The sequence below is a fragment of the Nelumbo lutea genome, chromosome 3 (assembly GCF_056320005.1).
Source record: "Nelumbo lutea isolate HS-2025 chromosome 3, American lotus-T2T, whole genome shotgun sequence".
In the NCBI taxonomy this organism is placed as follows: Eukaryota; Viridiplantae; Streptophyta; class Magnoliopsida; order Proteales; family Nelumbonaceae; genus Nelumbo; species Nelumbo lutea.
The window spans coordinates 42,508,266-42,576,940 of record NC_142686.1 but is presented as its reverse complement, the minus strand read 5'-3'; the positions used below and the strand labels follow the sequence as shown (position 1 = coordinate 42,576,940).

Here is a 68,675-nt window from a genome sequence, read left to right as displayed (position 1 = left end):
ACGATAATTAAAGATATTGGAAAGCAAAAATTACCCGAATAATTTATACCCCCTGCAAAGTGGGTAATTAACAATTTATCCGCACATTAATAACATTCCCTCCTTCCAACCTCTTTACTTGGGAAACTTGTATCTTATAAGAACACTGAAACCTCACTTACTTAAAGGCAAGTTTTACCTAGAAAACAGTTGCTCGATTAACCATATTTACCTAGATAGTAAAAATAAACGGGACCAAAATGTTACAAAATAATTAATTGTACTAGACTACATGAATGGGTTTTGTTTTCTAAAACAGAGAAACATCTGCCATGTTGTGGCAGTTGGTTTTGTTTTATAAAACAAAATAATTCACACTCACATCGAACACCCCAGTCCCCACTAAAATTTCAGTTGACAATTTTTAGATTCTAGCGATATTTATTTCAAATACTAAGGCCGTGTTTGGTTGCAAATAAATAAATTTGTACCGATGCAAAATCATAGGAGTGCAGATGATTTGAGTGTAAATTTTTAATTATTTTTGTTTCAAATTTTAGCTTATTTTGTTTGATTTCAATGCAAATGGAGTAAATTAAGACAATAAGCAAAATAAAGAAAAATTCAAAATAAAATTAAACAAGAATTTACATTTTTTACATGTGCACTCCCATGCATTTATAGTAGTGCAAATAAATTAGCTCTGCAACCAAGTAGAGCCTAAATAAATCGTTACAAAGAGACACTACCAATTCTTTGTTTTTTTAATAGTAAACTGAGACACTATATCAATTCAAGTCTGGCTTTTCCCAAATGTCTTCAACAGTAAATAGTCTGTAAAGCAGATAGGCCAGATCCAAACACATCCCTGTAAACTCCCCTTGTATAAAATAGGCTTTATGTTGCATCTGCTGCACCATAATAGATCCATTATATGATTTACAGAATATGACATTAAATAACAAGATTTTTTTTTTCTTTAAACCAGAAATTGAAGAACATGTTTTTTGTTATAGTTTTAGAAACAAAAAACAAATATGTGACCAAGAATAGATCTTCTGTGTTTTTGTTTAAGAAACAACTGCTTTCAAATCAAATAGTTTTGATTTATTTTTTGGAACTTAAAACAATAAAACCATTCACATGGGAGAATGCCCCCTAATTAAATCACAAACTTTTTCTTTTTCTTTTTGATACAAAAGCATTTACATGACAAGCTATTTGGTCAAGATAGGGTGGAGAGTACACAATGGTGGAGAAAGGTAAAGCAATTGGATCTCTCTTACTTCTTTCCCAATTGAGCTACAGGCCATAGTTCGGCAGGAGTTGTCACTGTGGATATCGTTTTCGAAAAAAAAGCTAGGAACATGTAGGAAATGGACAATAGGAAAGAGATAAGAAAAGCAAGGAAAAGAAGAATTCTAATTTTATGGTAAAAAGGGTTTTGCCGGAAATTTTAACTTAAAATAAATGGTAAATTGCTGAAACCTCCCCTGAAGTTTAATTATTGTAAATATCTCCCTAAATTTTCTAATACAGTTGCAAGTAGACCGCATCTGATAGAATCTTTTAAAACAGGGCATGAAAGTGTCCAAAATACCCATACAATTATTATTGAGCCTGGTTTCTACCAAAAAATAATACAAGCTTTATGAACAATAAAAACAAAGAGAATTTAAAGTTGCAGCCCTTTGAATGATTGATATGGTGGGAAATTTGAAAACAAATCAATTCCAGAAAAGATATTGGAAGGGTTTGGGGTAGTGATTCATATGAAGAAAAAAATTTGGAAAATAAACATTTTTGTCAAAAGCAATTGCATGGGTATTTTTGACATTTTTATGCCTATTTTTAGAAGATTCTACCAAGGGGGTATACTTGTAATTGCCAAAAAGTTCAGGGGAGGTAATTTCAATTACCAAACTTTATGGGAGGTTTTAGCAATAACTAGAAACTATGGGACGTTTCAACAATTTACCCTAAAATAAATATAATAATAAAATTTTAAGTTAAATTAGGGTAAGTTACAAAGACCCCTTGTATTATAGGGTCAATGACAATTACCCCTTGAACTTTCACTTTGCGACAAATACCCCCTAACCATTAAATCAGACTGAATGTTTAAATTCCCAAAATACCCACCTAAACTTTTTTATTTTCTTTTTCTTTTCCTCATCATTTTCTCTTAAACTCTAATTGATCCAAAAATACATACAATTTCTCTAAACGAGTCAGCTGAGATAACAAGAATTATTTCATTGACATAGAAAAACATGTTTCTTTAAATTCTTGTTTCATTCCACTAATATGAATGTCTCTGTTGATCTTAAAGTAAACCTCTACCATTTCATTCCACTAATCAAGAAAAACCAAACGAAACCTTAAACTTATATCTATTAGAAATAAACCTCTACCATTTCATTTGAACATTGAAGCCAATAAGAAATCTACAAGGATTTATTAATGCAACTGAGAGGACTTCAATATTACATATAGAAACTTAATGGAAGCATAAATCATTCAAATAAATAGGAAAAGGGTAGTTTGGGAATTTAACAAATTTTAAACATCTAAGTGAGAATCTTATTTCAAGTGACAAAACTCTAATGAAGGGGCATATTTGTCGGTTGTCACAAAGAGAAAGTTAGGATTCTTTGTTACAAATGATAGTTAATGGGGTACTTGTCTCTGATCCCATAGTAGAGATTGTTGCAAATGAAAGTTTGAGGATAATTGTCACTGACCTCGTAGTATGGGGGGTCTTTGTAATTTACCCTTAGGCCTCGTTCATTTGCATCTTCGTAACTTACTCAGGTAAGTGCGCTTACACAAGTAAATGTTTCTTGAGTAACATTCATTTGGGTAAGTGCATTTACCCATGTCCTTTTGATTTTTGGGATTCCCAAGTAAATAACATAATGACATTTTTACCCATAAAAGCTAATATAAAAAAATTAAAATGGGCAAAGTTGTCCCATTAGGTGGGAAAGTTATTTACCCATCTAGGAGATGGGTAAGTTTTACCCAAGAAAGTGGAACTTCTTTTACTATGGAGCCTATTAGTAAATGCAAAAAGAACATTGTAAAGTTGGTCAATGGGAAAAAGATACCCATTGACCAACTTTCCCAAGCTTATTTACCGGTAAACATATGGGACCTAAAGTTAAGGTTCAGTTTGGAAAGAGTGTAAATACAAATAGGGAAAATTCCCGATAGGTACCCTGTACTTTAAATCACGACAATGTAGTACCCAAACTTTCAATTTGCAACAATTTGGTACCCAATGTTAGATTTTCGTCAGTTAGAAGACTCACACGCGGGTTAAAATGATCAAAATACCAAAATTACCCTTTACCCTTCTTATTTCCCTAATCCCATGTTGTCTTGTTTCTGGGTTGAACGAATGAAAGAAGAGAACCCCTATTATCTTCATTTTGGGTTGAACGAATGAAAGAGGAGAACCCCTGTTGTTTTCATTTTGGGTTGAACGAACGGAAGAGGAGAAGAGAGGCTGGCGAACGAAAGAGGAGAAGAGAGGTTGGCGAACAAAAGAGGAGAACCCCTGTTGTCTTCATTCCTAGCACTTCCATTCCACAAAAGCAATCGCACGTAGCTCGGTTATGGACTACAGCGGTTCATAATACCTCTTCATCATTGGCATATCAGCTCCAATCCTCGGCATAGCAGACGACGCTCAAGCAACAACCTTCTTCGGCTCACCCTGGCCAAATGGACTAGACCCCGAACCTGACCCCGACCTAGGCTCATTACCTAGCTCACCACCCACCATGATTTCATCTCCAACCCCACCTTACATTGGTGCATCCTTCCTCTATCGCTTCATCGGTGCAACCTTCCTGTCTTTCAACCTCCTATGACAAAACCACATATGCAACTGCCGATCCATCAACCCCAACTTCGTTGATAGCTCCGCTCGCAGAGATTCTGATAGATATGTCTCCACTGGTTCGCATGTAAACCCAATAGATCAAAACCCTAAGAAATCAAAAAACGCAAACATACCAAACTAAAAAGAACTAGAAAAATTCAAAATTTTAATAGACCAGCATAGGTCTTCTCAAGAAGTTCCAACTTAGAAGCAGTCTTCATTTTGCACTTCACCTTCTGTTCTCCCCCGCCTCCGCTACCTCCTCCTTCAGGAGGCTTTTTCTTCTCCCCTTATGAATTGGCCTCCATTGAATAACAAAATCAACCCTGGTTGTCTCTTTGGTGCCGGCAACAAGTCGTCTTCTCCAGCAATGACTGAGTAAACAGTGGGTGTTCCAGCGATGGGCAACAAGAGTCGTCCTCTGAAAACAACACTAGTTTTCGGATTCTCGATGGTGCAATAATTTTCCGGCATCGTGTACATCAAAACCAACTTTCCTAGTGGCGCATTCGCTTGACACCATCGGCACGAGGGAGTTGGTTCTCAAATTCTTTGTAAATGCAAGTATGAACAGTGTTCCTACTTGCATTGCTCGATGGGCTATTTTAGCAATTTTAATTGGTGGAAATAGCATTGGGGGGTATGTAAGACTTTTTATCTTCTAACCTACGGAAATCTAATGTCGGGTACCAAATTGTCGCAAATTGAAAGTTCGGGTACTAGATTATCGCAATTTCAAGTACAGGTAATAAATTGGCACTCGACCTAAAGTACAGGATACCTATCGGGAATCTTCCCATACAAATATGTACAACAAAGCCTTGTATTTTATATTTCTAAACCTACATTTGCACTGTACATAATTGTATTTGTACTCTTCCCAAATTAGAAGGAGTATAAATATGAATATGTAGGGTGCAAATATATACAAAATAATAAAAAATAGAAGGCTTTACACTCTACATATTTGTTTTAGTTGTACTCTTCCTACACTGAGCCTGAAGGGTAAGTAGACTAATGGAGGACATTTTGGTCCCATCCAAGAGTATAGCTTCCATTCGGTTCACAGGGGGTGGTTCTTGTCCATAAAATATTGTGGACAGGGGCCATCAAAAGGCAAAATATCAGCTATACATATTTATCACTATCCAATAGATCCAAAATGTGCTTGTCATATTGTGCATCGCAAGCCCTAAAATGTTCTTTTTTAATGACAGAGAAAGGTGCAAGGGAATTTCTTCCTCCACCCAGCCCCACTTTGGTCATTCCTACTTGTATACTTATAATTTTTTTTTGAAACCTACCTAGAACTATTTTATATTATGTAATATAATGTATTATAATATAATATAACATATATTAACATATATTAATAGTTTTATATAATATGTATGTATGTATGTATATTATGTTACATAATATAGTTGTGACAGGTAGACAAATATCATCCCCACTCCATCCCTGATCTCCAAAGTTTTGGGTTTCCCTAAACTCACCCCAAACCTTGATCAGTGGTTACAAAACCTCCCAAACCGGGGCAGGGTGGGGCTCCATGGGGATGGGCCAAATTGCTATCTCTAATAACCAATAAGCGCTTAGCCACTGGTGGCCACCACTTGTTGGTAGGGATGGTAATTTTCTCCATCCCCGCCAAGTACCCAACCCCTCCCACCCAATGGGGTTGGTGATGGGGATTGTTTTGGTGGGGCGGGGACAGGGATGGGGATTAATAGGAATCTCTAACCCCGATTATATATTAAATATACATTATTATATATGATATCATTTATATTTTGTATATATATATATATATATATATATATATATATATGTTTAAAATATTATTTATATTTTAAAATTTTCTTTTATTTAAGTAAATTTATTTTTCAAAAGTTCTATTAATTAAAAATTCCATGGATTTGGGTCCCCATGGGGAACCTGCTTCCGGCGAAGTCGAGGATGGGGAATATGATCCCCACCCCGTTGCCATTCCTACTTGTTAGGTTTCTCTATTGAAACGGGTATGTATTTCTCCCATGGTTTAAAAAAATGACCCAGAAACAGAACTGATCTAACCACCGGTTATTGGGTTGATATTTTGACTGTCCAGTTCGAACAGACGATCCATTTTGACAACAAAAATTTTAAAAATTAAAAAATAATTAAAAGTAAAAATGGAAAAAAAACCGTTGAACAGGTTGATGGTTTGACGACCTAGACAATGGGTCGTTAACTGATTGAATGGTTTTTGGCCATGGACCGGGTTTGGGGTAAAAACGGAACCGATTTCCTGGACGGTTCCCAGGCCAAATGGTCCAACCGTCTAAGTCAACGACGGTTCGAAAACCATGATTTCTCCCAACTTCTTCCTCTTGCATTTTTTTTCTCTGATTTTGAAATTCCTTACCATATTAAGTCTTTTTTTTTTCATCCACAGCTAGTCTCTTCCGCCCTCCGTCGCAAACCACCACTTAACCACCCATATCCTCATCCTTTAACACCACCACCATCAGTGTTCCCCTCTCCCATTATCTTACAAATATTCAGTTATTAGTTTATATATTTACTTTGGGATTTTTAGCTATTCTCTTCAAATGGTGTTAACTCTTATTGTTTAGAATCGTAGAATGCTTAAAATATTTTTGAGTTGAAGACCAAATCGTTGATTACTCATTCATATATAAATTTTTGAAAAAGTATTGGTGAAAAACTTTTCGGTTTTAGATATCCTGTTAACATGTTTGAAGAATGTATAATAAACTTTCGGTGAAAATTTTTCATTGAAAAATGTTGGAAAAAAGGTTCGAATAAATATTTGGTGATATAGACCTATCAAATGTTGGAGAAAAAAGGGATAATACAAATTCGGTGATAAGAATATTAAGGTATAAAATTTGGGGAGAAATATACTATAAAAGGTTAGAAAAAATATTAAAGATAATATTGGTGATGGATATCATATGAAAGGTAGTAAAAAATTAGAATATTAAGGTATAAATATAACAATAAAATCATTTATCATATTAAATGTTGGAAAAATTTTAATATTAGAGTAAGGGATGATTATAACAACAAAATTAGAATATAGGTTTGGTGATATCAAATCAATGATAAAAAAATCATACATCATATATATGAAATGTTAGAAAAGAAGATATAATCATTCATAACAAAGAAAAAAATCACATCTTACATCCCAAAAAAATGGTGGGAAAAATAAAACCACATATTATATCCTATGGTATGTTTGGATGAAAGAATTTAAATTCAGTGAAATAAATCCAAAATTAATAGCTTGGATTTGCTTGGTGGGATTGAGATGCATGGAATCAAAAGGTGTGGTGTAGACTGATTCACACAATTTGTCCATAATTTAGAATAGTTGTAAATTGTGGTATAGTGTGAGTTAGTCCCTATCACAATGGTGTGGTATGGACTAAGTCTACACCCACCAGTTTCTCATCGACATTATAGGGGTGTAAATGGATCGAATTCGAATCCGATTAAAAAATTCAATATTCAAATTTGATTTAATATCCAATGAATATTGAAAACTAATATTCAAATTCGAATCCAATTAAATATTCGAATATTTGATTCGATTCAAATTCAAATAATTAATTATTTTAGGTAATTAATAAATATATAAAATAAATATTTTATTTATATAAAGTAAATAAATTATTTATATAATTTAATTATCATATATAAATATATAAAATATTTAAAAACTTTACATATTATATATAAGAATTAAATAATCGGTTAAAATCAGATATTTATCGAATCGAATTAGGTCATATCTGAATTCAAATCCAATTAGCTATTCAATATGAATAGGATATCCAAATTCGACCAATTAGATATTCAAGTTATCCAAATTATATTCGATTATATTTAATCTCAAATTCAAAATCGGATTTTCAAATACCGTTAGCTCCCCTACTCCTAAGTTGTTGTTGTTTTTTTTTTGCACAGAAAGTGAAAACCATATAGTTATCAAACAGGATATGATCTCATGTCCAGTGTTATGTATAGCAAGTTATGTGCAACAAATCCGGATTCTAAAAAGGAAACTTCTTTCTTGTAACGACTCAACTTGATCTATTCCATTTTCCAAGAAGGCAATAGTTCTCTTCAAGGTTCAAAATATCGATAAGCCCGATACGCCGAGTATCAGGCGTTTCGATACTTGTTTTTTTACTTTTTTTTTCTTTTTATTTTTTTCAAAACTGGTTCAGGGGAACCGGTGTAGGACCCCTCCATCCCTTGAACCGGTCAGACCCCGATACACTCACTGTAAGGGCATATCGAAAGGATCCCGGAACGATATGTATCGGCCGATACGTAATGATACTTCGAACCTTGGTTCTCTTTTTGGTATTTGAAAAAAAAAAAGGTTCTAACAAAGGATAGCACATCCCCACAGATCCGAAGATCACTGATGCATAAGATTCCAAGGAAAATCATAACTAAAAGTCTCCTATATCACCAAACTTTGCTAATCAATCTGCTGCTCTACATGTGTGCAAATTGAATTTCCCATTATCGCGCTAGGCTTTAAATTCTCCAATTACATTGTTGAGGTTGTCGATCATCATCTTTAGAGTAATGTATCCGTTCAATCCAAATCTCAAGCTCCAAGGAGGCAAATATTTCTTGATGGATCATTCTAAAAACTGCCTAGACCTGAACACGCGTGACAGAAGTAACACCAAACCTCCATGCGTTGCAAAATAAATGTTCACCTATGAAAAATAATCTAATAGGCGATCCCTTAAAGAAATTGAGCCTAGCAAACAAGGTTTTTTTTTTTTTTTCATTTTGACAATCACCTAGAAAACAAGAAATTAAGACTATTTAAATAGAAAAAATGACTGAAATGTTTCCCTTAGAAACAAGAAAATATTTCTTAAAAATAAACATTTGATCATGCTGCATCCTAGAAATTGAGAAAAACATTTGGGCTGCATTTGTTTCCAGTGTAAATGCAAATTTACACCGATGGAGTTGAGAAACGATGGTTTGGTGAGAGTGTAAAATATGGACCGGCCATTGTGCCTATTTACACTCGTCTTGTTTGTTATATCTTGTTGTAGCAGGAGATTTACCAGAGAGAGAGAGAGAGAGAGAGAAGGGCGGAACCGGGGTGCAAAGATCCCCCTTCTCAGAAGCTCAGAGGAGGGAAGGGGCAAAAAGTCAGAGCCACCAAGGGGAGCAAAACGCCCAGGAACAACAAGATGCTGCAGCCATGGAGGAGCAAAATGCCAAGAAGCAGAGAACGCCCACTTGAATCGGCCTCCAAGTTCCCCCAATCAAACCCCGTCGGATGTGGTGGCAGTGAAAGAGAATGCCCATTTGAATCAGCCTCCAAGTTCCCCCAGTCAAACCCCACCAAAGGTGGTAGCAGTGAAGGAGAACGTCTGTCTGGATTTGCTCCAATGCCGTCGATAGACACCACTTGCTGTTAGGAGAGGAGGAGGAGAGAGAGCGAGCAAGCGAGCGGACGAGCGAGAGAAGAAGAAGAAGAAGAAGAAGAAGAGAGATAAAGAGCGAGCAAGCGAGAGAGGAGAAGAGAGAGAAAGCGGGCGAGTGAACGAGAGAGAAGGAGAAGAAGAGATGGAGAGAGAGAGAGAGAGCAATGTAATAAATACATCGATAATTGATGTAATTAATGGTGTAAAATTACATATTTACCAAATGTCTACAAAATCGAACCAAGGTGTAAAGTTTACCCTAGTTCGATTTTACACCTCCACCTTAAGAAACTTCCACATTATGACTCAATTGGAGGAAACCAAAGAAAAAGATCAGAGTGAAAAACAAAACGTTGAAAGAATCAAGACCAAATAAGAAAAATGAGAAGTCAGCTTGGCTCCCTAAGCAACTCCAATACAAAATAATAAATACCTTCAACTTCAAGGTATTTGTTGTGGGTCCAGGTCCAATTTGCATGCAAGCAATTCTGGTAGTAAAATAGGACCCTTTGGTTACCCATTTCATATGAGATCCATAGCAGTACATCACTAACATGAATTAGACCGGGGAAGTCTTGCCCTACCAATAACAAAAACAACAATAACAAGGGAGAAGATGCAGATAAGTGACCTAAGACAGGAAAGTTTTGGGACTTAAAAGGAGTCTATTGATGATTGGATTCTTTGTGTCACTGTTATGGGCCCAGGTGTAGGATCTTGTCACTGGTCGGTCCACGGGGAGAACCTCTAATTTCCCCTTACCCCTCCCTTTGCGTGCTGACCCTATCGTGGCGACCTAAGGGGTAATTTGTCCAAGAGATCACCCTAGCTCTCCTTTACTCTTCTCTTTGACTAAAATTTTGAATGCCTTTATTCAATAATAGTGGCTCCTTAAATAGGAGATTACAAGAGTCCTGCTCTTAGGGAGACTCCTTGCTAAATAGGGAAACCTCCAACTTTATCTTGATAAGATAAGACTGATAAGATAAGATAAGTCTCTCTTAATCCTAATCTAATAAGATAAGATAATCTAATCTACTAACTTAATAAGATAAGAACAACAAGATACTCTAATCTAATCTGCTGAATGGAAAAGATTGTTGCATGAGAACACCGGATCATTGCTGCTGCTGTTCCCAATACATGTCCACATCAGTCACGGTCACCCTATATTCATGGAACAAATTTCATCTTGGACCACCTTGTCACAGGTTATAATGATTAAGAAAACACTTTGTTTATTGATAACTTTTAATTTACAATAAAAAAATGGAAAACAGGGACAGATATTATAAAGTACGGATACAAAGGTCGACATGGATTGCAAACATATAGCTGATGCAAAAGGGTCCTCATTGAATCAAGAACTAGAGCAACATGGGGGCATAAAATATGCCCCCTGCCAATTGTGGCCCCCTTCATTCAAGGAATTTCCAACTTCAGCTGATGATAGGAAAAACAAACCAAGAGCAAACTAATGAAACATCCAAAGAGGCCCTTGTGACTGTTAGCATGGGCGTATCAACTGTAGATAGATGATTTTTTTTCCCTTTACCTGTCAAACTACCACATCATCATAACTTCGCCATCATCTACAATGCAACATAGACGGTGCAAGTTTGCAACAGTATCACCCACTAGGACCAACTTGGCAAGTTATCGTATTAGAGAAATGTACCTCTATCTCAATTGCTGTGCACATTAACAAAGAACTCAAAGAAGCGCACTACACATTTGCATCAGTGAACAGGACAGAAGAATTTACAAAGTAGTCTATTCTGCTGTATACTAGACGCAGGAATGCCGGGAGAAAAATTTTAGGTGTCATCTGAAAGTGAAACAAAACAAAGCACCATCCTCTCAGACATTCGGGCATTGTGGTCTGACCTACTCTTCTCTTTGATCAAGATTCAGTTAGTCCTATTGGGAAGAAATAAGGGATCCTCCTTGTTCCGGTAAATATTGAATAACTGTGCGGAGTGGTTAATAGCCAGCTTTTTGCATTCCTCAAGCCCTCTAGGATCATACTTTTCCAATTCCTCAACAGACTTCTTTAGATCTCCTTGTGGGTCCCCATCAGTAAGAAACTCAGCCAATATAGTGCCCCTAGAAAGAAATGTCAAGACTGGAAATATTAATACGTATACAGTTAAAAAAAAAAGCAAATTAAGGGTGTTCAGCAACGTTATAATTTTGTTTTTCAAAACAAAAACAATTGCCACATCAGTAAAATCAGCTTGCTTTTTGCTGATGTAGCAGTTGTTTTTTGTTTTTAGAAAAATAAAATCATATATGTTGGCAAAAACCACTTAAGTCAACAATAAATGTTTTGACTTCTCATCTCCTGGTTGAACTGTAGGTGGTGGTGCATATGAGATTGTTGTGATGGGATCCATCTCAAGACAGTATAAAAATTGACAGGTTTCATACCTCAATCCAAAGCCTATTTCCATTGTTCTACCAAAATACAACAGATCATTCAATTATGTAACTAATAATGGACCATCCCCCATTGATTTAACTGAAACTTGGTACGTTTTGTTCTCTTTTTATGAAAAAACAAAAGAAAATAAAAATAACTACAAAAGCACATAGCCAATAAAATACGCACTTTGAAGTTCAAAACTTCCGCTGCAAAACTTTTACTGTCAATGAAAGATGTCAAAGGATCCAAGAAATGCCTCATCTCTTTAGACAAATTGGGTTCAAATTTTTTCAAGCATTTCTTACTTATGGAACATTATCTTTTCCCATTTTCCAACAATGTTCTGATTCTTTATGCTTTTCCACAAAACTTGTGTACACATTCCTTTCTTTAGAGTTTTTTCCATTCTGATTCAAAATGAACATTTAAAATCTTTGCAATAAATAACTATTTATTTATATACTTTTTTGGGGTCAGGTGGGGTAGTTGATTTGCATTCTTCTTCACATCTTTTTTCAGAGTAACATCTTATTGCTCCTTATCAAAGCCAGTGTTTGAAAAGTGCAAGGCGCAAGGGCCATTTTGCGCCTGAGGCGCAAGGCACACAATTAAAAAAAAAAGCTAAAAAATAAAAAAATTCAAAAAAACAAAAAATTATAAAACATAATATTAATAAAAATATAAACTTAAGTTTTAAAATAGATGTTTTAAAAAACCTATTATCTAAAATTAAAATACATAAATATAATATGTAAAGCATATTCAAATGAGAATTTAAAAATGAGATCAAACATTTAAAACATTTTCAAGCATATAAAACCCACAATCTCTTTTTTTTCTCAATTGCATCAAGTAGCTAATGTGACATATTACATTCCTAATTCTACGAGCCGCCTTTATGCCACACTCCTTGAGGCAAGCCCAAACAAGTCCATGTTAGGGTCTTAAATTCTTAGTCTTCACACAAAAAATAATAATTTTATAGTTTTAATTGCTTTTAAGAAGATATTTTATTAGGATGAATGAATGGACAACCGGAGCTTCGAGAATCCCCTATTTGGTAATGTTGTCCATTCATTCATCCTAATAAAATATCTTCTTAAAAGCAATTAAAACTATAAAATTATAATTTTTTTGTGTGAAAATTAAGAATTTAAGACCCTAACATGGACTTGTTTGGGCTGGCCTCGAGGAGCGTGGCATGGGGGCCAGGGACGCCAACTGCTAGACCCAAAAAAAAAAGGAAAAAAAGGCAATTTTTCAAAAGGCGCAAGGCGCACCAGACGTTTGCCTTTTGAATGGGCTGTGCCTAGAACCTGGGATAAAAAATGACCTATAGTTCAAAACGCTAAATAGCCACTAAAAAGAACCATGCAATTCAAAACTTACTGGTTACCATAAAGAGGTCATACAATAGCAAATTCCAAACTAATTAGGATTTGGTTGGTTATCTATCAACTAAAGTTTTTGTTCCCCATATAAATATAAGAGAAATACAAAACAGGGAAAAAATAGAATGCAATGGTCCATACCTAAGGCTATTGATAACCAGATACCTGTACAAGGGTGTCATATCATGTCAGTTCAATTTTTTTTTTTTTTGGATAAGTTAATTGATTGATTAGATGAAAGAAAAATACAGATACAATCTCATTTATAATCAAATACAATAAAATAAAATTTTGCAGTTAAAAAAAATACAGATAACCATCCCATGGAGAGGCATGAGCTGCATCGTCTCCCCCCCCCCCCCCCCCCCGAAAAAAAAATACATAACAGAATCAAACTGCAAATGAGCCCAAAAAGAACTGTTCCCTATTTGCCCCTTGCTTGGCTAGACAATACAAACAAATTCCTTGTTAGCCACTTGAATTTTTTAACTTCATTCTTAAAATACCACACTACAGACTCTGGATTCTGTAGCCAACCCACTACCACCTTGGAGTCACCTTCAGTTTTTTTTTTGATAAGTAACAATAAAAATTTATTAAAAAGAAAAACTTGATACAATCCTAAAGGCAGGTGTTAAGACAACACCCCCATGCCCAACATCTCCTATTACTCTCCTACATCAACATAACAAAATAAAAAACAGAAAGAGAAGCCACAAATGCACAACCACTGCATCATCACACAACAAATACTATTAGGCATAGATCAATCTTCCACCCCACCAAATTCTTCTACATCACCCTCATCCCAAATTTCTCCCCCTAAGGCTTCAGAACCTTTCTCATATTCTCCTCCTTTCTCTTTCTTTTGAGCTGCTCAAAAGCTCTCCTGGCAAGGCTTTCTCCTCCTAGGAAAAACAGGCCCAAAGCCTTGCTGATTTCCACCTCCCTATCAACTAGAGTCTTCAAGTCCACACTTCCTTTCTTCATTTCCTTTTGCTCTGGCAACATTTTACCCGAGGGCTCGTCTACATCAGTTCTATCCCTGCATGTAGTCCCTGAACAGTCAGTCTTTTTTAACTTCTCCCATTGAGGAGCCACAGCCACCAGAGTAATCATCTTACCAGCCCCTCCAGAAGACGGAGGACATTCCAGACTAGGATTCACAAGATTCTGTAATTTAAATTCTACTTTTATAAAATCTTTTATACTTGTTGTTCCACACCTAACTGAACTGTAAACTGTACACCTTGAAGGGCAGGCTAGTAATTCCGCCCTAGTAGAGTTCCCAACTCCTAGAGGTCCCGAGTAAAGGAGAACCACATTACCAGTCTCATTCCTTAGAACCCCTCCCATCCCAAAGGGGCCTGGATTACCTTGACTTCTTCCATCAAAATTCAGCTTCATGAAATGAAACCTTCAAGAGGGAGTGCCCAGCTTATACTCATCCTCACCTTTAATAGAGAAGCAACTTGCCACTACTGACCAATTCCTCCATATATCATTGAAGGGAATTACTGGAATAAGTCCAGGGATTTCAACCACCAAATAACCCTATTTAGAATACACTCATTCAACTCTTGTTTATTTTTTTGAAAAGCGAAGAAGTGTACTACACACAATGGGGGGTAGTACGTCCCCAAAAATCTGCAAAGCAAATAAGAAGAAGGGAAGGGGGAAGGGAGTTGATACAAAAATCTAGGGAAGGGGTAGAAAAAAAAAGAGCTTCATGAGCAAGCCTGTCCGCTGCCTGGTTAGCTTCTCTGAAAATATGCTGGTACCGAAGACCTCCCTCGAACAAAACTCTCCTCCTCAAGCAGCAAGAGATGATACCTTTCAAATTCCAAGGAACTTCCACCTTTTTGTTGAGGCACGAGATGACCAATAATGAATCACCCTCAATTATAATAGGATGCTCCCTATAGTTTGTCACTTGAATATGTGCTTCCCAAGTAGCCCATGCTTCCGCTTGGTTGATGGTACAAGTGTCAAGTTTATATGCTTTAACCGCTAGCACCCAACCAAGATGGTCACGAACAATACTAGCCACAAAACATTTTCCATCACTGTTACGAGAGGCACCAAAATTTATTTTAATAGTGCCAAATTTTGGAGAACTTGAAAAAATTGGTTTCCACACTTTGTCCATTCGGGCAATGTCTTTACCTTTGCTCCCATCAAGAAACTCCAAAAACATATCAAGAGCCCGTTCCAAAATAATTGGAATGGGAGTTGAAACATTATTGAAAGTTTTCTAGTTCCTATTTTTCCAGACAGCCCAAAGAACAAAAGCTAGTTTTTCCTTTACTAAAAGAATCTTGTTTTCCTTTTTATTGCCGACCCTTGTCCACCAATCACTTAAATTTTCATTCTCATTTGGTCCTTCCAGGGGAGTGTTTAAGGTAAGCTACATTTGCTTTGTGTGGGCACAATTTTTAAAAATATGATCAGTATCCTCCTCATCCCCACAAAAGCTACAAGAGCCATCAATGTTATATCCACTTTTCCTTAGATGGCTTTTAGTAGGAAGCCTATTGTTGAGAAGGAAAAAGAGAAAAGTCTTTATCTTTGGGGGCATTTGATGTTCCAAATATTAGCAAGCCAATTAAAGGTACCGTTTGGGTTAAGAATAGAAGAGTACTTCAACAAATAAGCTATTTTTATAGAGAAAATCCCCTTAGGGTTGCACCCTCTAATAATTTTCTCCTCCATAGAGTTAGGATCAATAAAAATTGTCTTAATATCTTACCAAATTTGATCAGATACCTTCGCCTTTATTTTGTCTTCATTCCAACATTCTCTTCCAAAATCAATCATGTCCGAGACTTTAATGTTATGGTTTGTCATAACCTCACGGTTAATGGTTTCAGATAGAGGTCTGTCATAAACCCAATTATCATGCCAAAAGCTAATAGACCTACCATTTCCTACTTGCCAACGAGTGCCTTTCTTAATGAGATATCTGGCCAGGAGAATACCCCTCCAAGCCCAAAAGATACCCTTTTTAATTTTGCAATTCCAAAAATTTTCCTTCCTCAAATATTTGCTTTTGATAACTTTCACCCATAGGTTGTCCTCATTTATGATCCTCTAGCCTAACTTTGTTGGGCTGGCTTCATTAACCCAGTGGAGCTTTCTTATTCCCATGCCACCCCACCTTTTAGGGGTGCATGCTTTTTCCCAATTCAGCAAATGAAGAGATTTCTTCCCATTTGAATTGTCCCATAGAAAATCCCTTTGAATCTTGTCCAATTCGTCTATAGAATTTTTTGGGATTCTAAAAGAACTCATTATATATTGTGGCATCACGTTAGTTGAAGAATTTATGAGGGTTAATCTACCCGCAATTGATAGGGAATGTTTTTTTTTTCCAATTTGCCAAATTTTGAACCATTTTCTCTTTGATTTTTCCAAAGGTACTCTTTGTAACTCTTCCAATGATTAGGGGAGCCCCAAGATAGGATTTAGAGTTAGTTTCCAATGGGATTCTAAGCATTTTGGATAGCATCTTTTGAAACCTATGGGGCATGGTTTTTGGGAAAAGCACCGAAGATTTATTGAAATTTGGGCATTGGCCCGAGGCCTTTGCATAGTTTGATAAGATTTCCTTGATTTTCAAGCAACCTGGGATAGAAGTATTTGCAAATATAAAACAATCGTCCACAAATTGTAGGATGGGGATCTTTGGTCCCCCTCTCAAAATTTTACAGCCAATCTGCTTTTCACTATCCATTGCTTCTTTTTCCAATTTCTTGGACAAAGCTTCTGCACAAAGAACAAAAATATAGGGAGATAGAGGATCTCCTTGTCTAATGCCTCTACTTGATTTAAATTCATTTGTTGGACTCCAATTGATTAAAATTTTATAAGAAGCAGTTCTGATACATTCCATGATCCAAGAAATCCATTTTTCATGAAGACCAAACTTTTTCAACGCTTTCTCGATAAAGTCCCATTCCAACATATCATAAGCCTTTCTCCGTATCAATTTTACACGCCATTATCCCTGTGCTTCCTTTTTTCTCTTCATGGTGTGAATCATCTCATGTGCAATTAGGATATTATCGTTTATCTGCCGATTGGGCACAAAGGCACTCTGATATGGGGACATGATATTATCTAGGATATGTTTAATCCTATTTACAAGGATTTTAGTAATGATTTTATAAATGACATTACACAGAGTAATTGGCCTGTAATCATTCACAGTTTTTGGGTTCTTCTGTTTTGGGATGAGGGTGATAAAAGTTTGGTTCAAAACCCCACACAACTTTCCACTGTGAAAGAAGGCTTTAACCACATTACACATTGAATTTCTTATAATATTCCAATTTTTTTTTAAATAAAACATTAAGGCCATTCGGGCCAGGAGCCTTGAGATCCTTCATAGACTCAAGAGCTTCTCGAATCTCATCAATTGTAACATCTTTGAATATTTGAACATTTTGTTCCTCAGTAATACATTGATCAACCTCATTTATAAAGCTTTCAACTCCATAAGTGCCTCTGGATTTAAACCTCTGCTTCAATTTTTCTGTGAACTGGTTTGCAATACCTGATTGGTTGGTGATCCATTCCCCCATATCATTTTTAACTTTTACAGTTCTATTTCTGCATTTCCTAATGGTAGCCATTGTATGGAATAACTTATTGTTTCTATCTCCCAATTTGATCCAATCAATTCGCGCTCTTTACGCCCAATAGGCCTCTTCTCTTTCCAACAGCTTATCAAGTTGTTTTTGGAGCGCATTTTCTAGATTTTTAAGGGTAATATTACTTGGGTCATCTGAAATGTTTTTTTTTTAACTTGATTTAATCTATTTATTGGATTTTTTTTTCAAAGGTGTCCCCAAATTGGGATTTTCTCCATTTCCTTGGCTCTTTGGCAAGGTTGTTTCTCTTTTTAACAAATTTGATCGCTCTAGAATCATCAACTTCAATGTTCCAACCTTTACTTACAACCTCAGCAATATTTGGGTCCATACACCACATCATAGTTTTCAAGGCATCTAGGCGATTCTGGGCGACATTGAGGCGCCTAGGCGATAAAAATTTTATAATATGAAAAACTGACTTTTGGCTAGTTTCCTAGTTTTATATACCATTCAGCATGTATGTTAATTGAAAAATAGCAATTCTCTTTATTAAGAACATTAAAATTCCTCTAAAAATGTGGCAAATCATCACATCTAAAAGATAAAAACCTTTTACATATATTAATTTCATTATTTTCAAAAATAATACTACTATAATAAGTATTTAATAGAGCAAATTCATATTAATTAGCAACTAAAGAAGGTTATTAACTTTTTATGATAAATATTCAAGATGGAAAGTAAAATAGAAAAAAAAAAACAAGGATTGAGTTTCTGTTTTATTATATTAGAGAGAGAATAGAAAAAAAAGAACTTTATTATTCTATTGTTACTTTCCCCTTTCTTTTCTTTCTTTTCTTTCTTTCTTTCTTTTTCTATTCTCAAAACCATTTGATCTTTTAAATTTCAATAGTAAAACATTAAAACAAAATATAATTGATATATATAGAATATAATAAAATGTACTAACACATACATTAATAAGATAAATCAATATAAATGATATTATAAAAGGTGCCCACCTTGTCATTTTTGTCGCCTAGGCAGGTGCCTAGTTGCTAAAAGTCAAGGTGTTTGGGTGAGGTGCCCAGCCAAGGGAGCCTAGACAACTATGCACCACATAACTTCAAATTTGAAAGGTTTAGAACCTATGAAATTTTCCAAGTTTGTATGTAGAAGTGGGGAGTGGTCTGGAGCAGCGAAAGGTAAGTTTGAGAGGAGCATTTGGAAATAATCCTCTCCAAGCTTGGTTTACAAAGACCCAGTCAATTCTTTCTAAAATATTTTTGTTTTTCTAAGTAAACTGATTTCCATTCATTTTCAATTCCATAAGATTGCAATCATTCAAAAATTCATTAAAATTCCGAATTTGACTAGGTTGAGGACCTCTTCCACCTAATTTATTTTCAATTGATTTAAAATTGTTAAAATCCCCAATTAAACACCATGGACCCATGGTATTTACAGCAATGTCCTTGACCCAATTCCATACAACTCTTTGCTCACTCTTATATGGCGAGGCATAAATAAAGGTGCACCACCATGATTTATTTGTATCAATTTCATTAACAAGGAAGTGAGTCATTCTATCATTAGAGAAGGTAAGTTGAAGGGTGCAATGAGTCGGTCCCAAAGAATCCAAAGACCCCCAGAAAAACCGATTGGATCAACGAGGACATAATCATCAAAATTAAAATTGTTACTTTTTTTTGCATGGTCTGGATTAACTCTAGTTTCCATCAAAAAACAAATAGCAGGCCTATGAGGCTTAATTAAATTAACATGTCTTTGCAAACGCGGCCTACCAGCCCCCCTTAGATTCCAACTAATAATATTCATTTGCAAACTAAAGAATTTGCAGGATCCATATTGTCCAAACCTTCTATCATTTTTTTCTTGCAGCTGCTGTCATGGGTTTCTTTGATAACATTTTCTTCAGCATTCAATATCTCAACATTGGCTTGAACATTTTCTTCCCACTCTTCATCTATTAGATCATCATCAGCATCTTCATCAGCTTCATTTCCTTCTCCTTCAAAGTCTTCATCTTTATCATTCAGATCCCCATTTTGGAATTCATAGTTTTTGAGATCGTCCTCATTTACAACTTTATTGAATTTGTAATTTTGCAGGAGAGCTGGGGTTTTGAAAACCATTGTTGGTGTAGTTTGTTTCTTTTACCTTTTTTTGGGACCCAACGCTGAATTGGTTGAAAGCTATTCCGAGGTTCAATCGTAGCTGTACCATGATTAGAAAATCTTGTTTTGGAATGGTTTCTAGCACGAACAGCCCTTTGAAATTTTGCTTTGTTCCAATTATTCTGCTTGTCGATCCAGTTGCTTGATTTTGAGCGTTCAACACCTGAAAATTTTTTATCTTGGGGGGGAGGGTTTCTTGAGAGATTTTGAAATTTACGCTGTTTAACCAAGACCCAACCTTCATCTTGATTAGTTCTCGAGATTTTGGGCATTCAAATGCCTTATACCCTCTCCGTCCACAATTGATACAAAGGTCAAAAATGTTTTCATAAATACTCTAATAGTATTATTCATCCCCCTCACCTATAAGAGGAATATCAAGGACAAAAGGTCTATTGAGATTGACCTTAACACAAACCCTAGGAAAAACAGTCAGGGACATTCTTTTTGTGTCAATATCTAGTTTAATCACATCCCAAACATCTCTCAGAATAACTTCAAGATCTTCCCACACTGTCCAAATCAGCGCTGCTCTTGCACACCTCCACATAACCCTTCCTCTTCTTTGATGCCAAGCGAAGGTAAAAGAACCGAAAAGCATGCTTACTTAAAGTGATGGGAGGAGGATAATCCCCAAGATGATTGGGAAGGAATCAAATTTCATAGGGAGCTCCAGGACATGAAAGGAAAAACCAGTGGAAATAATTTTGGGAGAGTTGAAGAGAGGAAATTAAGGTTGATTATCCGGATTAAAGAAATTGATAGAAAAGAAGAGCAGGGACAAATGGAAGTAAGAGATAAGGACAAGAGGGTAAATTTGAAAAAAGAATAAGAATCCACCATAATGAGAGAGGAAATGACTTGGAAACAAAAGTCAAGAGAGAGGTGGATCAAAGAGGGGGATGGAAATACACATTTCTTTCATATGGTTGCAAATGGAAGGAGAAGGAAGAACTTCATATCTCTGTTGGAATTGGAGGATGGTACAATTACATAATAGGAAGAAATCACAAAGGTCTTGGTTGATCATTTTAAATCAATCTATAAAAGGACAGGATTAACGAGATGGAAGATGGAGGGTGTAGAGTGGCCTTCTCTAGATGACATAACGAGTAGGGATCTGGAGAGAAATTTTGAAATAGAAGAGGTCAAGGAGCCAATATTTTCTATGGATTGTTCTAAAGCACCTGGACCTGATGGTTTCACCATGGCTTTCTATCAAGACTATTGGGAGTGGATAAAAGGGAACTTAATGAAAGTCTGAGGAATTTTATGATAGAGGAATCATTGATAGGGGAGTTAATTCCACTTTCATAATCCTAATCCCTAAAAAATCGATGCCCACCATGCAAAGGACCTTAAACCAATCAATTTGGTAACAAGTCAATACAAGATTTTAGCCAAGGTCCTCCCATTTTGATTGAAAAAGGTTATCCCGTTGATTATCTCTTAGTTTTAAGGGGTTTTCATTCATGAGAGACAAATCTCAAATCAATTGCTTAACACTAATGAATGTGTGGAGGAGTTCAAAAAATCTGGAAGGAGGGGTATTATTTGCAAGTTGGATTTGGAGAAAGCCTATGACTTTGTGAACTGAGAGTTCCTAATTGATGCTTTAAGGTGTGGTTTTGGTGCTAGATGGTGCAAATGGATTAGAGGGTGTTTGCAATATTGCCATTTCTCAAACTTGGTAAATGGGGTGGTAAAGGACTTCCTTGGTGCTTCTATAGGCGTGAGACAAGGGGATCCCCTTCCCCCTTTCCCCTTATTATCATAGTGGAGGTGTTCAGTTTATTGCTTCTAAAAGCTGATGAAGTGGGACTAATAAGGGGGTGGAGAGCAAGAAGAGATAGAGTCCTGGTATCCCACCTTCAATTCGCAGATGACATCTATGAGAGTGAAAGTGTGGGAGGGGCTAGGAAGCTAAGATTACTAGTGAGCTTGTTTGAGAAAGTAACAAACTTAAAGGTCAATCTTAATAATAAGAGCATGGTGGTAGGGGTAAACATAGAGCAAAAAGAGTTAATTGGGTGGATGGGGGAGTTAGATTGTTTGCCAAGCGAGTGGCCATTGAAATATTTAGGACTCCCTCTTGGAGCAAACCCTAGATCCTTAGATTTTTGGAATCTGGTAGTGGAGAGGTTTAAAAATAAGTTGGCAGTGTGGAAGAGAAACTATACTTCCTTGGGGGGTAGGATAACCCTTGTTAATTCGACCTTAGCAAACCTCCCAATCTATTATTTTTTTTGAAGATAAATAAAAATAAAATTTATTAAGGAAACTGATTAAAAAGGATACATAAGGGTGATAAGAAATTACCCAACAAAGGAAAGACCAAGACTTTCAACTTAACCCCTTGGGCCTCAGATAATCAACCTTGGAAACACGAATGACATCCTGAAATACCGCACTCCAATCACAAATACAATGAACCCAAATCAAATATCACAAAAAAACCTCCTTCCACAGAACACATAAATAAGCAATCCCACCCAACCCTCCCAGCCCCTACCTTAACACAATAAAAGCACCATAAACCCAAAAACCCAATTCCATCGAGAAGCGAACATCAAGCCTTAACCACTTCCTCAGAGCATCGCATGTTTACAAAAGAACTCTCACTTCTTATCTAAAAGGCTTTCTTTATCTTCTTGCCCTTCTTCTTTGGCCCCACCCTAAATACTCCCAACTTTAATCTGGAAAATACTTTTGACACTTGCACTATTTGATTAGTTTTTTGTCTTCTAAATCTTCTTGTTGCATTAGGAATTTTCTCCATCATCAAAGAAGAATCCCTATTAGCATTTATCCTTTCTCATTCAAATATCGCATTCTTTTTGAAAAATTGAACTGCACCAAAATCTTCTCTTAGAATTGCCCTCCCCTATGTCTTCATCAACCTTCAAACTCACATTGACCTCAGTTATCCGAGAACCAGAAACAACCACCCTGCCTGAGATGAATGTCTCCTTCTCCTTCTCCTTCAACAGTTCTCTAGACTTTTCTTCCACCTCCCTAAAAGCTTCTTTTGCAAAATCCTCCCCCACCCCAGGAAAAATAAGCCCAAGGTTTTACTAACCTCCACTTCTTTGTTCAACACCATTTCCATATCCACTGCCCTCTCAATTTCGTAAGTCCCATCAATAATTATTTCTTCCTCTTCTAAAGTCAAAGCTGCACCACCGTCGTCACCAAAATCTTCATCATCTTGCAAAGGTCTAGTTCTAAATTTTTGTTTCCTTCTATAAACTCTTGACAAGGACTTTTCTACTTTTTTCACCCTTTTCAACATTCTTCTCTACTGTTTCACTAACATTCCCGAAATCAGCGTCCTCCAACTCAGACCCTATTTGAATGTTGTTCCCCTCTCCCCCTCCTCTAGGTATCTCCTTCCCCAAAGTGTCCTTCCTTCCTTCCCCTTCTCTTTCTTCCACCATCATATCCATCTTTTTAAGATCATCTTCTCTTGCCCTGTTGTCTTCTTTTGGATATTCGTATGCTAACTCTTACTATTACTCTCTTGTATTTCCTCCTAAACATGATCTACTACACTGCTTTCCTTATTGATGTTTCCACTTGCACAACTAATACGAGTGCATGTTCTTACATCCCCTTCCTTTTCTTTTGATCTCTCCTCCTCTTTCACATTAATGAATCTGTAATACACTACATGAACCCATCTTTATCCGGTTGAGAAAACTCAACAACCTTGGATAAAGCCCTCCCTTCTCTGAGTTCTCCTATTAAAGCTCCTCTATCTCCAGGCTTGACCATGTTTGAGGAAAACGAAGAATGAGTTGGATAAGGCCCAATAACTAAAGTCATGAAGTTGCGGACCAATAGACTCTCAATGAAAGTCTCTAAAGTTGGGGAGACAATAACTAGACGAAAGATGAGTGGTCAATAGACCCTCTGAATCCCGCCTGGTTCAGAGCATCCGCCCCTATTGACCAACCCATTTTCTTTGTTTTATCGAATAGCCTAATTGGGCCTGACAAGGTACCCGATTTTAATACCGTAGCAAACACTCGTTTCTTGAGATTACTCCCCCTATTCAAAACCATTTAAAATTTCTTTCCTTTCCAAGGAATAATTATTATTTCTCTTTCCCTCCACCCATTCTTCTTCCATAACAAGCACATCTATTAGCTTCTCTTCACATAGCATTCTCCCTTCCATTCCTTTGCTACCATGTGGCCTCCGACATCATCTTCATCTTCAACCTCTTGACCTTCCCCCAGAGTAATGCTTTATGTTCTGACACAATCCAAACCTTCATCCAAACATCATTTTAGAAGACACCAAGAGATCGAGGAAACTTCTCTGGCTTCACTCTGACAATTTCAACCATTGCAGATTTGAGACAAGAGATGTCACAAGATATGAAGATACCTTCAATCGCCATTGCTACCTTCTCTAGAGATGACTTCCAAAGATTGAATGGGAGTTTGAACAATCTAACAGCAAAGGCCCCATTATGTGGCTCCTTACTATTACAGGAGACTGTCCAATTCCATACGAATATAATGCCCAATTCATTTTCAAAGTTGTCAAAATCCACTATTTTTTCTTCAACAATCAAGAGAGCTTGCCTTTCATCAATGGGGAAGACCATAACTCCTGAACCAGATGATTCCCAAATCCCCGTAGCCTCCCTGTCTGCTTTCAAAACTAGAATTCTTTCCCACCCTTCTTTGTTTCCTTCCAGAATTAGTTTTTGTACTTTGTTAGTGTATCTTCTTTCTCTTCTTGCGCTCTTTCCATTGTAATTTCTTTGGTAGTTGTAGAGAACACTGATGTGGGCCCCACGGCTGTGGTCCCCACTGTGTTCGTATGACAGCACATGTAACCTTTGATTAGTTTGTCAGTGTTAGTTGGTAGTTATCTTACACAGCTTGTTATCTCAGTTATTTATTTGTTTTAGTTGCCACGTAAGCATTAAGGGCAATTCTGTCCTTTCCTACTGTAGAGAACATTGATGTGGTCCCCACTGTGTTCATATGACAGCACATGTAACCTTTGATTAGTTTGTCAGTGTTAGTTGGTAGTTATCTTAAACAGCTTGTTATCTCAGTTATTTATTTGTTTTATTTGCCATGTAAGCATTTAGGGCAATTCTGTCCTTTCCTACATTTAGTGAACATAAACTATAAATATTGAGAGAGTGGCGGCGGCGGATTCATTTGATCTGTCCCTCCTTTCAAAACCCTTGTGTACTTCTGCTTCTTTTCCTTTCTTCTCCCTCTTCTACTTTTCTCAATCCGAAATCTGTTGGAATTCAAGACTGACCGTAGTCTTGATCAACTACTTGGTATCAGAGCCTATCTAGGGTTTCTCATGTGAGTCTAGTCCAGCCGACCACATGAGAACTGTCTAGGGCTGGAATCTTACAAAGGACTGTTCGTTGGCTGATTCTTGGAGGTTACCAGAAAAGTTTAGCAGCTGTTCGAAGACTTGTCGAGGCTTGCAGAGTGTTTTGATAATCAGGAAGAATCAGAGAAGGTTAGGGTTCAGGCCATGATTGAAGGTAGCGATCAGAGTTCTCTGGGTAAGTCTTTATTTTTCCCTTGAGATTGCTGTCAGTCAAGATAGGTTGGACCTATCTAGGAGGAGCGGCCGAACTCTCCTATTTTCTCTCAGAGGTGATCAGTTTTTTTTTAGGGTTTGTCATTAACCCTACGGCTAGACTTGACTGTGAATTCTTTTGGAAAGTGTGGCTGAGCACTGTTTATGTTCTCACAAAGATCTTCCTAACCCTATGATTAAAACCCTAATTCTGCTTCAGCACTACAGATTGCTTTCTAAGTGGGTTTCAGACCTGTTTTGGGGGTGAGAACTGTTATCGGACTGCATATATTCTGGTTGCCGATTGGTTTCAGATCAGATATGAACTGATTTCATACAGATTTCTGATTGTGATCGATTGTTTAAGTGTTGTTTTCTATTATAGTAACCCTGATAGTTCTTAACTACTGATTCTTGACCAAGAATGGAATTCAAAAATCAGGGAGAAGGTGTTTTTGGGAACAGCAGTTCTGGTAGTATGTCCGAGACTGCGTTTTTTATTACAACTGTGAGATTTGACAGGTCCAATTACTTGGAATGGACCCAATCAGCCATGATGGCTATTGGGGGAAGGGGAAAACTTAGCTACCTATTGGGAGATGTGAAAGAACCTTCCAAGGAGGACCTAATGTATACCAAGTGGGTTCAGGAGAACTACTTGGTTATGACATGGCTGTGCAACTCTATACAGCCACATATCAGCCGAAATTACCTATGGGCAAAGACAGCTAAAGAGATATGGGATGTCATGAAAGAGACCTACTCCTAACCCCTTAATGTTACTAGAGCCTATGAACTGAAGTGTGAGGTGAATAATCTTAAACAAGGAGAGAAACCAGTCTCTGTTTATTTCTCTACCTTGAAATCCCTATGGCATGAAATTGACCATCTGGAGACTCTTGAGTGAGAAAGTCCAAAAGATGCACAGACCCATAGAAAGCAAGTCGAGACCAATACGGTGTTTGAATTTCTGGCTGGCCTGAATTCAGATTATGACATTGTGAGACAGTAGATACTGACAAGAGACAGTGTGACCCTCTCTCAAGCATACTCCCTGCTGCATAGTGAAGAGACCAGGAGGAATGTTATGATGCAACATCATCCCTTTCCCCCAGCCCTGGCAGTAGTTAAACCTAAGTCTGGGGGTGATACAGAAAGGGACATGAAGAAGGAAGATAAACGGGATCTGGTATGTGAACATTGTAAGAAACCCAAGCATACGAAAGATACATGTTGGAAGCTCCACCCTCATTTAGTCCCAACAAAATTGAAGAATAAAAGAGGTAATGCTCATAAGGCTGTGAATACTAATTCTCATCCTCGCCAGGCACAAAAGGCACGCCCCTAGATACCTTAGTTGTTGTTCGGGCTGCCCTAATACAGTTGGAAAAGGAGGTTGGGAATTCAGCTCAGTCATCTCAGTCACCATCAGCCCCTGCCACATCTGCATTTGCTCATTCAGGTACTCGGGCCTTAGCCTATAATGCTTCAGCTCCAGGTAACACTGAACACTGTTGGGTAATAGACTCAGGTGCATCTGACCATATGCATAGCTTGGCAATCATTGTTCAGTACTTATCACTTATCTTCTGGTAGAGATAAAGTATCTATTGTTGATGGCTCTCTTGTTCCCATTTCTGGCAAGGGTGACATCAAGTTATCTGATACTATCTCTTTATCCTTAGTCTTGCACGTTCCTAAACTTGATACTAATTTTCTTTCAGTCAGTAGTATTACCAAACATCAGAACTGTTTAGTAACCTTTTTCCCTGACCGATGTGTTTTTCAGGACTTGGAGACGAGGAAGGTGATTGGGACTGGCCGTGAGACGAATGGGATCTATCTGCTTGGAGAAAGTTCTCATTGGAAAGAGCTAGTGGATAAGAAGTCTTTTGTTTCTCAGTTTGTGAGTCCAATTATGCTTTGGCATAATCGATTAGGTCATTTATCTTTTCGGTCTTTGAAGAATCTGTTTCCTACTTTATTTGAGTCTGTTGAGATGTCAAATTTGAGATGTGAGAGTTGTGAGCTTGCCAAACATTGTAGAACATCTTATTCCTTGAGTAATAAAAGATGTAATAATTCTTTTGATATTGTGTATACCGATGTTTGGGGGCCATATCACATCCCTTCTATGGGTGGGTACAGATATTTTTTGTTGTTTGTTGATGACCATATCCGTTTTTCTTGGGTCTACCTTATGCATTCTTGAGATGAGGTTTCCGCTCTTACCCAAAATTTTCATTAGATGATTTTAACCCAGTTTGGGGTCAAAATCAAAGTCCTCAGATTTGATAGTGCAAAAGAATACTTTGCTAAGCCACTGGCCTCTTATTTACTTGATCATGGGGTTATTCACTAGAGCACTTGTCCTCATACACCACAGCAGAATGGGGTTGCCGAGAGGAAGAATAGGCACATTTTGGAGGCGGTTAGAAGCATCATATTTACCTCCAATGTGCCTATCCGTTTATGGAGTGATGCTATCCTCACGGCAGTGTATCTCATTAATCGGGTTCCTTCCCAGGTTCTTGATATGAAGCCTCCGTTTACCCTTCTATACCCAGATGAGGAGTTGTTTACTGTTCCTCTTAAAACCTTTGGTTGTACCTATTTTGTTCAGATTCTTGGACCTCGTCATTCCAAATTTGACCCTAAGACATCCAAATGCATTTTTCTCAGTTATGCACAAACTCAAAAGGGTTATTGCTGCTATGATCCTATTTCGAGGAGGAGATTTGTCTCAATGGATGTCACCTTCTTTGATGAGGCACCCTATTATCCTAGGGTTTCTCCTCAGGGGGAGAGTAGTGAGAATTTGGGTCTTTTTCCTCAGGGGGAGCGCAGTGAGAGTGGAGTTAACTCATCTGAGGTTGTTCCTTTACACATTCCGTTGAGTGATGAAGGCTGTAATGGTGAGGGTTGTCAGAGGGATTAGGAGATGAAAGTCTATCACAGGCGATGCAGGCAGGTTGATCTCGGTCATTGGCAGTCCAGGCCAGCTCCAGTTCCTTCTACGGATCCAGATCCAGGTACTACAATCCCAAGGCCCACTAAGATACCTTCCACTGTTGCTACTTCCCCCCCTTCTTCAGATGACCTTGACCTCCCTATTGTGGTCCGTAAAGGGAAACGGCGTTGCACCACATCCACAGCTCGCTGCATTTCTCAGCTTCTATCCTATGATTGCCTGTCTCCCTCTTACAGGTCCTATCTCACTTCCATTGCCGATATCCCTATCCCCAGAACAGTGCAAGAAGCCTTATCAGTTCTAGAGTGGAAAGATGCAATGAAAATTGAGATGGATGCCCTTTTGAAAATAAATACTTGGGAGCTAGTTGGCCTACCCAGAGGAAAGAAACCGGTTGGATGTAGATGGGTATTTACTATGAAACATAATACTGATGGTTCCATTGAAAGGTACAAAGCCCGATTGGTTGTAAAAGGGTTTACTCAGACTTATGGTATAGACTACTTGGAGACTTTTGCTCCAGTAGCAAAGATAACCACTATTTGAGTTCTATTAGCCCTTGCAGCAAGTTACTCTTGGCCCTTGTTCCAGATGGACGTTAAAAATGCCTTTCTGAATGGAGACTTATAGGAAAGGGTCTACATGCAGTTGCCCCCTGGATTCTATGATACAGAGACAGGTAAGAAGGTTTGCTAACTGAATAAGGCATTGTATGGAATAAAGCAATCCCCTAGAGCTTGGTTTGATAGATTCAGACTAGCCCTTGGAAAATTCAGCTATGTACAGGCCTAGTCAGATCATACACTGTTCGTTAAAAGAGTGAACTCTTCTTTGACCTTGCTTGTTGTATATGTGGATGATATTGTAGTGATAGGGAATAATAATAGTGAGATTGAGTCCCTCAAACAGCTCCTTCATCAAGAGTTTGAAGTGAAAGATCTTGGTGCACTACAATATTTTTGGGTATTGAGGTTGCTAGATCTAAACAGGGGATCTTTATTTCTCAAAGGAAGTATGTTCTAGATCTGTTGGAGGAAACTGGAAAGTTAGGTGTCAAGCCTGCTGATACATCCATTGAACAGAATCACAAGATCAGTGCAAAGGGTGGAGAGCCTCTCGAATACAAAGCTATGTTCCAACGGTTGGTTGGAAAGCTCTTATATCTCTGCCTCACATGGCCAGACATCAGTTATGCAGTCAGTGTTGTTAGCTAGTACATGCATTCCCCTAGAACTACACATCTTCTTACAGCTGAGAGAATATTAGCATACTTGAAGAGATGCCTGGGTAGAGGTATACTGTTCAAGAACAATAATCACATGAAGGTGGAGGTCTATACAGATGCTGATTGGGCTGGGAGTGCTGATGACAGGAGGTCTACCTCTGAATATTGTGCCCTTGTAGGAGGTAATCTTGTCTCTTGGAGGAGTAAGAAACAAACCGTTGCTTCCTGCTCTAGTGCCGAAGCTGAATACAGGTCAATGGCTAACGAAATGGCTGAAATCCTATGGCTGAGGTCACTACTTGAAGAGTTGGGTATTGATTATGAGAAGCCCTTGATGTTGTATTGTGATAATCAAGCGGCTATTAATATAGCTCACAATCCGGTGCAGCATGACAGAAAACATATCGAAGTTGATCGACACTTTGTAAGAGAAAGGGTTTCATCACAAGAAGTATGTCTCCCGTATATTACCTCCAACATGCAGCTCGCAGATCTTCTCACCAAGGCCATTCCAAGGAAGAGGTTAGAGGCAGACCTATTCAAGTTGTGAATGACAAATATCTATTCCCAACTTGAGGGGGAGTGTAGAAAACACTGATGTGGGCCCCATGGCTGTGGTCCCCACTATGTCCGTATGACAGCACATGTAACCTTTGATTAGTTTGTCAATGTTAGCTGGTAGTTATCTTAGACAGCTTGTTATCTCAGTTATTTATTTGTTTTATTTGCCATGTAAGCATTAAGGGCAATTCTGTCCTTTCCTGCATTTAGTGAACATAAACTATAAATATTGAGAGAGTGGGGGCAACAAATTCATTCGATCTGTTGGAATTCAAGACTGACTGTAGTCTTAATCGACTACTATAGTTCCTGGCAAGGTTCTAAATATTGATACAGGCCGATACGCCCTATTGGCGTATTGGCGTATCGGCCTGTATTGGTGCTTTTTTTTGTGTTTTATTTTTTTTTCAAAACCGGTTCAGAGGGGTCGGTTTAAGTCTCAGCTACCCTCTGAACCATGGTCTAACCCAATACACTCCCTGTAGGGGCGTATCGGGAAGGCCCCAATACAATACATATCGGCTGATACAGGCCGATACATAACAATATTTTGAACCTTGGTTCCTGGTTCAAAGGATTTAACAGGTGACATCATTTGATCAATTCTAGGATCTTTATAGTTCGACCCGTGTAGGTTGAGTGCACCTAGTTCCTTCTTTAATAGGAACAAATGCAGCATCCCCCCCCCCATTAGTTTCCATCTGTTGACCTTCTTTCCTTTTGGGAAACACACCGCTTGTTTCTTGTTATACCCCAAAAACTCTGAGACTGCCACAAACCATCCCCTCTGATTTTTACTTAACTCAGTCTTGTATTTCCTTCTTTGTAGTTCTAGTGAGCTTTTCCAACCCACCTTCTTTACCGAAAAAAAAAAAGCTCCGTCGATGAATCCCTTCAACCATTGTGTTGCTTCACCAATTAAAAATATTGTAGATTTTACTTCTCTAACTCTCAAGGTGATTTGTCCTCTACTTCCTTCCAACAAATGCTCCATGGTCGAATGCACCTTCCAATCTATTATCTATCAATGTTCTACGTGTTAGATAGTGTATGTGTATGCCCTTAGCTGCAATCAGATTGATGTAATTGATGTACATAAAACATTATTAGTGAATGAATGTTGTTTCATGTTCTAATCGGTATGTTTTCTGTGAAATACCCCTTAAATTGGACACTTACGAAACTCATGTTAGTTTAGAATGTTCTCAGTCATTGGATAGACTTTGGGAGTTTATCCTGACAAGGTTGACATTGATTTGCTGCTGAATTGGTGGAGCAGCTTAGCTTAGCTTAGCTGCTAGGGTTAGACCCCAAGCACATCCAGTGGGTGTTTAGAAGAAACACTGAACCCGGACTAATTTCTAGTTATGCCCTGGACATTGGAGATAGATGGGCAAAACTGGAAAGTTGCACTTAATACCAAACTTGATTATGATACTACACTAGGTATTGGACTGAGTTGTCTTTGATGTGCCAATTAATGAAATCCATCAAGGGTCAAGTACTTGGGCATGTTGGGGTGGTTTGGGAAATTACTTGGGTGGGTGATCGTAATGATAGGATCAATCCCTTTGTTAGACAAAGTGAATATCAGGCTTTACACTCTCTCTGATGGAAACCTAAACTGCCGGTAGTGGATTTCAACTGTATTTGAAATCTAATTTGCAAAATGTATTTATATGTTATATTACTATTTTATGAAAAAGGTTTGCAAAAGGTTTTAATCCTGGGATCCATTCGGGCAAAGAGTGTGACACTTTGTTTTGCAGTCAGTGAAGAGATCCTTCCTTGTAGGCAATTGTTCTGATGATTATGGGCCAAGGGGTTAGGTGTAAGAGACCATTACAGGGCTGATTACCTGATGGGATTTATCTTACATAAGTCCACAATCCTTGAGTATTCATAGAGTGGCTGAGACCAATGATCATTTAGGTGTAAATGTTGGGCCCAAACTGAGCCCAAGCTAATTGGGTCAGGGGTTCACTGCCCTGAGTAGTGAATTCGGCCTAACCTCTTCCAGAGGTGGGGCCAAACCCTTATAGACTTTTCTGAGACCTTTGTGGGTCCTATGCCATACAATATTCAAGCCCAAAGTGGTCGTGCAACACCTTGAGTCGTGAACCATTAGAGAAAATTAAGGCTCATTACTAATATGATTAGTTAAGTGATCACATGACTTGGGTTGAAAATGCGCATGGATCTAGGTATAGAGCACCTATCTTCTTAGGAGGATAATGCTTATCGATTAAAGATAGAGTCCTTATCCAAATTTGATTTGAATCAACTCCTAATTAGATTAGGAGAGTGCTCTATATAAAGGAGAAAGAGAGGAGAGTCCAATTCAGCTAATTATCTCCACTCTCTTGTTCTCTCCTCTTCTCCCTTGCCTCCCAGAAACCCTAATTCAACCTAGCATTGTTAGGGAATGATTTCTATCAGTCCCCCACTGTGTTTTTACAAGAAAAACATCAGGGTACATCAGGTTCACATACTCACTTTGATCCAAGCAAGTTGGAGACCAGTTTTTGCTAGAACAGTGTTGTTGAATCGGCTTCATATACACACTGCTCCATCTTCAGTTGGAGGCCGATTTTGGGACTGATATTGGACGTGAATTACCACTCTGGGAACTATGTTTTGTGGCCTCCATATCAGGTATGCTCAATTTTAATTTGGGTTTCAAATCTGGTCTGGTTCAGTGCAAGACCGATCCAGAAATTTCAGATTTCAAAATTATTAGGAAACTGGTTCCCGGGTTGGGTTAGAAAATTTTTGTAAATTTGGCCAGCCACCAAACCTGGTCCAGCCATGCCAAACCTGATTTCTAACCCTTCCAACACTGTGTGCCTCAAGCTACAGTGAAAAAATTAGAAAAAGTTGAATGAGATTTTTTTTGTGGGAACCGGACGAGGCAAAGAAAGATCACATGACTAGGTGGGAAATAGTGAGTCAAAGGAAGGATCTTGGTGAGTTAGGTCTAGGATGATTGAAAGAAAAGAATCTGGCATTGTTACGTAAGTGGTTGTGGAGATTTCCCAAGGAACCAGATAGATTGTGACACAAGGCGGTGGCTAGCATTCATGGGCTCTCATAGATTGGCTGGGATGCTGGAATCTCTAGCAAGGCTTCTAGTGCTTCACCATGGGAGGCAATTCAGAATGTTCTTCCCCTATTCCTAAGTTATACCAGGCTTAATCCAAACTCTAGTAACAAAGTAAAATTTTGGGAAGATGTGTGGGTGGGAGAAACTCCTTTAGGATATGTTTGGTTTGAAGGAAAAGGAAGGGAAAGGTATGAAAACCTATACAAGGTTTGTAAAGGTTTCCCTACCTTTCCCTACTTTTTCCTTCAAACCAAACACATCCTTAAAGGATATATACCCGTCTCTGTTTGCCCTTTCTTCCTTCAAAGGCAAGTCAGTGTCAGTCCCAAACTTCTTAATCAATCTCTATCTCTATCGAAGTTCAGTGGAACTTGGGGCTCCACAGGAATGTGAGGAATTCAGAATTGGGCCTTGTGTCTAGCCTTGTACAAGTCCTAGATGGGGTTTTCCTTGATACTAGTAAACAAGATAGTAGACTTTAAACTCTTCATCCTTTCAGGGATTTCACTTGCGCCTCTTTTTCTAAGGCCTTATCTTCCTCTAACTCACCTATTATGCCTTTCCTAGTTAAAGAAGTTTGGTGTTGGCCTATTCCCCCCAAAGTGGGTGCTTTTTGTTGGGAAGTTTTCCATGGTGCAATTAATACTTGTGACATGTTGCAAAGGAAGAAAAGGATCACTTTGGAAAAAAAGGTTAGCAAGTGTGTCTCTTATCAAGGTGATTCTACCTTCCAGTTTCTTTTCAAACCTTTCTACAACTAGGCACCAAAAAAATACTCTCCCTAGGGTTTTCCCCTAATGGAAGCCCTAGATAGCTCACGGGCCAAGAAGAAATGGAACACTCTAAACACCTTGCAATAGCCTCCACTTGTCTAATCTCCAAATTGACACCTGCTACATAACTCTTTCCAAGATTGATTCTCAAATTGGAATCCTCTCAAAGCTTTTAACCAGCTCCTTTAGATTCCTCACCTTCTCAAGATCACCCCCATCACAGAAAATTAGTATGTCATCTACAAATTGAAAATGGGTAACTAGAATGCCATCTCTGCCTATTCTCCACCCACTTACTACATCGTCCCTAGCAGCCTTTTTTTTTGCTTCAAGGGGCTACACAACGGGGGTAGCCCATCCTCCAACCCATAAACCCCCCCCAACCCAGGTGCAGGTGGGATTCGACCCCAAGTCTCCACTACAACTAGTAGGAGACCTTACCAACTAGCTGGTTGGCACCTTGCCTCCCTAGCAGCCTTTGAGATCACTCTACCAAACACATCAGCTATTAAGGTGAATAGGAAGGGTGAGAGAGGGTCCCCCTTGCCTATTACAAGTTGAGAATAAATCTTTCACAACTCCATCAACCAAGATAGAGTAATGATAGGAACTAATACAACCAAATACCCAATTACACCACTTTTCCCCAAACCCACAATTTCTCAAGACTTGAAGAAGGAATTGCCAATCCACCAGATCATAAGCCTTTTTCAAATCCAACTTACAGACAATGTCTTTTCTTTTAAATCTTCTCATATCCTCTACACATTCATTAGCAATCACAACCAGGTATATTATTTGTCTCCCATGTACAAAAACCCCTTGGGCTTGGCTGATTAAGGGAAAACTTCTTTAAGCCTCAGAGACAAACTTATCTAAAATTTTGTAGATACTACTCACCAGACTTCTGAGGGACTAAGGCTAAAAAAAGTGGCATTGACTCTTGGACTCCTTAGGGTGATTAGCATCATACTTTAATTTTCAGTATAAGTTTTGTATCCAACACCTTGTCCAGCACTCCAAATGTGCCCTTTCTATTTTTGGTTATGTAGTCCTAAGGAAGCAAAATAAAAGGCTAAGGACGAAATTCCTTACCTAATAACCAGTTAGAAATTCCCTTCAATGGGCAAGGGAAGGTTTGGACTAAATTTTGGGTCTTTAATGATTTTTTCTGGCTAAATTACCATAGGGTAGGTTTTTGGGAGGTTTAACGAAAAGATAAGCTACTCTATAGTGATGTTTCTATTGAAAGGATATTAGCCCAATACCCTGTATGCAATGTTTTAAGAACAGGATATAATCCAATAGTTGAACCATTAAATTTTCGGGGTCAACCTTAAAAATAATTGACTGGGACCAGAAACTGTTCATTCTAACTATTAAACTATCAAACCATTCAATCCACTCAAAAGTTGTAAAAAAAAACTAACATTTTTGAACTTATGAAACGCCAACACTCATTCCCTAATACACTATTGTTAGGACACTTTGCCCTGCTTTTAAGCAAGTATGTCAACATAAACAAAATGAAAATGACTTCTGCAAATCAAACCAACAAAACAGCTAGAGAAGGAGAATGATGAAAATGACTTTGAAAGACTAGAGACAAACAACAAAACAAATGAGAAAAGCGTATGGAAATGAAGAAAGAGGAAAGAAGAAACTATGGAGAGAAGACCCGTTTTGATGGATGATGGGGAGGATGTTTTTCACCCATGCTTTGGGTGCTGTTTTACAAGGGTTATTTGGGGGTTCTTCTTCAGACTTTTCGGCTTAGAGATTTGGTCTCCAAGATCTTCCATAGAATTTTTTTTTTCTTGCTGGCCTGTTTTACATGAGAACAAGAAAGGAAAATTAGTATGGTCTTGCATCCCATTTGCAGTTTGTTGGGAGGAAAGAAAGAAATGGAAGAATGTTTGATGGCAAATCAAAGAGCAAGGAAGAACCTTGTTCAATCATTGGGAATGGGATGTTGGATTAGACAATGATTCTACCATATTTTTTAAGGCTTCAAAGGAATCTTTTGGGTCAGATTTTTAGTCTTTTTAAGAACTGGAAAGGAGGACTAGATTTTCTGAATTGTTATCTTGCTTTTTATTTCCCTTTTCTCTCTCGTGTATTTTCTTTTATTTTGGGTGATCGCCCATCACTTGTACTTTTTGTTCAATATTAATGAGTTTTGTTTTTTATTTACTACCGAAAAAATAAGAAACATGGATGAGAGGAATGACGTACACGGGATTTGGGGTAATCCCATCTCTTGTAGAGCTGAAGTTTTTGCTTAGCTAATGGCTTTGGATAGTATTTTAATGTTGGATCAACTGAAAAGAAGGAATTCTCATTTTCCAAATATGTGTGTAATGTGAAAAAGGGGAGAGGAAGGTTTTATCCACTTATTCGGAAAGTGCTCATCTGTAGAATTTCTTTGGGAGATCTTCATAACATTTAAGAAGCAACGCATATTTCCTTCACGTCCAGAGGAAATATTTTCAGTCTGGCCCAAAGAAAGTGGAGCCTGTGGAGGTAAAAAGTTGAAGCAACGCATATTTCCTTCTGCTGTATGCTGAGGGGTTTGGAATGAGAGGAACATAAGATCCTTTGAAGACAGACATAGAACAAACAGATAATCAGTGGCTGATATTTGTATAATGGCAGCAGAATGGGTATTGTATTTTTTGACATCTGGAATTCAAAGACATTAACAGAAGGGATAAAATATGTACCGTATTAGTCTTGAGTCCAGAAAGGCATGATGAGGGTTCTGGGGTTTGTATTTTTTATCTCAGCCTGACAGTTATGTGAGGTTGAGTTGTAGACAAGGTCTGTTTGATGTTGGTAAAATCTCTTCACCAGGAGTTAAAATTTCTTTTTATCAACAAAATATTTCTTCTCCTTTACTATAAAAAAAATTGGATCCTCTTAGATAACTCCAATAAATTCTCCTCCTAAAGTTGCAATTAACCTTCATGAGTCGTCCCTTTAAATCATCGGCCAACCTAACTACCAAGGACTATCCATCCTATATCAGAGCTCATAGTGAAGTCATAATCACAGTGGCACAAGGAGTGCCCTGAAAAGTTATAAAACAGAAAGGGTACAATATGTTATTTTACAACAATATATTATGGTACATATGCATATTGAAGGTGAAGGGGTTCACTAAAAAATTACTGATTTCTGAAAAAAATGCATATTTAGTTTGTATTGTTAACAGGTGAAAGAATAAGTTCTCCTAAAGATAAGGGTAAGAGCAAGGACGATTTAGTTTTAGCAAGGTACCAATATAAATTTAGAGTTTTAAATGAGACAATATGTTGTTAACATTTTATAATTGAGTTAGAAACTTTCAAATATAGTTATGGAAAATCTTTTTCTGTCAGTGGAAAAAATAATAAAGTAATATTCATAATGCATACCTGAGTGCATCAAGCTTATTAAACCCTTGGCTGTTAGAACATAATGAACCTTTAATTGATTTTTCCTTGGATGCTTGCTGCCGATAAAGAGCACAAACAGCCTTCATACAGAGTTTAGGATCCTTATCAAATGACAAAATCATGTCTGCCACATACTCCCATTCTAATTTATCATGTTTGCTTCTTTGGGTCCTTGATGCTATATGTTCATGGGCTTCACTCTCCACTACACAATCTGAATCACTAGATGCACTTTTACAATTCGAATCACCAAAGCCATTAACAATATATCCACCCAAGCTGCCACCCTCACCTTCTGAACCAGTTTCTTCCATCTCATCCTCTTCAGCATGCTTAACAGTTTTATTTAATGGATTTTGATATTTAGATGCACTATTCCCCAATTGACTCATAGGGAACTTTTCTGTTTCACCCATTTTTTCTTCACACTTTCTTAATGTGATGAGATGCTGTCTTGCAGCCATTGATTCTTTAGCGTTGTCACCCTGAGAAAATACAATAGGAGCTACAGAATGAGTCATGGGAGAACAAAGGGGTTTGTGACCTAACTCTTGATGTTTCTTTGTCATATATTTACTAATTGAAACTTTATCTTCATCATCATCACCCTCACTCTCAATGCTGATAATTCGCTTCCTTTTGGATGTTGAAGTGAATGGAAAATTCTCCTCACAGTTTCTATCATTTCCTCCTCTCTGATCTGAATGTCTCCACTTTAAACACTTCAGCTCCTCAACCAAAGTAGAAGTTTCTCCAGCATTCCCAATGTTAGTAGTAGGAACAGTAGTAGTACACGTTTCATCATCACTATCACTGATGTCAATGACACCTCCAAATGCGGGTCTAGCATTAGTGACCATGGATGGATTGATCTTTTTGTTCTCTTCACTTTTGAACACTTTGGTTCCATACTCCATAGGAGCCCTTTTGTTCTCTTCCTGGGCATTAACAAAAATAGAAGGTGGACCTGCAGCTTTGCAAAATAGGAGAAAAGGCAGTGAGACTAGTGCAAGTGTTTTCCATCATTAGCCACATCTGTAACAATTTAGGTGTTTATTTTGTAGTGAAGTGATTGAAACAGTAAACATATATAATTCAGATCTTCAAGAACCAAAAAAGTTATGGTTATCTTTTCCATAGGGGGAATTATGGACTTCAGTTCCAGTATTTCACTTGGCATAATGGTAAACTCTTGGGATGACAAGCATGAGAATGTATGTTCAAGTCTGAGTATCCACCTCATGTTAAAAATTCCAGAGGTTAGGTCTATATCTAGTACACTCCTCCCAAGAACTCAGATTGCCAGGACCAACATTGGGTAACACCCTTTTTTTAGTTACAATATTACACTTGAAATACTATAGCTTATCTATCATGATCATGGTACAATCTAGAAGATTTTCCAGCCAAAAGTCAATCCAGTTGTATGACTCACTAGATTAAATGGACTATACACAAACTGCTATTCTAGTTGGCTTTCTTCTGGCCAATTCAATTTGGTAATTATATTGGCATATTTGAATATCTATTTATTTAACACGGTTGGTTCTTCGGTTCTGTAATTGCAATTGGCCTTTCGATGGCTAATTTCAGTTCTTTGGCATGGTATTGGTTCTATGCTTTGTTTATGGGTTGGCCTTCTGATAACCAACTGCTGATTTGTTATGCAATGAGCTTACCGATACATTGTGTTTTTCCCGAACTATGAATAAGACATAGTTGGCCCTATTAACTAGCTTCCGTTTGATGATTATTGGATCATGAATTAGCTTTACTCAGGCTTTCCAGCACAAGCCCATATCATGTTGTGTTACCTTGTTCAGCTGTTATATAGTCAACTTTGGTTTCTACTCCCTAGGCCTCTTCCGGCTGGTGGTTTCCTTTAGCACTTTGACTTTCATGGAGGCTGCTTAAACATCCTTCCTTGCAAACTCAAGCTGGTTTCCCCACCTCAAGTTTGAAGAAGGATGTAGAGAGCTATTGTATTTGGGTTTTTTTTCAAGTGTTGGAGGGATGTTTTCTGAAGGTAAATGAAAAAAAAAATGATCGGCAACTCAAGAAATTTTATTAAGCTAAGGAACAAAAAAATACAGCAAGAAGTTGTTAGGCCAAAGACCCATTACAGCAAAGAACCCCCCACACATTTAACATTGATCCCAAAACAAATGCTGCCCATGAGTTCCTTGCTTAGCCAACCCATTTGCAGACCTCCTAACCCATCTTACATGGATTTGCATATCTCTTGATATCATTTTGAATCTTATGAGTTCATCTCTGAATTGCCATAGAACCCCATCTCCTTTTTCCAACCAGCCAACAACTATTTTGGAGTCCCCTTCGAGAATCAGCCTAGTAATTCCCATATCCTTAGTTTTTTGCACCCCAACAAAGCAGCCAAGAATTAAGCTCTCACTGAGTCACCTTGATCAATAGGACCTGAATACAAGCCACATATATTCCCATTCTCATCTCTGAACACTCCACCAATACTGGAAGGCCCTGGATTGAAGGTAGATGAAAATTTTATTAAAAGAAGAGAGAGAGAGAGAGAGAGAGAGAGAGAGAGAGAGAGAGAATTACAAGAAAGATGACCAGGGGTCACCTGAGAGGACAAAAAATAATAAAAACTTCCCACCCAACATATCCTCCTCCTGAATAACAAATAACCCAAGACTCAAACAACCCGGGTTACTGACCCAATGAAGATTGCAGAAATTTTCCCTGCAGCCCGACTCAACAACTTATAATCAAACAAATTCAATGAAACAACTTCTTTCCACACAATTAAAATATATCACTAGACCCCAACGGCAAAACTACAAAGACCCACTATCATGAGAAAAACTAGTTTCCAAATCAAAATTGCAATAATCCTCTACCCAGTTACTTTGCATCACCTACTAGTTTCTTGGAAATCCCTTTCTTCTCTTATGTACTCTCTTCTTTTTCTTCACCCTCTTATTAGGCCCAACCCTGAAAAGACCTCCTTTCAATATAGTGAAAACTTTTGAAACCTGAATTACTTTCTGCTTTTTTTGGCTTCAAAAGCATCTTACTGCGTTGGTGAATTTCTTGAGCTCCATATGATCATTATGAGCAGTGTTAATCCTCTCTATTGAAGACCACAATCTTCTCAAAGGTCTGAACTGCTTCCACCTCTTGATCCTCTTTGCTTTCAATTCTTACAACTTTAGATGATCTCCCAGTGTCTGAAAGAATCAATATCAGTTCTTTGAAAACAACTGTTTTCTCTTTCCTTTCTTTATTCTCTTGGCCCTTTTCTTCCAATTCTTTAAAAGCCTTCCTCGCAAACTCTTCCCCTCCCCCCCAGAGAAACAATCCCAATGTTTTACTAACCCCCACCTCTGCCCTCACAACGCATAATTGTAATGTTGATAAACTTTTGGGGACTTCTATAATTCTGATAATATTGGGTATTTTGCTTATTTAAGCCACTGGTTGTGTTGGATTAGGCTTGAGTGAGAGTGGATATTTTTTCATGAGACTATAGAGAGATGGCTATGTACTACCTTTAGGTTTTGGGTTAATCCAATAACTAGTATTAACTTTAGGTTTGAATTGAATCCAATTTAATTAGCTTAGTGGACATTATACATCTAAACCAATTTAATTGGATTGGATATCAATTGGCTTGGAGCAACATTAATACATTGACAGCCCTATTTAGCACCAAGTGGGTTGTGCAATGATTACCAGAAAGGAATACCACTAAAATATAGAAGCCTAGTAGGCCCCATTGGTTTGCACATAATAGGGAATTGTCTAAAATGGCATATAGGTCCATGTCCACATCTATAGTAATTTTTTATTCCACCAGTAACCCACATCAGCTAGACAATTAATCTAAGAACTCAAAGCACATTTCATTCTATACCATCCCTGCATAACCAACACATCTCAGAGCCCATCCAAACAGGCTGTTCGTCATAGAGACCAACATCTTAGCTTATCTGAGTAGGTACTCAAGGGACCAAGGACCTTACCAATTTGCTAACATCTGCCTAATCACAATTTGGAAGTGATCTTCAATAATTGTATCAAAGAGTGTTATTGTTAGAAATGAAATCCCAGATATATAACATCTCCTCTCAAGGATGAGAAAGGACCTGAAGTTACCCAAAGAGACCAACCAAGTTACCTTGATACTCCATCCTAATCGGTAGGTGAGCTGAAAACTTAAAAGGAATAACTCGAGGAGATGGACTGCATCTTTAGGACAATTTATTGGAAAAATCTAAGACAGGCAATTTGAAACAATATATATATATATGTGCAACTTGACCTATAAAGGTTTCTAGGTCAGATTCAACAACCTGTTGTTTTCTTCACAGATTGATCAAATTTGTGATAACCAAGAAAGTGGGACTAAAAATGGAATCTTTCGATATTTTCTATTTAGACTTAGAACAGGAAGAGTTTGGTGCAAATGTGTTCTGAGAAGGTTGAGAACAAAAAGATAAAATTCCTTCTTCAGTTCCTGTGTATTTGCTTCTTATGATTTTCTTTCTATTATTAATAGTGTTAGAGAATATCAACCTATTCAAGGACCTCTCCTAACAGCTTAAGCTTTTAGGTTGAATGGTTCTTTGAGATGGTATCAGAACCACTTTGACCAAGTGGTCTAGTGTTCGATCCTCATTACCCCCATTATAATTAATTAAGTTTCAGCACAAGGTATGGGTGGGCCTTTGCTTGTTCACACTTCAAGCCCAATGGACTTTCGTGTGAGGGGGCATGTTAGAGAATATCAACCTATTCAAGAACCTCTCCTAACAGCTTAAGCTTTTAGGTTGAATGGTTATTTGAGAAATAGAATTCTAATTTTTGTTGCTTATCAAATAAACAACATTTGGCTATAATCATTCATTGGTTTACTTAAATGGCACTGTGGCCTCTTGGTTCTTTACATTTAGGCACAGTATTATACTTTGGTTGCATCTTTTTTTTCTTTTGATAAATGAGAGTAGTTTTATTAATTCAAATAACGAAAGTACAGTCATCCTAGGAGAAGGCACGGGGTGTTACCTCCCCCAAGGATTGAACCATATACACTAAACATACACAAGCCTGAAACACAATTACAAAGTAGCCCAAAACAGATCTCCCCTTGGCACCACTTGCTTGGCCAGAGAATCAGCCATTGCATTTGCTTATCAGCTGACCCACTGAAACCTGACAGACAATTTCTTGTCATCCATTTAACTTTCTTTAACAGATCCTTGACAGTCATATACTTTGGTTGCATCTTTGTCAAATGAAACAGTAAAATGATGACACTCAATTATTAGTTTGCACCCATTATCTTTAAACTTACATTCTTTCTGTCTATCCCATGGATCTTGATGGAGGGTGATTTGGCCCGACCTCGTAATAAGGGGACACGTGGACGTGACTCGACATGGGTGACAACTCAGCATAGCCAGCTCGCTATAAAAGTGATACTCCACTACCCCGAGCTAGGGATTCTTCGAGCTAAGATCATCTCAAAGAATGGGCACCTCAGTACCAAGTCGTGACACCAGTACCTAGTTCAGTTCGAGGTGTACGAGCCTTATCTCGAAAACATCAACTCGAGGAGAAACCAGCTCGGGTACACCGATCTGCCCTCAATATGATCCCGAAAGACACTCCAACAACTCCCGAATTCCGCGGGATCACCTCTCATAACAACTAAGCGTTATCTCCCCGTTCGGATTGGGCAGAAGTGATTAGCCTTATCAACTGATAGCGTTATCTCTAGATAACACGAAAATGGATTCTATCATGGCGTTGATCTCGGAACTACTCCGCAAAGCCCACAAGGACTCCATTATATAAAGGCCTCCCTCCAGGAGCCCAAGGTACGCACGCAATTACTGCTTACTAGCTCTCTTGCTCTTTAATTACTCTCAGCTCGCACATACTGACTTAAGCATCGGAGCGACCTCGCCGGGTAAGCACCCCTCGGGTTCTCTGTTTCTTTTTGTGCAGATTCTCCACGTCTACCGTCTACTAGAAGCCGAATCACCTCCAGCTAGGAGCAGGCAGATTGTGTCACATCAATTGGCATCATCTGTGGAAACCGCTTCAAAAAGCCTTTTTCCACAAAGCATTTCACATCCAGCTTCTATGGCATCTTCCAGCAATGCTGGACGCAGCGCTGACATGAACGTCTCTGGGGGACAACTCCAAGTCCCAACTGTGTGCATTGGACAATTCACAGTACCCCTCTCTGCAGACAGGGTCCCTACACTAAACGTGTCTCAAGTCATTGCACCGATGAACGCATCGCTCCCTCCTACAGTGGGTACGACCTTCGCAGAGCCCTCTGTTATTCCCTCGGTAGTCGGACAGAATCAACTCAACGACCTGGTACACTGCATGCGGGCCATGCAGGCCCAAATACAGCAGGTCCAGCAGTTTCAGTTGTACCAGCAGCATCAATTGGCACCTAGAGGCACACGACCTTCAACCTCACCTACGGCACGGAGGCAATGATCCCAGCCGAGATCGAGGTGCCTACGCTACGCCTGGAGGCACACGACGCAGTAACAAATGAGAGCAAGCTACGCACCAACCTCGACCTACTTGAAGAGGTACGGGACCTCGCATACATTAGGACCGCGGCTACCAGCAGAGAGTAGCTCGATACTATAACGCCAGAGTCATGAAGCGGAATTTCCGTGTTGGAGACCTGGTTCTTCGTAAAGTCATGGTGCCTGAGCCCGGTGTTGGTAAGCTCAAACCGAATTGGGAAGGACCCTACCGAGTAAAGCGGGTGCTCGGGGAAGGTACGTATGAGCTCGAAACCTTAGAAGGGAAACAAATACCTCGGGCATGGAACATCGTCAACCTAAGGCAATACTATATATAATTGTCGAACTAGTGAGTGGACTATGAGTCGCCCCCCCAAGGCCTAAGGGCCAAGACGCCGAGCTAACAAAATGACCTCGGCACCATATAAGTCCTAGTCGCCTCCTCGGCATGGGCATATAAGACCCAGTCACCTCCTCGGCATGGGCGAACTCCAAAAGAGAGTGGACTATGAGTCGCTCCCTCAGCCTAGGGGCTAAAAGCGTCGAGCTCAAAAAAAAGACCTCGGCACCTTGTAAGACCTAGTCGCCTCATCGGCATAGGCGAAGTACTTTTAATGCCCAAGGCATAGGCAGCTCGGGTATGAGCCCTATGATGCATAGCCCGCTCTGGCATACAACAGGGTGAACCCATCAGGGACAAGCAACATCTACTTAAGTAGCACGTGTGCAGACAGGTTGGGTATATACCCTACTATGTCGCTCACCTCGGCGTACATCATGAAATTGCCCCTAAGTACTGGGCAACAGTTCGGGGAGACGACAATTGAGAAACCCCCCACTACGGTTATCTAGCTCGATAGCTCAACAGTTCGGGGTAAAACCACTACTTCGGACGGAACAAGTTAATTGCACGACACTTAGCAAAAAAGTGTATTTCATTATAAAGAGTTCATTAAAAAATATATATATATACCGAGCTCGCGGGCTCGAAGTACAAAGAACTATTAGGAGCACTCATTGCCCTCGCCAGAAGCTTCGGCGGAAGAACCATCCTTGTCATCGGCACCAGCCTCCTCAATGTCAAGTGGCTCGCCATCGCTCTCTGCCTCGGAGTCCGGGTCTCCAGCGGCTTCAAGGGCCATCTCATTTGTAACCCACAAAGTAGTGATGGCACTCATATCGAGCTACGGGAACTCGCGCTTGGTTAACCATCTACTAAGCTTGTAGCCTTTATGGTAGCCCTCCGATCCGGCCTCAATCAGCTCTCCCTCGAACTCCACCAAGCTCTTATAATCCGCGATGCCTTGACCTTGGCTTCCTCTATGGCCTTGAGAAGAATCTCAGTTTGCTCCTTGACGTCGGCCTCGAGGTTCTCCACCTGGCGCTTCAGATCTGCCTTCTCCAACATCAGTGACTCAATAAGCTCTTTCTAAGCTCGCGTACTATTCTCCAGTTGACTGATCTTGTCGCGAGCTAAGTTCAGCTCAGTATGAGCCTCGCAGGACAAACTCTCAGTAGCTAGAGCCCACTTCAAGTGCTGCTCAGATTGGTAAGTCAAGGCGTGCACGGCAGAGTTCACCTGCCAAGAGTAAAATTAGTACCGGCAAAACTACAAATACAAAAGTCAAAGAAGAACAAGACTTACCACCATGCAGTGGGTAGCCGCCCGAGCCCCAAGCTAAACAGGCGATAGTTCAACCCAACTTGAGACTTCCTCAGCATATACAACTCCTTTGCTCTTATGGAGGATGCACTGCGGGGCCAGGATACTCCGAGTTGTTCCTTCGCTCCCCAAAGAAGCAACGGTTGTCGTAAGAGCGGGTCCCGAGGGTGTCTTGGGCGCACAAGGTAGGACCCTCTCCGACTCCAAGTTAATCACCGGGGCCATACTAGAAGGTTGTTCGGGCTCAGGAATGGTGGGCTATGGAGACTCTGTACGAGCTCTTTTAGTAGCTCGCTTCTTCTTCTTTCCTTTCATCCGCCCAAGAAGCTTGTCCGCACTGAGATTCATGGGAGCTGCAACAAAACTTAGCATTAGCAACATCGACAATAGAATACCAGCTATCAAAATCAACTTTAAACCAAGACGACCTACCAGGACTCAAGTCGACCTGCACGAGCTTATCTTCGGCAAGGTAGTCCTTACAGTGGAGGCCGAGCTCCGCCCAAGACTGGAGCGTCTCCCTTGTCTTCAGGTCTAGCCTAACACCGGAATCCTGAATGGCAGCCCTCCAATGGGTAGGAAAACGCCACCCCGCGGGATTACGAACCACAAAATAATTCCGTTTCCAGGTCGGGATCCTATTAGGTAGTTCGTGCAAAAGCTTATAACTCGAGCGAGGAGACAGATAGTAGGTCCACCTTTGCTCGGGAAGGACGCAAGAAGAGTTCCTCTTGATTGACAAGATGGAAGAAAAAATATCGAGGTCGAGAGGTAGACAGTACTCGTAAAAAAGAGAGATTGTCCCTACTATGTTTCGAATGGAGTTCGGGTGTAATTGGTCTATGGTAATGTTGAAGAACTTCAAGACCTCTATGATCAAGGGGTGCAAAGGCAAGCAGAGACCGGCCACGAGCTGCTCCTCAAAAATTATGATCTTATTATGATTGTGTTCCCAAGGGAAGTTAGTTATGAGGAGACTATAAGTGTACTCATCCGGGAGGTGGTACTGATTTATTAAAGCCCTAATTCCATCCACAGTCATCGTCAAGGGACCAAACCTATCCGGCACTTGACCTCGATGAGAAGTAGATGTCGGGTTATCCGTGGTCCCTCGAGCCTCTCAGGATGACTCCACCTCGGGAGGACCGACCTGAGCCGAGGTACCTTCCTCAGGCTCATCTAAAAGACTATCGAAACTAAGGTTGGACATGACTACGAACTGAACTAAATTGAAAAAGAAAGGCTAGGGGAGACTCACCCAGAAAAAGCAACCGAATTGGGAAACTCGAGCTAAAGAGTCTAAGCGCGACCTCTGAGCGAAGACTAGTGAACTTGTGGCGAAGAAAAATATCTCGGGTCCCCCTATTTATAGTCGCTATGTCCGAAAACCAACGGTCAAGATCAAGGCGATCCAATGGCTCTCAAGAAAACCGGCTACACGACCCCCGAGGTTGAAATCAGTTTAGCGCGTTTTTTGGCATCCGCGGAATTTATAGAACGCATAACGTCCGCGCGTAAACCGTACGCAACCTGAGTTATCCTTGATTGAGCTGAGCAGCGAACTGGTCCGACCGACGAACTATCCGACTGGACGGCCTAGACTTCAAGCCAAATCCACCCGTCATGTCGTGAACTCCCCACACCAGGTCGGGACCCCTAGCTCGGGGAGTGGGGGCAATTGATGGAGGGTGATTTGGCCCGACCTCGTAATAAGGAGACATGTGAACGTGACTCAACATGGGTGACAACTCAACATAGCCAGCTCGCTATAAAAGTGATACTCCACTACCCCGAGCTAGGGATTCTTCGTGCTAAGATCATCTTGAAGAATGGGCACCTCGGTACCAGGTTGCGACACCAGTACCTAGTTCAGTTCGAGGTGTACAAGCCTTAGCTCGAAAACATCAGCTCGAGGAGAAACCAGCTCGGGTACACCGATCTGCCCTCGATATGATCCCGAAAGACACTCCAACGGCTCCCGAATTCCGCGGGATCACGCCTCGTAACAACTAAGCGTTATCTCCCCGTCCAAATCGGGCAGAAGTTTTTAGCCTTATCAATTGATAGCGTTATCTCCAGATAACACGGAAATGGATTCTATCATGGCGTTGATCTCGGAACTACTCCGCAAAGCCCATGAGGACTCCATTATATAAGGGCCTCCCTCCAGGGGCCCAAGGTACGCACGCAATTACTGCTTACTAGCTCTCTTGCTCTTTAATTACTCTCAGCTCGCACATAATGACTTAAGCATCAGAGCGACCTCGTCAGGTAAGCACCCCCCGAGTTTTCTGATTCTTTCTGTGCAGATTCTGTACGTCTGCCGTCTACTGGAAGCCGAATCACCTCCAGCTAGGAGCAGCCAGATTGCGCAGCATCAGATCTAATGGGTTTCTTGCTAGTATATCACAGGTAGGATAATATAGCAAGTAACTCCTCATATATGGTGTATAGGAGAAATCAGCAAATAGATTAAACTTTTCATCTAACAAAAGAACTTAAACAAATACAAATCTGACTAAAACTAAATGAGTTCCTCAGTACCTTGGACTTGGACCTGCACAGGTTTACTTCCTTTAATTGGAGAAAGGCAAGTAGACCCTACATTGGCACAACAATTAATTTTTCCATCAGCATTCAGCAATTTCTCTTTGTTTTGCTGATCGACCAAGCCGGGACTGCTAATTCCACGATTTACATCATTTTGAATTTTGCCCGTAGTTCTTACTTCGTTCTTGTCTTTGTCATTGTAAGGAACTGTCTCCGGTAAATCTCCTTCCTGCGTAGCTCTCAAAGCTATATCCTTTCCTTCCAACCTTATCACTCGCAAATTCAGTTCCCCTAACTCCTTCTTCCAAACCTTAATCTCACTCTTGGACTTCCTTCTAACACGCTCTAATAACCTATTCTCCCTCTTGAGTTGGAAGTACATCTCTTCTGCATCTTCCTTTATCTTCTTGATCTCCTCTGACAAATTAGTATTTCTTTCTTCTGCATTTTTCTCTCTTTCACAGATTACCTTGTGATCTTCTTCCAAACGAGTAAACCGCTGCTTGAGCTCATCATACGAACTCTTATACTCCTTGAGTTTGTCTTCAATATCGAGTTTGCTATCCTTAAGAGTTTCATACTCTTTCTTCCTCTTCTCCAGTTCCATTGACAAAACCGTACAGTCATTTTGAACCTTCATGTTCTTTTCTTCCAACTCTCTACACCTGGTTCGGTAGACTTCCAACTCCTTTTCTAATTCAACACAGCGTCTTTCCGTGCCCTTTACTTTCAACTCTTCTGAACTTCTCTTTACCTCGACTTGCAAACCTTTTATCTGAATTCTCATTTTTTCTTCTCTCGATGTCAATATCCTTTCCACCTTCTGGAAATCTGCCGGCTTGTAAGCCGACTGAAGGAAAGAAATTAGTTTCGAAATACTGCAGTTTTCGTTGTCCTTGGCATCGACTTCAGTAATCACGATGGGACTTCCAAGTTCAGAAACCCTAAATTCGTCCATTTCATCGAAACCAATGACGATTTTAATGAAAATGAAGAAGAACAATGTAGGGGGAGACAAGGTAACCCTATTCCCGCAACAAGACTGGACGAAGATGATCAGTCGCTATTACAGAGAAGTCGGAAGGGAATTAGAGAATTGTCAATTGAAGTAGACGGTCGGTTTTGGCGGGTAAAAGACAATCACTATTCTCACAGAAACGCTACCCATACTATCTTATGCTTTGCTTGGTACCAACGCTACCCTACCCTCAGTATCTTAGGTAGTGTTTGCTACCATTGCTTACGAATTGACTTGATCAATATAAATCGGTATGCCAACTTGACGTGGACGGTGGACGCTCGGTCTTCAGCTAAAATGTTTAAACTTCAAGAGACCGGCTTCAATCAGTGCAAATCAATGTTCACACCGTTCAAACAGCCTCTTGCAATCTTTCATCTGTTTGAACGGCCTTTGCTCTGACCGAAGCCGAACTTTCAGTTCGGGCAGCGCAAAGATTGCGCAAAAGCCACGCGTGCTCTACTTAATTTAAAATGTTTGAAGCATGCGAGGTGTTTAACTTTCGTTTTAACGCCGTTAGCTTGTAAATAATGACACAAAATCCATTTTTTCCAGTCCGCTCCCATGTTCTCTTCCTACGCCGAGCTGGAGTCCACCACCGGAGGTTTCTCCCCGGCTTCATTTCTTGGTAAAGGTAGCCATGGCAGTGTCTACATAGCTGTTCATGGTAAGCTCGTTGTTGCTGTTAAGAAGACAATGACGTGGGCTGGAGCCACGCTTCAAGGTGGGCTAAGCGAATCCGGTTCGCCTTGCAGACCACGAAGGCGGTCGAGACTCTGCATTCTTCGAACCCGCCGGTCATTCACAGGGACATTAAGTCGTCAAACGTGCTCGTCGACAGAAACTGGAATGCCAGGCTGGGGAATTTCCGGTTGGCCTTGAGGGGACACGTTGAGGACGTAAAGATTTACGCCTCCCGCCGGCACTTTGGGCTACCTCGACCCCGGCAACGTTTTGCCAGAGAATCTCAGTACCAAGAGCGATGTCTTCAGTTTTGGGATTCTGTTGTTGGAGATCATCAGTAGCCGAAACGCCATTGACGTGAACTACAGCCCGCCCTCGGTAGTTGATTGGGCCTTGCCACTTACCAAGCAGTTTGAATTTTCTCTGTTGTTCGATCCCCGGATCGGACCGCCCGGGGACTCGTCTGTAATGAGACAATTGGCGGTTCTGGCGGCACAATGTATCGGGTCGACGGCCGAAAAAGATGCCATCTATGGTGGAGGTGGTTGAGTGTCTACAAACTGTTAGCAAGAAAGTGCCTTCGACAGTTTGGAACAATCTCAGGAAGCGGGTAAAGAAGACATTTCCAGCAATTGACCGAAAGATGTTTGATGATGGGAAAGAAGAGGCTGTCGTCAAGACCTCCAAATCTGGGAATAGAGCTTCGTCGTTGAGGAACACAAAAGTATCTAGTGTTCCACCCTCTATGGATTAAGTGAAAGAAGCAATGGGTTCGATTGGTGTTGTTGCTGAGGAAATCGGGCAATAAGCAGTTAGTTCGGTTAGTGTTGCAAGTGAGAATTTCGGGCGAGAAGCAATTAGCTCCGTCGGTGTTGTTCCTATTGGTGACGGTGAGTATTCAGGGCGAGAAGCAGCAAATCCTTCAAATGGTCTTGTTAGTGAGGATTTTGGGCGAAAAGCAAGTACTTGGGTTGCTGCTGATGGTAGTTGCATGCAATCTAAATCAACTGGTTCAGTTGATACAAGGAAAATGGGCTCTTCTACTTATCAGGTTGCGCTGGTCCGAAGGAAATCAAGTTTGGCTCTGAGTATGCCTCATGCCATGAGATTGTTGAACAAGTCGAGGCTGTTGCCTGGACTGAAGCCGAACTCATTGAATGTATGCGGCTGCAGTGTTCCTATGGGGTAGAGTACTATTCTACCACTAGAGTTTCTATTGCCTATCATACTTATCAAATCGAATTGGATCATATTTGAATTCAATCCGATTAACTATTCAGTAAGAATAGGACATCCAAATTAGATCGATGATATATTTGAATTATCCAAATGTGATTCAATTATCTCCAATATGAAATTGGATTTTTGAATATCGTCGACACCCTTATATCTAAACTCCTCATTAGGATACATTCTCTAACCAAAAAGGATTAGAGTAATTCTAATTCTTGTAGGCATTACATAATATAGAATATTATACATAATATGGATTATAAGTGTGTATAACACAAAACAGCATATATATAACCCAAACAGAGCAATTTTAGAAGGGGTGCAAGATTCCCTCTAAAAGCTCATAGAGTTGCCATCATGACAATCTCCCCTGTTTTGCCCCACTAATTTAGGAAGAAAGCTCACTAAATTAGAAAGACAATTTATCACGATTCTGAAACACATCTCCTAATGCATCCATGTTCTTTCTCTTCCAAGTGAAACACCGGCCTCTTGTCTTCTGTAAGTTCAGTAGAGAGGACCCATCTTAAAGGTAAGGCGAGAATTTTCTTCGTTTTTCTCCTTCTATGCAGTGAAACAGGGGCTCCGCCCTGTTGTTTTTCTAACTTTTCGTATTCTCATATTATAGTTCATCCATAAACAGATTTAAAGGTAGACCAGCTGCTGTGCAAAATCCACCCGATTGTGCTCTGAAATATTTCCACAAGCAAGCAAATTTTTTCACTAAAACAGGGGCATCGGCTTTCTCCTTATAAGCAACAAAACCCGCCCCTCTGTTTTGCTAAAGTATTATTTTCTTATCTTGCAGTTCAACGGTCCGATTAATTTGAACCGCCAGCATACCTACACCCCATTGTTCTCTAAGCAATTTCGGAGTACTACACTTGGAAATCACAACTAGCATACCTCTACTGGTTTGAAAGCTCCATCTCAGGTGAATCATTCATATATTCTCCAGCATACTTCCACCGCACTTTGTTAGGTGGAAATCATTCATTTCCTGGTCACCTGGAAATCACTAGGAAATGAAAATCATCATCAGGTTAGACCAACTTCACTTGCCCATTTGAGCGAACACTGTAGATGTAATGCAGGTAACACTGATGATTAAAGTGGATCAGATCTTTGCTATGTCCATCTCATATCCGACTCATTTATGTTATTTACTATTTATAGTATTTGTTTTGTTTTACAATTTTGTTGAAATTAAAAATTAGTTTACCATAATTACAATAAACTATTTACTTGAAAATTTTGTTTAAATAAAATGTTTATTTACCGTAATTATAGTAAACTATTTTATTTATTGAAAATAATTACATTGCATTTATTGGTAAAAACTATTTTCAGCAATAAATTTATCTTCAGAAAACTGTGGCATCTCTTTTGTCAGCAAATGCGCGTTCCACTCAGAATTTGAAAATGAGAAATTTCTTTACATCAGGTGAAGATAGACGACCACATCTGACTTAACGGGTCGGGTCATCTCACCTACACGAAATGTTTCATTAATATTGCATTGGTTAAGTTGTGACAGTCATTAAGTCACAATGATTTTTTCAAACCTATTAAACTATTAAATCACACTGATTAGTTGATCAGTTGTAATTAAATTAACATTGATCAACGTTAAATGGTGACAGATTTGATGTCAAGCTATGATAATTGATTAATACTATGTAAATGTAATTATTACACATTAACTACATGAATGTAATTAAATCACATTATAATTAATTATCGCTAAAAGGTAAAATAATTAATTAGGATAATACAAATAATATGTTAATTTAATTTTATTTATTATTACCAAATTATAGTTAGATTAAATGTACTTAGACCCGGTTAATTAAATTTCTATATCATTTTAGTTTATAATATTTAATAATTTAATTAGCTATAAAATTAATTGGTTATGTTAATTTAGATAATATATTAATCTCTAACCAGTTATTAAGTGATTTAGTATCTCAGCCATTGATTTGTTAGCTTTATATTTTCATTAATTATACCCCACTCCGCCTGAACAAGGCAAGTTTTCCTTGACCTTAAATGGGGATGGGGCAAGGAGGGGGTAGGGATGGGGAAAACATTTTTGACCCAAATCAGGGATGGAGCGGGGACATGGTTTGCATGTAATTTCTCAAACCCGATAGAAAAGTAGTAAAATATCCCTAAATTTAATATCAATTTTTAAAATATTTCCAAGTTTTTCTTAAATTCTTATAATCTTAGGATCATTTATTAAGTACCCCAAATTGTTATAATCCAATTCTTAAAATACCCCCAAATTCTCATAATCCTATTTGTAAAATAACCACAAATTAGATTATTTTTAGGTGATTGCCCCGGGACGAAGAAAATTCAAGGATTTTCCGTCCCTAACAAGGAGTGGGTGCCTTGCCCTGAACCCGTCCCAACATCAAGGATAGGGCGGGGAAAATTTGAAGATTCCCCATCCCTAGCAAAGTGATGGGGAATAGGTGCCTTGCCCTAAACCCACTCGACATCAAGGATAAGGCAGGGAAAACTCAAAGGATTCCTTGTCCTTGACGGGGAGGGGGTTCCTTCCCATAAACATGCTTAACATTGGGGACAGAGTGAGGAAAAATTCAAGGATTCCCCGTCCCTGATGGGGAGTGGATGCCTTGGTCTAAACCCACCCGACACCAGGGACTGAATGGGATGGGGTTGAGTGTCTTGACTATTAGGTGGGTGCCCCACCCTAAACCTACGCCATTGTCATTCGTATATACTTTTTAATTATTAGTGAAGTTAATAAAAATGTTAACTTTTGTAATTATTTTTATTTATTTAAAGTCAAACAAAAAGTTAGTTAAAAATAATAAAAATAATAGCAGTTATTAAAATTATGACAAACAATTAAAAAATTAAATTTATTAAAAATATTTATTCATATTAAATTAATAATTAATAGTAAATAAAATTATTCAATCTTTCAAATTTTCCCGTGCATTACACGAGTCCCCACTAGTGTATGTGTGTGTGTGTGTGTGTGTGTGTGTGTGTGTGTGCATGTATAAATTATATAAATATGCACCATCAAGCTTGAAGTATTGGGGGTAGGCCCGACCTTAAATTTTTTATTGGTTTGTACAATTGGAACAGTGACAAATGGGGATTCTATCAAAATTCAAGGGGAGGATGGGTAGTGAATGATAGTTAGAGGTGTTGGTAAATAAAATAAAAAATCAATAAAAACTTCTAAGGTGGAGTTGTCGATACAAATTTCTATACATGCAAATATAAGAAAAATGAAGACAAATTCAAATAAATTGTTTTATATGTCTATTTGCAGTAATGGGATACAAACTCTTTGTATTTGAATTCTCTTACAAAAGAGATAGAACCTCTAATTCTCTCTTGGTTGAATATTTTTTTTTTAACTTAAGGATTTGTATTGGAGTTGAAGTCGAGGGTCGGATGATGTGATTATGTACTTCAAAAAAATGATAAAGATTGCTTCATCTAATTGGGCTTTGAAAGCTTGATTCAAAGAAAGCTTCTACAAGACTTCAAGAGCGTTGTGATTTTTCCCTTTAAAAGATGGTGTGTGCTTCCTCCTCTAAGAGCCTTCTTCTTTCACTTTGTTTATTTTTTATCAAAGGTCCCCTTTCTCTTGATGGGAATCCCTATTATATATTTCTTGGTCTAATCTCTTAATCCCCATGATTAAGGATTTGATTAATTCTTCTTTCCCTTTTTAGAGAGTGAAATGTTGTGAATATTATCATTCTTGAAGTGAATAATTTATCATCCATTATTCTCTCTTCAATCATTAACTAATTTTTATGTATGGAAAGATGTGCCTTAATTAATTAGAGATTTGATTGGCTCTAATTACCTTTCATAAAGAAGAAATTTGGTAATTTACCATTTATGGAGACAATGATTTTCAATCAATTATTCTCTCTATTCAATCATTGACTAGATTTCCGTCATCAAAGCTTGAGATTATCTTTAGTTGCATTATTTCCATAAACCACTAAGATTTATAATTCAGATTTGAATTTAAGTTTGACTTAAAGGTGGGTCCCACATGGACTCTTCCATCGTGCTAATAGATTTACAAAGGCAAAGGCCAAATGTTAAGACCCATATACATATTTGAGAGTATGGCGTTAGAGCCCAAATAGAAGGACCCACAATAAAACCCATAGGCAAATTTGAATTTATGGGGAGTAGGGCCCATTTAGGGGCCATGAAAAATTTAATGTCTACAAGACTAAACCATAAATTTCCCAATTTTAAAATTGGACAAATCAGGTTTAAAATGATCACCCCCATTTGTAATATATATATATATATATATATATATATAAGAGTTTTACATCCAACCTTAGTTTAGTCGATGATTAAGTTTTATAGTATATATAACACCCCTTTTATTTGGACAATTTCCCATCTTATCCATATTTATTTACTAACTTTATATGTACATGTGGAGACTCTGGTAGTTTGGTCAATGTTCGAATTTTATATACCTATGACAACTCTTGCACAATTCCTCATCTTATCCATATTAGTTCCATTAACTTCATATCTATGCAGGTGGAGTATTTGGTTCCATGTGCCATCACCTCAAATTGAGAGCTTTGGTCAATATCGAAAATGAAAAACAATAGTCCTTTTGCCCTTTTCCTCTACATGGAGTTCAAATGAATGTGGATACCCTTGACATTTTTTTTTTTCAATTTTCCATTCTATCTTTTTTTTTTTTTTGGCAACCAAAGAGAATGTCTTGACAAAAAAGTCCATCAAGGCTAGCTCCCAGATCCACTCCGAGCAAGCTTGAAAATACAACCCTCCTTCACTAAGGCCCTTAACAGCAACTACAGTGGACCATAATATTAGTTGACCAATTTACAAAAGAAACTTTGATATTTCTAACTTTAATTTCATTGACTATATCCTAAACTAAGGAAAACACATCCCTGGCCACTAATAACTTTCCTTGGTTTATAACATCAATAAGGTTTAAATAGTCACTTTCCAGCAAAAAAAAAAAAAAATTAAAGCTTGCAACGAGACAACAAGCTTTAACCCTTGTAAGACTGCAATAGCTCCAGCCTGAGTGGGGGATCAAACCTTCAAATTCCCAAACTGAGTTGTAACCACTTTTCCACAGTGATCCCTCAAAATGACACCACATAGCCTTTGCTTGTCCCCATTGTTTTAAAAGGCTCTTGAGGGGAGGCCAAAGGCATAAACCTCAAGGTGAAGATAGGAAAAAAGGGTTCGCTCAATAGCCTCAGACCCCACCAACAAGGCTTAGGCCTTAAGTTGTTTGAGGCTTAAGCTTTTGGGCTTTTGGCCTCAAAACGTCCAAGGCTTAGGCCTCAACTATTCAGCATGCTAATGTGGAATATGAAGATTTATGTAGGGTCAAACATAAATTCAAAACAAAAAAAAGAGCATTTTTTTGTATATATTGGTGTAATGAACAAATAAATAAACATACAAATAACAAAAACCCTGCATATAAAATGTGTAAGGAAATAACTTGCTTTATTGTGCACACTTTATTCTTACTCATTTGCCCATCTATCTCATACTTGATAATCTATTTGACTATTTTTAAAGCACATGCATCATATAGATGGACACTCTTCGCTAATGCATACTAGTGCAAGAAAGGAAATAGGAATGCTTTCAATGTTGGTTCATACCCCTAAATTGAAAAGTTTGACTTCTATAGTTTTGTTTTTCTAGGGAATAAACTACTTTGGTAAGATTGTAACCCAAATTGTAATGTCTATTTGTGGTACCGGTACCCCTTTTTATATTATTTTTAAAAAACTCTTTTTAATAGTTAAATAATATAAAACTAACCTTGTAAAATAAAATAAAATAAAAGGAATGCATGCATCAAAGTGTCGATGCTCAATACATCCCTTTCAGCATATTGGATTGGAGTGTATGGATACTTTGAACCATGAATCCAAGTCTAATATATCATACAAGTCAATTCATTTAAGATTCTAATTTTATATTTTCATGTCTTTATTGTTTATAAATTATATTTTTTTCTTTTTTTTTTTCAAGGCTTACGCCTCAAAACGCCTTTGAAGCGTACACCTTGCCCTTATTAGACACAACCAACCCGCCTCGGCCTTTAGTCTTTCGAAACCTTGCTTGTCCCAAAAAGCTACCATCTAGGGGTTAACTTTGATAACACCTAGACCAAGGCTTGCCAAAAAAGTCAACTGCAAGGAGTAATCAAGTTCCTCTCTTTTATCATCCTGTCAACACACACCAAAGTAGCACTCAGATTTAAAGCAATATTTTAAAAAATATAAGAATTCATACTTCTCCAAATGGCCCATAGGAGTAAAATAGACAGACATAGAACCTCTTTTTTCTATCACCTTGATCTTTGCATTTATCAATCCACCAACTAAATTAGCAATCAGAGGAAGGAAATGAAGCAAAAATATCTCTCCTAGTTTTAAGATTACTAACAAATCAAGTTGCTTTTGCATGTTCATAATGTAACAATGCATGAGATATTGGTTAAACTTCTCGGTTACATATAGGGCACACATCAAATTCCCCAATCCCTCTTTTCTTGATATTTTCCTTAATTGCTATTGCATTTCAGAAACATTTCCAAAAGGAAATTTTTAATTTTTGGATCAATATTAAGTACCCACAGGGACTTCAAATGATGTTTTTTCATGGCCGAAGCTCCCCTTCTTGTTCTTCCTTGCAACTCTAAATTATTAATGCTTAGAGATTTTGCTGCAAAATAAGCAGATTTAACTGGAAAGATGCCATTCTCACTTAAGGTCCAGACAGTTTATCTTGCCAATCACCAGAGGATAAAGGAGTATTAAAGATATTTTCTATAAATACCTCACTAAAAGTATTCCTAATAACCTCCTCATTCCATCTCTAACCCGAAGCCACCATGGCACCATCAAGTCTTTCATTTCATTTAAATTAACATTCTAAGGGTTTGGACCTTGGATTTTGAATCATGGAATCCTAGGCAACCACGGATCTTCCCAAATCTTAATGTTCTCACCCTTGTTAACCGCCCAACAAGCACCACATTTGATGACTTCCTTGGCTGCAGGCAAACTCTATCATTCCCATGAGCCCCTCTCTAGAGATTAGTTGATAGGAAACTCCTCCCCTTCAGGTATTTAGTATTAATTATTTTGACCCATCTAGTTTATTTTAGCTAGCATTCATCCATCTAACCCATTGGATTTTTTTTTTTTTAATTCTCCTACAATTCCACCAAAAATTCATTTGGAATTTAAGCAACATGTCACATATTGTTCTTGGGAGGAAAAAACAAGACATAGAATGAGCAGGAATTATTGCAACAACTGATTTTAAAAGCACTTCTTTCCCATTTGGGATAGCAAAAGCTCTTGCTAGTTCTTTGTCTTGCATTCAGTTCTTTTAACAAGGTGACTAAAGAGGGCTTTTTTTTAGATCTCCCAAAAGTTGTAGGGAGACCCAAATATATAGAGGGGTTATCCGCCCTCGTCATTTATAGAGTTATTATCATTAGTCTTTGAAGCCTACTATGCAAACTTTAGCAGGAAAAAAAATCAGATTTGGCTAAATTTACCTGTTAACTTGAAGCTTGCCCATAGTTGTGGATAGCATCAGGAGAACCCGTCCTTCAGTCTCTAGTAAACAAATAGCTATCATCTGCAAAAAAATAAGTCTGAGATCACCAAGCAATCTCTATTCATTTTAATGCCTAACAATTGATTGGAATCCACCAGTTTATATAAATTTGCATATAAAACTTTGGAGACACTAGAAAAAAGATATGGGGATAAGGGATCCCCTTGTCTTAGGTTTCTCTATAGTCTCAGAGTTTCACTTGGAACTTAATTAACAAGAATTTTATATGAGACTATAGTTACACACTCCATTATCCAATTGATCCAAGTCTCCCTAGACCCTAACATTTGCAATGCCCTAAGAAATCCCCATTTCACCCTATTATAGGCCTTATTCTTATCAAGCTTCAAGGTCATTCATTTTTACTTGCACTAATATTTCATGAGCTATAAGAAAGTTGTCTTTAATTAGCTTGCCCGGAATAAAAGCACTTTGACTTGCACTAATATTTTTACTTATAAGAGGTTTAACCCTACAAGCAAGAATTTTTGCAATAATTTTATAAATAGTACTACACATGCTAATAGGTCGAAAATGGTTAGGGGATAACTTTAAATATTATTTAAAAAATAGATTAAATAATAAAATTATGTAATAACCTCAAAAAATAGTAAAAACACAAAAATAATTATAATAGATTTAATAAATTTTGATATTAAGAATATAAAATACAAATAATTAAAAAATAAATATTATTTAAATAATTCTATTAATATTATTTAAAAAATTAAATATTATTGAAATAATAATTTTATAAATAGCACTAGAACTAGTGTACTATTATGTGTCAAGTGTGAATCTATTTAAAGTTTGTAGCTTGATTCTAGAAGTCTTTCACATGTTTAAGGCAAGGAATTGCACAATACTTAAGGGAGTCTATGGCATTGGGTATGTCTATGCCTTTACACGTGTGATATTAGGTATTTATTATTTTATTTTATAATTTCAATATCCCCCTCAAATGGTCAAAAACAAAATAGGGTAAAATATAGGGAATTACCCTGTACCTTGGAGGTAGTGACACTTACGTTCTCAAACATTCATTAGAGATAGAAAGCTACCTTGTTTTTTTTTTTTTTTGGTGTAAAAAAAAAACCTTGTATTTTTAGATTCCAACACTCTACTCCCATCATTACCATTTTGCTAACTTTGAATTTTTATGAGACCATTTTGTCCTCTCCTTTATTGTATTTTTAAAATCCAAGTTTGAGCTTCTCCTATCTTTTTTTTTTCTATTTTTCATATATGTATATATATAAAATCCAACTTCAATATATAAAAATTTGCAGCTAGAGCAACTTAAAGGTAAGACCACAACCCCCCTAGCGCGCAATAACAATTGGTCTTTAACAACTAAGCCAACATTTATTTCATGTTAATAAATGAAATATGTTAACTGTTATTACTTAATATCTACATAAAATCTCAATAACCATTGTACACTTTATCTTCAACAACTTCAATTACAAATTAAAAAGAATAGTATTTTAAGTTAATATTTAACAAACCAATATAATAAATATTCTACCAAATCCACATTTATATCAAAATGTTGTTTTTTAATTTAAAGAAATTTTAAAATATTAATAATAGAATAATTATTTTAATACTTAAAATTTACTAATTTGCACATGATATATATCTCAAATTTTTTATAGATTATTAATTAATATATTAAATTTCACTAAATAATTATGTATTTATCATTTACAAAAATAAAAAATATTATTTATAAAATGTTTAAAAATATAATATAAATTGAATCTATCAAATCCACTCATCTATTAATAATGAAATAATTATTGTAGTAATTAAAATTTGTGAATTTTCATATAATATATCCTTGAAATTTAAATAGATTTGATATATTTTAAGTTAGGATTATATATTTTTATAAATTATCAATTAATATTGATTTGCATTTTATAATAACATATTTATTGTTTACAAAAGTGAAAATATTGTTTACCAAAATTTTGAGAATTAATTTTTAGTAACATTTTGTTAATGTTAAAAATTATAAGTAGTAAAATAGAAAAAAATGATATAATAATGAAATATAATAGTTGTGTATATTTTGTGCCTTGGACTTTAATATAAAATAAGATAATAATGACTTTGTGCATGTATTAATTTATAAAAATCTATATAATATGTTTCTTGGAATCTTGATTGATGCATATCAATAAAATTGTATGATATCAATGCATTATGCTATATTAATTGTAATATATTTCTTTATATATACCATCAAAATATACTATTCTTATGTATTTATACATTACTTGTAGCTATTTTGACATTAAACCTATTGTTAGTAATATATTTATGGAATTAATATTCATTTTCCTAGCGTATCCAAGTGTTTTCATGTTTTTCATTCGTATCCATGCGTTTTCAAAACATATTCATATCCGTATCCGAGTTATCCGATACGGTACCTGATACCGATACTTTAATCCTTGGGTGGAATTCTCTCTCTCTCTCTCTCTCTCTCTCTCTCTCTCTCTCTCTCTCTCTCTCTCTCTCTCTCTTTAGATACAAAATAGTTACACTCAAGTTGGGACATCCAGCCATAGGGCCCTCACAAGCCAACAGGGGGACATGGCTTCCCATTCCCATGTATCTTGAAAAGCTAACATCTCCTTAGCAACAAATTGAATCGCACCATTAGTTGATTTAAAGATGGCGGAGAACAAAACTTATTTGAATTTTTCTTCCAAGTCCTTGATATCTTTAACGATAGAAACGATTAAAGACATTTTAAAGCTTAAAGATTTCTAATAGCTTGGATGAGCTCTAAGGCATCCAACTCAATCATGATCCTCTATGATCCATGCACAACAAATTATGCCATACCTAGCATCACAACTATTAAAGAAGGACAACCTACTTTGTGCCCTCTAGCCTTGATGAGGTTCCCATTGGCCCCTTGAATCACAAAGCCATAAGTGGCCTTGCTCAAACTCGTGCAAAAAGACATGTTTGTGCTCACCTTGATCCTCTCTTGCTTAGGCCACTTGTATCTATCCTCCTGGATAGCCGCTTTCATATGCTATCATTCAAACGCATATACTAAGTTCAAATTACACCTAAGCCAGTTCTCTAGGTCAATTCGGGTAAGATAAAGCACCAAACCCTACACGAGAACTAATTAGACCAAGGGTTAGTTTTCATGATCAATTTCAATCAATTCTTAGTAGAATTGGCTCCACCTAAATTTGACCCTTCGAAAAATCATCTAATTTCTTGCTTGTCAATCGCCCAACAAGCTATATCTTTTAAAGCATTCCTCTCTGCCCCCGCTCATGCCTCCAAACTTAAGTCTTAAAACCATGATGCAATCCACAATCTCACCTCACAAACATCAACCTCATCCAATTTCATCGATCCAGCTAGGGTGAAACAAACTACCCTAACTAGTAAAGGGGCACTAAAGGAGTAAATATTTCAATGTTTCCAATTACCCCTTACAACAAGGACAACAATTATCAACTTAGATATGGTGCCACTGAAGAGATGCTTGAATTGACACTGCATTATGAGCACTACCAAGGTCATATCCATAGGTTTTCAATTGCATCACTGAAGCTTATTGGAGAATGAGCTTGCATTTAGGGGTCCATTTTCAAGGGCTAAGTGATAAGAATACTTCACATAGAATTTTCCATGTTTAGGTTTGCCTACACCACCTTACCTTATGAACATTTTGGCGAATGAGATCAAACACCTTGACTACTTCCATATTTTGTAACTTGGTTGATTGGAACTTGTATTTTGGTAGTCTAGGCACCCATGGCTTTCCATAATGTGATAACCCTTGCCAATTCAATAAATAATGCCCCTACTCAATAGATCCCTATCCAAACTTCAATAATAAACTTTTCCATGGATAGGAGACATTCAACATCACTTTAGCTTGTCACAAAGAGTAGTTAGGAAAATACTTTTTCGTTAAGAGTTGAGCCCATTGGGCATTTAGCACAAGTGATATTTCACTTTTCTCACAAAGTTGAAACTCTTTTTAGTTGATAATCTCTTATTCTTATTTTCATCTCTTGTAATAGCACTATTTTTCACTCTGAACACTCGTGCACAATTCACATTCTTTTCTTCTTAATCCATTCTTAATATCATGTTTATATAGCAAGAATCAATCATAGAGAGTTTGTGATCGTTATAAAGCTGTTGGGAAAGGACTAAACCACTCTAAGAAACACTAAAGGTTTGTTCTCGGTGATGTTGAAATCTTACCAAAAGAGAAAAGATCTATTAAACTTTCAAATGGTTAAAAATCAGATTTTTTTCGTTGAAGTAGTTGATTTTCATGACCAAGTAGCCAACCACTTCATCCTATCAAAAATAGGTAATCAACTATCAAGACCAAATAATCGACTACCACTCACAGGAGAGAATCTTTTTTCTTTGGCAGTTAATTACTACCTCTTGGTAGTCAATTACTACTTGTAACTCAGTCTCGATTGTCACACATAGTTGACTATTGGTAAAAACCAGTATGACGCCATAGTCAATTGTTCTAAGTAGCTGACTACTAGGTGACACTAATTTCGATTGTCACAAGTAGTCAACTACTACCTTATGGATAGTTGACTAGTTGACTAATGATTAAGTCTTAACCTTAGGACTACTGAATAGGCAACTCCTATGGTCGGAGAATCGACTCCTTAGGCTTCTAGACTTGTTATTTTCATAATTAAGTCTAGTAATTGAGCCTAATGCATGCATGCATAGAAACATACATACATACATACATACACATATATATAATATATTTTTATTATATTTATAATAATAAATATTTTTTAATTCTTATTTTTTATATGTAAAATAAAAATAATTTATATATGTATATATGTATACATTTTTTATTTTTCATATGTATAATAATAAATATTATATATAATATTTTTATTTTTTGTATGTATGCTTTACAATTCTTAATTTTTTGTATGCAAAATAAAAAAAAAAAGCTTTTATATGTATAATTTTTTTATAGGAAGGTTGACTTGCAATTGAGCTTGAGTTGAGCTGAGCTTGAAATTACGAGCTTTCAATCGAGTTGAATTTGAGCTTAAGTCTCTAGGTTAAGCCTAACACTATTTTAGCAAACCGGTCTCGAATAGCTAGGTATTGGGTTTGGCTTAGCTCGAATCCACCCTTAGAAGGAGATAAAGTGATAGTGGATCACCTTGACACAAACTTCTAGTAGACATAATATGTTCCATGAGAGTACCATTGATAAACACCACATAGGTCACTAATGAAGTACACACTATAATCACATTTACCCATTTATGATAATACCCAAATAACTGCAAAAGCTTCAATAGGAAATCTCCTCCCTCTCTAATTCTTTTCAAGAAAGTGAAGCATCTTATGCGCTATATGGTAATTGTCAAAAATGGAGTGGCTGAGAAAAAGGCACTCTTAAATTTGTTTGCTAAGACTTTTGAAAATATCAAGTATAACATTACATAAAGATATGGAGTGATAATAACTCACCACACAAGGCTGGCTAGATTTTGGGATCAAGACAATGTGTATGTTGGTTTATTTTGGTGGGGATTTCAGCATTTTCAAACATACCTTGTTAGAGATGGGCCTCATCCTGCCCCACAATATGCCAATATTTTTTGGAAGAAGAGCGGATTGAATATGATCTCATCTGAATGACCACCTCATGAACTTTGTCTTCCTAATTGGGCCTAAACATTTTAAAATCATGCTCAAGAAAATAAGAGGAGTCCTATCACAGATCTTTGAGTGATAGACTGTTATGCTAATCACTTTTTTTTTTCTTTATCCTTTCCCTTAAATAAATGAAAACAAAAAAAAATAATAATAATAATAATAATAATAATAATAATATTCAAAACTTGGATTTTGGAGACGCAGAAACAAGTAAAATGGTTCATAAAAGTTAAAAACTAACAAGGTTGGAATCCAAAAGTACAAGATTATTTCCTCATTCTTTTGCAAGCATTTTGGGATTTGGTGCTATGCACCATTAATAACTAACTTCCCCATCTCCCCAACCCCTTTCCCCCCAAAGTGTTGGTTTTAGAATTTGATTCCGCATGAACGTTGGAACAAACCAGCTAATACACCAATGAGCCAATCCTCGGTTGGTTACTCTATAAACACTATGGTAACACAAATATCAGCTAGCCGTACATTGGAAGCATTTCCCTAGATTTAACATACATGAGACATTCATATTGTTCAATTGGATTGTGCATAAAGTTTTTACTTGTATATAGGAGGACTGTGGATCTCCTGCCCACAAGAACTCTGCCCATGCCTACCCACAATACATTACCCCCCATGAATTGGGAACATCTCTCCCTGCATAATATATAGAGGATGAGATGTTCTCCATGTGTGACTGTGATAAATGTGGGCAGAGTTCTTGTGAACAGGAGATCCAAACTCGTATAAGAGATCTGAGTTCTCATCAATGATTAGGAAATATGTTTGAAATGAAATTACATATGCACCCACATGTACATGTCAATGTGCACTGGAAACATCATTATCCCAATACATGGTTTGGATATACTGTGGGGCGTTTGAAATATGTTTGAGATGTGCATGTTGGAAGTGAATTAAAGCATATAATGTTGGAAGCAAATCCAACCAACTTTAGGGACGCGTCATTACCGTAGAGTAGATTTCTAACTCTCTGTGTTGCCTCTCGAGAGCACTGACCTCACAACCACATCTCATCTCACTCGTATTGGGATCATACACGTGTATCACAAAATTTGGTCTAATCTAAATTGAAGAGAGACAAACCGATACCATACCAAAAGGGCTGGGAAGTCAGAATCTATGAATCGTCCCAACGATTTCTGAAATCCGAATCTCCAGAAACCCTAACGTAGCCCTAGATGGAGTTATCAGTTATGGGAAAATCAGAATTTATGAATCCCTTGTGATGCCAATTCCTTTTTATGTTCTAATCTGAGTTCCATGTTTTTGTTTTAAAATGCTTTGTTTGATTAGTTTACAGAATATCAGTATTATGAAACATGACTTCATAATCATGGTTTAGAAGTTCTTTATCATGAAAATTCATTTATTTTCTTGTATGATATTATTTTTTCCTCCCCATTTGTTCTTGAATTTCTTTGACAATCCTATTTATTAGGGTCCATACCTGAAGTCTCCATAAATACTCCAAACCCATCTCAACTTTCACCACAAGTAGCCTCGAGAAAACCCGTCTGAGAAAACAAATTAAACAGAAAGAACTCTTTCGAAGCTCATTCTCATGGTTCTTTTGCTTCTTGCCTTGTCTCCACTCTGTTTCTTTCAGAAAAGCAATGGCGGTTACCTCTACCCGCAGTTCTACGACCACTTGTGCCCAAGAGCTCAGAAGTTCGTTAAGTATGTTGTCGCAAATAGTTGTGTCAATTGCATTAGATTTGGTATAACTTGATCCAATTTAATGTGAGTATTATAAAGACACCTGGTTCAATTCTGTTCAATAAATATTTTAGATCATTTTGGACCGGTCCAGAGACTGTCCAATCTGTTCAATTTTATGTTAATTTAGATTGGTTCCAACTCAAACCTGATAACTCGAGTAGAAAGAGAAACTGAATGAAAAACTCTTCCTCTGTTTTTCTTATTTCATCCTGTACAAGGGTTGAGAAATATATATACTCATAATACAAACATCTCCTAATTATACATAAATTCTGGTTCTACCTTTCCTAGTTACATACAACTTAGAATGAGATTTATCCCTGAATTCAAGGGATATCCCCTAGTTTTACAGCTCACGCCAATAAAACCTGGTCCATTGACATCTATATTCTTATCTTCTATTAATGGACCAGGTCATATTGACTCAATTCAATACAAATCCACTATGAACGAACCAGATTCAATCCAATATATCATATTGGTCCGTCCAATCTATCCAAATTTAATATGTCTTATTGGTTCATCCAATCCATCCAAATTGATTTTGATTTGGATGAAATCCAACCTAAAACCAGTCCATTATCACCCCTAATCACAAAAGCAGTGACTGAGAAGCCTCGAATGGTTGCTTCATTGTTAAGGCTCCATTTCCATTTCCAATGACTGCTTTGTTAAGGTTAAGTATAGTGTCCAGCTACTCTCTACTCTCTACGTATGGCCTGGACTTTCAATTCTTCCTTTTAACTCATTGGTATTGAATTTTCGACTTCCATTAATTACGGGGCTGTGATGCATCCCTTCTGTTGGACAGCAACGGGACCATAATCAGCAAGAAGCACTCAAACCCAAACTGGAACTCGGATCAAGGTTTCGAAGTCATCGATGAGATAAAATCTGCACTGAAGAAGGAATGCCCACAAACTCTCTCGTGCCGATATCCTGGCTCTTGCTGCTCGAGATTTTACAGTTCTGGTAATGAATCCATATGAGCAGTAAAAGGGTAAAATAGGTATTTGAATCGATTTAACATTTTCCGTCTCAATTATAGACAGAAGGAAGGTTTTATCGAATTTTTAAAAAATAGAAGGGAGATTTTTATTAAAGTAAAATTATAAAAAATATTTTTATGATTGTCAGAAACTTTAAGGATGTTTTTGTATTTTACCATTTTCTTTAAACCAGATTATAATCTTATATAATCTTATATAATCTTATATATCAATATCAATATCAATATATTAAGCCGAAATGTGTGCGTAAGAAGACTTGAGGACCAGGGGAATGGAATTGAACATTATTTTTAATCTTTTTTTCATAGAAATTATAAGAATGTCACTTTCTACCAATTCTCTCTTTAGATTTTTTTTTCTTTCAAATTACAATAATGCCACTCTCTCCTACCAACTCTCTATCTCTCTTGCTTTTTTTCTTTCAAATTACAAGAATGCGACTCTCTTTCCCACCAACTCTCTCTCTGTCTCTGTCTTTGTCTCTGTCTCTCTCTGTCTCTCTGTCTCTCTCTCTCTCTCTCTCTCTCTCTCTCTCTCTCCTTATAGATTACAAGAATGCTACTCTCTCTCCAACTGAGGGAGACCTCAGCTCAGCATCTTGGCTGCTAGGGGACTTGTAATCAAAGGTAGTCGAGTTCGAGCTGAGCCGAGCTCGAACTTCTAAGCTTAAGCTCAAGTTTCTAATTCGAATTGAGCTCGAGCTAAACGACACCTCGACTACTGAGGGAGACCTCGGCTCGGCACCTCGGGCACTGAGGGAGATCTCAACTCAGCATCTCAACAACTGAGGGAGACCTCAGCTCGGCACCTTGTTAACTAATGGAGACCTTAGCTCGACACCTCGCCTGCTAGGGAAACCTCAGCTTGACACTTCAACAGCTGAGGGAGACCTCGATTTGGCACCTCAACAATTGAGGGAGACCTTGGCTCGGAACCTCGGCTGCTTTAGAGACCTGTAATCAAAGATAGCCAAGCTCGAACTTCCAAGCTTTTGACTCGATCCAAGCTTGAGCTTGAGCTCAAGTCTCTAATTTGAATCGAGCTCGAGCCTGATAGTTTATGAGTGAGCCCCTGCAACGTAGGGCCCCCTCCGCTAGAATATATATTAAAGGGAAAGGGGCGGTCTCTCCTTTTGCCAAATGGCAGTATTTCCCTTATATATATAAGCCTTCATTGAAACATAAGGTTTGACCGTTCGGTTCAAATGGATGACCCATTTTGACAACAAAGTTTATAAGTAAAAAATTATGAAATCATTTTGGCCACCAATTT

The 68,675-nt window shown here is 37.9% G+C and overlaps 1 protein-coding gene, 1 long non-coding RNA gene and 1 pseudogene across 4 annotated transcripts; 1 reads left to right on the top strand and 2 right to left on the bottom strand.

Moving 5' to 3' along the window:
* Positions 1–10,530: 10,530 nt before the first annotated feature.
* LOC148864526 (uncharacterized) lies at positions 10,531–52,179 on the bottom strand. Of its 2 annotated transcripts, none has more exons than XM_088974876.1 (3): positions 48,333–52,179; positions 37,569–38,562; positions 10,531–11,451 (listed from the first exon to the last, which is right to left on the bottom strand). In XM_088974876.1, the coding sequence occupies exons 1-3, from the start codon at positions 49,294–49,296 to the stop codon at positions 11,256–11,258; spliced, it is 2,154 nt and encodes a 717-aa protein (XP_088831002.1). In that variant the 5' UTR covers positions 49,297–52,179; the 3' UTR covers positions 10,531–11,255. The 2 variants fall into 2 exon arrangements, with proteins under 2 accessions (XP_088831002.1, XP_088831003.1); XM_088974877.1 differs by having other exon boundaries at positions 37,569–38,556.
* LOC148864527 (uncharacterized) lies at positions 44,481–48,320 on the bottom strand. The gene is made up of 3 exons (XR_016109109.1): positions 46,221–48,320; positions 45,771–46,141; positions 44,481–45,704 (listed from the first exon to the last, which is right to left on the bottom strand). It is a non-coding gene; the product is annotated as an uncharacterized LOC148864527 (long non-coding RNA).
* On the top strand, positions 49,808–52,500 carry LOC148864525 (serine/threonine-protein kinase-like protein At3g51990; annotated as a pseudogene). Its single transcript, XR_016109108.1, has 2 exons — positions 49,808–51,225; positions 52,082–52,500. The product of XR_016109108.1 is annotated as a serine/threonine-protein kinase-like protein At3g51990 (transcript).
* The last annotated feature ends 16,175 nt before the right edge of the window (positions 52,501–68,675 follow it).

Excerpts from the sequence above, each read along its gene's own strand:
- LOC148864526 (XM_088974876.1), bottom strand. The coding sequence starts at position 49,296 with ATGGACGAATTTAGGGTTTCTGAACTTGGAAGTCCCATCGTGATTACT. Across the intron at positions 38,563-48,332 it reads TGTGCAGGTCCAAGTCCAAG|CTGCAGGTCCACCTTCTATT; the intron begins GTACTGAGGAAC and ends TATTTTGCAAAG. Across the intron at positions 11,452-37,568 it reads AATAAGCTTGATGCACTCAG|GGGCACTATATTGGCTGAGT; the intron begins GTATGCATTATG and ends ATTTCTTTCTAG.